Source organism: Pyrgilauda ruficollis, unplaced genomic scaffold (genome assembly GCF_017590135.1).
Source record: "Pyrgilauda ruficollis isolate IOZ18807 unplaced genomic scaffold, ASM1759013v1 scaffold23, whole genome shotgun sequence".
NCBI lineage: Eukaryota > Metazoa > Chordata > Aves > Passeriformes > Passeridae > Pyrgilauda > Pyrgilauda ruficollis.
In genome coordinates, this window is record NW_024522539.1 from 6,939,349 (window position 1) to 7,008,154 (window position 68,806).

At 51.6% G+C, this 68,806-nt stretch overlaps 4 protein-coding genes across 8 annotated transcripts in view; 2 read left to right on the plus strand and 2 right to left on the minus strand.

Moving 5' to 3' along the window:
* Window positions 1-6,496: 6,496 nt before the first annotated feature.
* ACAN (aggrecan) lies at window positions 6,497-31,621 on the plus strand. The gene is made up of 18 exons (XM_041468912.1): window positions 6,497-6,566; window positions 7,092-7,463; window positions 8,110-8,284; window positions 8,811-8,938; window positions 9,521-9,814; window positions 11,874-12,413; window positions 12,925-13,099; window positions 13,518-13,645; window positions 13,765-14,058; window positions 14,220-14,411; window positions 14,531-16,357; window positions 16,409-17,710; window positions 25,593-25,706; window positions 28,356-28,514; window positions 28,851-28,933; window positions 29,245-29,389; window positions 29,947-30,129; window positions 31,533-31,621. Exons 1-18 carry the CDS (start codon window positions 6,497-6,499, stop codon window positions 31,619-31,621), a joined length of 6,270 nt encoding a protein of 2,089 aa, XP_041324846.1.
* A 1,220-nt stretch (window positions 31,622-32,841) lies between these two features.
* On the minus strand, window positions 32,842-41,252 carry HAPLN3 (hyaluronan and proteoglycan link protein 3). Of its 2 annotated transcripts, none has more exons than XM_041468845.1 (5): window positions 37,690-41,252; window positions 35,972-36,118; window positions 35,349-35,729; window positions 33,939-34,241; window positions 32,842-33,778 (listed from the first exon to the last, which is right to left on the minus strand). In XM_041468845.1, the coding sequence occupies exons 2-5, from the start codon at window positions 36,096-36,098 to the stop codon at window positions 33,498-33,500; spliced, it is 1,092 nt and encodes a 363-aa protein (XP_041324779.1). In that variant the 5' UTR covers window positions 36,099-36,118; window positions 37,690-41,252; the 3' UTR covers window positions 32,842-33,497. The 2 variants fall into 2 exon arrangements, with proteins under 2 accessions (XP_041324779.1, XP_041324778.1); XM_041468844.1 differs by having other exon boundaries at window positions 37,047-41,252.
* A 141-nt stretch (window positions 41,253-41,393) lies between these two features.
* Window positions 41,394-52,465, minus strand: MFGE8 (milk fat globule EGF and factor V/VIII domain containing). Of its 3 annotated transcripts, none has more exons than XM_041468846.1 (10): window positions 52,306-52,464; window positions 48,685-48,810; window positions 48,358-48,483; window positions 47,740-47,853; window positions 47,142-47,323; window positions 46,581-46,736; window positions 45,537-45,681; window positions 44,500-44,702; window positions 43,065-43,220; window positions 41,394-42,785 (listed from the first exon to the last, which is right to left on the minus strand). In XM_041468846.1, exons 1-10 carry the CDS (start codon window positions 52,376-52,378, stop codon window positions 42,642-42,644), a joined length of 1,425 nt encoding a protein of 474 aa, XP_041324780.1. In that variant the 5' UTR covers window positions 52,379-52,464; the 3' UTR covers window positions 41,394-42,641. The 3 variants fall into 3 exon arrangements, with proteins under 3 accessions (XP_041324780.1, XP_041324781.1, XP_041324782.1); XM_041468847.1 differs by having other exon boundaries at window positions 44,500-44,684; window positions 52,306-52,463; XM_041468848.1 differs by lacking the exon at window positions 48,685-48,810 and having other exon boundaries at window positions 52,306-52,465.
* Window positions 52,466-66,195: 13,730 nt separating this feature from the next.
* Window positions 66,196-68,806, plus strand: part of ABHD2 (abhydrolase domain containing 2, acylglycerol lipase) — a 38,528-nt gene continuing 35,917 nt past the window's right edge. The window contains exon 1 of one of the 2 annotated variants that reach the window (XM_041469341.1): window positions 66,196-66,291. The gene's annotated coding sequence lies outside the window, so the exon portion shown is untranslated. Of the gene's footprint in view, window positions 66,292-66,898; window positions 66,956-68,806 lie in introns of those variants that run through there. The other variant, XM_041469343.1, reaches the window with a different exon arrangement.

Sequence of the window (68,806 nt, forward strand, 5' to 3'; positions counted from 1 at the left end):
CGATGACAAAATGTCTGAGCAGTTGCTGCCATGTGTCTTTTTGATTGAAAAAAAAAAAAAAAAAAAAAAAAAGGGCTTTATTGTTGCAGGGATCATTTCCGAAACCGAGCAGGCAGGAGCAGCATCCAAGCTGCTCTGCACATAAAGACTTTGCAGAATGGTTGGGAAGCCAGACAGAATGGAATATTATTATTATTTTTTTTACAGCTGAACAAACATGAAAAATCACCGGAGTGCATTTATTGCCATATTTCTGTTCCAAAATTTTGCCTTATTTAAAAAGAAGAGAAGAAGAAGAAATAAAACTGATTTTGCCCACCTCACTCACTACACCCACCTGCCCTTCATTCTCTCCCATTTTATGGACCTGGTTGAGGTTTTTAACTGAAAAACCCTGATTCCAGCCCGGAGGCTGAGAACACACAGAGGGACAACAAAGTGTTTGTTTGTAGAGATCACAGAGGAGCAGTCTGTAGGTTCACAGAGGAGACGATAAACCACTGTTTGATTCCAAAACCTACAAGGGCATACATAGGATATGCTCTCCTGATGCCTCTGCTAGGTGATGGGGTCTCCTCAGACCTCATCAAACCCCTGGTCTCAAGTGCTGGTGCCTGAAAATAATAATGCTGAGATAAGGCTGGATGGAGGTGACCACATGTCCTAGAGAAACTAAGGTCCATTCCCTGATGGGGAATAAACTGGGGATGGAAACCAGTTGAAGAAAGAGAATCCAAGGCTGATAAACAGGGCTGAACTTAACTCTAGCTCAGCAGCCTCTTTATATCCATAATTTTAGAGGAAATATTGTCTTTGGACATGCCTTTATGTCCAGGCATATAATCTAGGTAATGAGTGACATTTTATTAGCTGGCAGAAGCAAAATGTAAGTGTCCTGAAGCAAAATGTAAGTGTACTAAAGGCTTTCCAAAGCTGAGAAAGAAGGAAGCTTAAAATGACACTTCTGCTAGTAAAAAAAAAAAAAAACCAATTGTAAGAACGGTGATTAACATGGTCTGGAGCAAGCAAAGGCCACAGGAAAAACTGCAGATGGGACTCAATTAAAATAGACTAGAACAGAAAATGCTTTCCAGCAAGAAAACATCTTTGACTGTGCTGCAAATGGGCCATCTGGCTATTTTCCACTGTACAGTCTGACTGTGTAGGTACTTTGTTGAGCTTCCACTGTAGTGACTTTTCCTTTTCTTACTCCCTCTACATTCTTCAGCCCTCTGAAAAGCTGGGGATGTGGTTGGAAGAGCAAGGGATTAAACCTGTCTGCACATAGGTACACACTTCCCTCCACACACACTTGGATTCTCAAATAAACATATTTATATGCAGCCAATTTAGGACACTGCACACAACCTGACACAGAAGCACAGTCTTAGGAGTAAAATAGAGTGGCAATAAACTTCAGTGAAAGGGACAGTTGTACTCAGGGATGGGAAGCTCCTGAGCATACCAGCAATTCCCAACCCTGTCCTTCTCAGAAAGGCAAGAGTTCTTTCCTGAATTCTTCCCGGCCCAGGGTAATTGGAGAGGGCCTTGTTTCTGTCTTGGGCACTGGTTAGAGATGGTAGGATGGCTGGAATTTTTGTGGCAGTTTGGCTGGATTCTTGTTGCTCCAGATGCTCGGTACCCCACACGGGGACAGAGGCACAGCCCTGACCCTGTGTAACTCCTGCTGCCTCCTGCTCTCCTCTCCCCACAAAACCTGCCTGCTCCAGCTGCTCTCTCAGAAAGTGCAAATGGAGTTGTGCAGGAGAGCAGTCTGCAGGGATGGGAGGTGTTTTTGTGGCCTGGACCTGGCAGAAGGTATGGTGTGATCACTGCTGCCTGTCTGGAAGGCTCTGTGCTGCAAGAATTACCCCTCACAGTGCTCCCCACTAGAGCCTGGACAAAATTCTCTTTTCAGCTCCACCGAAGTGTGTGCAGAACAACTTCTCTTCAGGGTGACTTCTGCCAGAAGAGAAGGACCCTGAAACTGAACTGGAGTTTGCCAGCAGTGATCTGGCAGTTCCTGTGGCTGTAGGAGCTCACCTTATTCTAGTAGCCAGAATACCTCAATGATTTTCAAAGTAATCAAAGGAGGATATGTCCAGAGGCCTGTGTTATTTATGACACATATGATAGGGGCATTGACTGTGCTATTTGTGTTATTTATGACACATATGGTAGGGGCATTGGCTGTATTCCCAGCATGTTTCCAAGGTTTCTCTCCTTAGCCGTTCAGCTGCAGCTGGGGCCAACCAGTGAGATCCTGAGCAGGGGATGTTCCTGCCACTGCTTAGCCTGCTCCAGACAGTACTGAGCCTTTAGTTGTCCTTGAGCACTGCTCCTCTGTGCCAGGTCTCATCTGACTGAGCACACACTGGCACTCCCACACACTGAGCTGCACCTTTGGGCACAGCCTGCTCAGCCTGAACCTACACCTCAGTAAGAGACAGCTTCCACACTTGAGCTACTCCCCCTGCCCTGCCCTGACAGTCTGCTTAGCTGTTGCTACAGGAACAACCTCCCCAGTTCCCTTGTCAAGGCAGACCGTGTCTCCATCATCTGTGCTCACACAGACCTCCCTCTTTACTCACCTGCTTCCAGAGCTGCTTCTTCCAGAAGATGTTTCCATCATCTGTGCTATCCACGTCTGCTCACACAGACCTCCCTCTTTACTCACCTGCTTCCAGAGCTGCTTCTTCCAGAAGCTGTTCACCCATTAGCATGTGTCTGGACGTGCCCCTGGAGAGACCACGGAGCAGGAGCGCTGCAGCATGGAACCACTGCTGCCACAACATTGATCAAAGGCATTCCCAGCACAGTGAATCCCAACCAGAGCTGCAGACTCAGGGCTGGATCTCCTTGGCATGCTTCAGGGGAATGAAAAATGAAGATCAACATTGCAAACAGCACCCTGAGGAGTAGGTTGGGTTTCTTGCTGGCAGGGACTAAACACTTTCGCTGAATACACCCAAAACTTTGTTATGCTGATTTGTTAACCACTGCTCACAAGGAAAATCCATTTCCTCTGGGCTTCTGTGGGATAGGAGGAGGTTGGGTTTTTTCCTCCATAGCTAAAGCAAACTGCAAAGATACCACTGGTCTCAGCTGTTGTCATATGAGGCTGTTTTTCCTTGTGGAAGATCAGCATAAAGTTTGAATAAGATAAGAGTACATGAGCTTATCTTAGCTTTTGGGACAAAGGAAATTTCTTCTGGTTAGGGCATTCTGTTGTGTGATGTCTACCTGATGGGCAGATGAATCTGCTCTCCTCCTATCCACTGCCAATGTACACAGAAATATCAACTCAGAACAATACCTGTTTCCTGTAGGCACAGACCCTAGAAGTCTTTTCAGCAGCAAAATGCTGTTATATTTAAACATCTCTGTCTCCTTGACCTAGGATATTTCTATTCTTTAGTAGGTGACCCAGGCCTAAAGCTGCCTGCTTCTCTTGGCTGAGTTTACCTCATGACACTCAGGGCTATTCAACTTGCTTTGATTCTTGCAAAATGCAAGTCAGTGAAAGGTACCTCATCTAAGCAGTCTGGAGAAGTAAGAGTTTTTACTTAATACTCAAACAGGCATTTTACTAGTGATTAGGATGGTGTCCTCTACCCAAATCCTGCCCTGCAGGATCCACCCTGGCAGAAACTCCATCACTTCCTTTGGTACCAGTTTCAGTGATCCATCACCCACTGTGCAGAATGTGGGCTTTGTTTCCCATTTGATTTTACTCAGCATATGTCTCCCAGCTATTAGTTTGGGTCATGAATTTCTGCTAGATTAAAGAGCTCTTTAGCACCAGCAGTCTCTGCTTGAAACTATTTGTGCACAGTTGTCAACTTCTCAGCTTTTCTTTTTTTATTTGTTACAGTAATTATGTTCAAACTTCCTATTTTCTAGTCTTCCCCCATATAGCATTCTGTCCAGCCCTCAGATCCTTGCTAGTGAATATTTCTCCACCACCTTTTTCTGATGTCTTCATGACAGCCCAGAGGTGTGCAAAGTATTCCCATTGTTCACCTCTAATGCACAGAGAGGAATTCCTGTTTTGTTTACTGTTGGATAATAGTAACTCTCCTGAGTGACTTCTTTCTAAGACTCAACATCCCATTGTCAGGCATGCATTTCTTGTACAATTTTATATTTGATTCTTAAAATACAGTCTGTGTGGAAACCCGTTGGATCTGATACCAACCCCTGTAGATGCCCATTAGAATTATTTCCCTCAAGGTCCCTCAGATGGATCCCATTAGGGACCCCCAGCCTGGCTTCTGCTAAGCCATTTTAATGGATGAACTACTGGCATTACACATCTTCATATCACAGAACCCTGGAAAATTCAACCCTTATCAAAATCTAATTACATTGTGTTGCAGCCATGCAGGCAGCTTTATCAAACAAGCTTAGAATCATGCCAAATAATAAAAGGCTGGAAGCACCTGTTTTATACACAAGTGCCTTAACCAAAATTACCATTACATCTATTCTTCAGTGCTTAATGAACTGAACTCTGTATCAGATTTTCCATTATTTTGCCTGGAATTTATGTCAATCAAACTAGCACATATTTATGAGGCTCATCGTTGTGTATCTTGGCTGACTGTGGGCTCAGAGCTTCAGTACTCAGGACCTGCCCCAGCAGAGATTATGAACAAGCACCAGTGGGCCAGCAGCTCACTCAGCCAGCTCTTTAAGGACTCCTGGGTACTGCTTGGCCAAGCTGATTCCAGGCTGTTTGTCAGCAGCAGATGGTGTTTCCAATTCCCCTTGCTTTACTGAGGAGCAGCAGGCCCTTCATTGCCCCCACAGCCCATCCTGTGGGCACAGCCCACTGCCCCAGTGCTGGCTGCCAGACTCCCTGACCTCCTGTGCACAGGGCAGTGGCTCTGCACTGCCCGTCCCTGCAGGGAAATGGTGAAGTCAGCTGTCATCTGCAGAGGAGGTTCGTAATACATTGTTTGTGCAGACATCACCCCTCACCAGAGAGACGCCCAAACACATGTACAGCTCCCAGAGTTCTCCCTGAGCTTAGCACTTACCTGGAATTTTATTCCCATGCACAGCAGAAAATGGGATATCTCCATTTGATCTTGTTCAGCCCTACAGCTGCAAACTGAAGGCTCCACTCTCCTCTGCCAATGTGTTCCATCCCTGTTCTCTCCTATTTTCTCTGTTCACTAAAGATAAGGTTTTGTGGTGTGTCAGACTAAAATGAATGAGAGCACGGAGGTCCGTTCTCTCCTATTTTCTGCCAGTACAGCTGTCTCTGTTCATTAAAGATAAGGGTTTGTGGTGTGTCAGACTAAAATGAATGAGAGCACGGAGGTCAGTTTTTTCATGGGTGAAAGGTTAATGCTGAACTGTACAGGATGGTGTTTATTTTTGACCTTTTCTTGTGTCGGTGAGGATATGTAATGGAGTTTTCTACAAGTCCAGTAGGCACATACCTGGAATGATACCTGTCAGCTGAAGTCATCTGGAATCTTTCTAGATCACAGGAGTGAAACAGCCAATATTCAGACCTCAAAGGAAACACCAGTGATTCAGTAGGTGTGGTTCTTCCTTCTGAGTCAGGGCTGAAAAGTGATGCCAAACTGTGCTGGGTTGCCAGAGGACCTGTTTTTTATTTGAAATATTGAAACCAACTTGAGTCTTTGTGGTGATTTAACACAGCATGATATTATGCTGCATGGTAATCGAGTTAGGATTAAATTAGCTGGCCTCCCTATATTGCTTCTGTCACTCAATGTCAGCAGGACGATCCTTTCTTTTCCTGAAGCCTTCAGAAGAAGCAGGTTGCTCTGACTAATTGAGGGATCCCAAGAAGATATTTTAGGGTGGATTTAAGACGCCCAGAACTGTATCCTGTGGATTTCTTGTATTAGTTCTGGATCAATTTGCTCTCGAAGATATGCTGGCTCTCTGTGCAGGAGTGTTGGACAAAAGAGTTGTAACATTTTACTTTTCCCTCATGCAGAGGGCAATTTTCCCTTCAGAGCATTTTAAGGAATAGAAAATTCTTCCAAGCATTTGGCCTGAAAGCCAGTGCTGGCTTGATTTGGGATGCCCAGTGAGGAACAGCTCCTGTTCTGAGACAAAGGCTTAGTGGATGTGATGGTCCCTCTCGAGTAAATACACAACAGGTGTGTGAAGACCTGTTGTAAAGTTGTCCTTCTGCTCCACGGGTAAGACTGAATCACAAGAGAGGGAGTGGGAAAGCAGTATATTAAGTGGTGTATGAGAACACTTCAGACTGTTGTACATAGCAGAGCATCTTATTTATTTATCCCACGGACTGATCTCCCAAAGCAAGCGGCACTTTGGGGCAGAATCATTCCCCCAAGGACAGGTTTTCCCTGCTGGTGTGAGGAGTGTAGGAGGCTTTAGGGGCAGCTGAAAGCATTGCACTGCCTTGCAGCAGCATCCACAGCACTCAGCTCCCTGTGAACATACACAAATCCTTTCTCCCTGTGTTGTTTCTTGCAGGTAAATTATGACCACTTTACTATTAGTGTTTGTGTGTTTGCAAGTCATCACCGCAGCCGACTCTGTGGAGCTCTCAGGTACGTGTCCAGGGCATGGCAAAGCAGGACTGAGCCATGTGCTGCACTCTGGTCCCATCCCAAAGGACAGGCAGCCCCCAGAAATAAATGAAAAATGTGCCCAAGACCTGTGCTGTACACACACAAGGCTCCTCTGTTCGGATGGCTGCTGTGGCACAGCCTCTCACTGCTCTGGTGCTTGGGAAGCCAGGGAGATAACTGCAGATTTGTGGGAAATTAAGAGAATTTCAGCATTTCCCTTTCTGCATTACCAGGTATGAACTCATAGTGTGGGCAGCAGCTAGGCTGCAGCAGAGCCCTTTGTTCCCTTCATTCCCAAATCAGCACCGGTCCAAATCTCAAAAGCAGACATGGTGCAGTGGCCATTGCCACAACCTCCCTTTCTAGACTAGGCAAAAAGATCATGTCTGAATCTGTGGGTGCAGGTTTGCACAGCAGATACAGGCACTGGATCAGATGGAAACATGGGATATTTTGTTTTACATGTGTCACTGATGAAACATTGCTCTCTTTGGGAACTGGCAGACAGTAGTGATGGCCTGGAAGTCAAGATACCTGAGCAGTCTCCCCTGCGTGTTATCCTGGGAAGCTCCCTGAACATCCCGTGTTACTTCAACATCCCAGAGGAGCAGGACACCAGCGTCATGCTGACCCCCCGGATCAAGTGGAGCAAGCTCTCCAACGGGACCGAGGTTGTCCTGCTGGTGGCCACGGGGGGCAAGATCCGGCTCAACAGCGAGTACAGGGAGGTGATCTCCTTGCCCAACTACCCCGCCATCCCCACCGACGCCACGCTGGAGATCAAGGCGCTGAGGTCCAACCACACCGGGATTTATCGCTGCGAAGTGATGTACGGCATTGAGGACAGACAGGACTCAATAGAGGTCCTAGTGAAAGGTGGGGTGCTGCCCTCGCGCTTTTCTCTCAGTGTCTTGCTGCTTGGTCTGGGCAGAAGGGAGGAAGAGGCACACAGGCAGAGAATGCAGTGTTGTCCTCGTAGGAGTAAGCCCTTTCTCCCAGGTCACAGATAAGGTGATGGGTGGAGAAGCCAAGCATTTATTTCAGCAGGCTAGGACCAGACTAAACAAACCAGTAAGATGACTCATGGCAGAATATGGCAAGAAAATGTCTCTTCTGGCAGAAAGTGAATTACAGAGGCAGCAAGATGACATCCTTGGCAGGAGGTGGTACTGGATACACTGGGCTATTACTCAAGCGGGTAAAGCTGGAACGGGGCCCTTGTCAGACCTTTAATTTTTTCCAAACATTTTAGGAGGTGGGATGCCCTCATCTGGAGAATTGGGCTGTTCTGGAAAAACTTCCATTGCCATATTGCAAAGCCTGTCCTAGTAATAGGTAGATAAAATAACAAAAGTTTTGTACAATCCTTCTCTTTTTTGTTGTTTTTGCTTTCTGTATAAGACAGGGAGACAGCTTCCACTGCAGAACTCTACAGGATGAGGTTTAATTTTGCTTTTTTCTTGTGCCTTCTCTGCAAGGCAAGGGGCTGGTGATTGTGAGTGATGTCCATTGTCTTTTCCAGGCATCGTATTCCACTACAGAGCAATCTCCACAAGGTACACCCTGAACTTTGAGAAGGCAAAGCAGGCCTGTATCCAGAACAGTGCTGTCATTGCTACCCCCGAGCAGCTGCAGGCTGCATACGAGGATGGGTATGAGCAGTGTGATGCTGGCTGGCTGGCTGATCAGACTGTCAGGTGAGAAGCCACGCAGGGGAAGGAAAGCCTCAGCGGCATTGTTAGGGAAGGACTCCTGTGATGAAGCCACCAACTGAAAATGGTTGCTAAATCTCAGCTGTTGTAGCTGCTGGTGTGCAGAGGGGGGTGGTGGATTGCAAGTCATTCTCTGCTAGAGGTGAATCTCTAGTAGGAAAGCAGTGACCACTGTCCTCCTGGGCTGGTAGTGACAACTGAGTGGACAAATGGCTTCACCTGATCCTCCATCTTCCCTGAACAAAACCAGTGCTGTGCCAAGATGCACAGATTTGGCTCAACCAGACTGAGCTGTGCATCCCTCGCTGGGCAGGCACCTTGTCCTGATGTCTTTGGTCAGAGTTCCAAGGACCATCAGAGTGAGGGCAGGACAGCAGATCATCCTTTCCCTTTCCCATAACCTGGGAAAAGCCATAAATCACCACACTGGGCAGTGCCCTGCAGCTCCCTCCCAGCCTTCAGTGGCTGCCAGGGTCCTGCCTCCCCTCCTTATCCACAATCTCTCCCTCAGGTACCCCATCCACTGGCCCCGGGAGCGCTGCTATGGCGACAAGGATGAATTTCCAGGAGTGAGGACCTACGGTGTCCGTGAGCCAGATGAAACCTATGATGTTTACTGCTATGCAGAGCAAATGCAAGGTGATTTGGGGCTTTTATTGTTACTAGACGCAGAAGCAGCCAAAGCCCTGATCATGCCTAGACTGGACAACAGCAAATAACGAAAAGACAGGTTAAAGCTGGAAAAGCACATTCCCTGGCCAGCCCAGATGTTCTCTACAGTCTTTTTATTAGACCTTGGACAATTTTAATGTCAAATGACTAATGCAGCACAGAGGGTGGAGTCCGTCTGACCTCCACCAGAGTCCACGCCATCCTGCGTGGTCAGCCATTTGAGTGTGTGACATTCAGATGCATCAATCATTCATGCTTGTGACAGGGATCCATTGAAATATTCAGCACAACAGAACTGCAATTGTCCTTTATCTCCCCCTTGCTCTGTGGCTTCAGCTGGTGTGGTGTGTTTTGCTTAAATCTGCATTTGGTCCGTAAGACTCACTTTCTTCTGGTCTTTACAAAGTCACCCACATGGGCTTGCATTTCAGCTCTAATACACAGGAGTCTTCATCTTATCCAAACTCTTATGAGTGGGAGGGAGACAGAAAGGGAAAGGGGATTAGAATCTGCAGGGAATTCCTGTGCTAATGGACGATGTGATTACAGGCAAAGTCTTCTATGCCACTGCCCCGGAGAAGTTCACCTTCCAGGAAGCTTTTGACAAATGCCGCAGCTTGGGAGCGCGCCTGGCCACCACGGGGGAGCTGTACCTGGCCTGGAAGGACGGCATGGACATGTGCAGCGCGGGCTGGCTGGCCGACCGCAGCGTGCGCTACCCCATCTCCCGAGCACGGCCCAACTGCGGGGGCAACCTGGTGGGCGTGAGGACGGTGTACCTGTACGTCAACCAGACGGGGTACCCGCACCCCGACTCCCGCTACGACGCCATCTGCTACAGCGGTGAGTGGCAACGCCTCTGCAACCAGCACAGAGCTGTGGGATTCGCATCTCTGAACCTGAGAGAAGCGGAGAAAAGAGTGATCAAAATGATTCTTGTCTCATTCGCTGCTCCTGTGTCGTGCCAAAGTAGAATGCAATGTGGAGTTTGTTTACCCAGAGTGATGGGGTTTTGTTTCCTTGGCTTATCAGGGCCAAGCGTGTGTCCAGACTGTCAGTCAGGAGACAGTCATGAGATTCTGGGCAGTTGAGTGCAGTTGGGTGCTTGTGCAGATTCAGTTTAGATGCAATGTAATATAATATAGAATAACATAGTGTAATAAAGTAATTAATTAGCCTTCTGATATCCATGGAGTCAGGTGCAGTCATTCTCTCCCCTTTGTCAGGGCACCCTGCTTTTATGATATAGAGGAGCTCCCTGGCCAGAGGCAACCTCTTGCTTCTTTGATGTTGAGGTTTTTTTAAAAAATAGAGGGGAGAAAGCAGGTTTGGCAAAGGACTAAGTCCTCTGCTCGTGTTGAGGTAGAAAGCAGATCTAGAAAGGCTGCTTGACCCATACATGGGGGGCTCTGTGGAGGTGGGGGTAACACAGGTCACGTCTCTCCAGTCCTCCCACACCCTCCTGCTTCTAAAGCTCTCCTGGAGACACAAAGCAGAGCTCAGGTGCTTCGTATAGAAGACTTTGAATGCTGGAGAAAGAAGTGAAGGAGAAAGAGAACAGGTCTGACCCTGAAGATGTGTGTAGTGATGAGATGTGGTGTGGTACAGATGCGTGACTGAGTTTCCATGCTGGGATAAATCTGAGACTGATGCAGTCTCTGGGAACTGTGGATTAAAATTGCACCCACGAAGTGAAGAGCATCGCAGCTGCTCCCCCTTTATTCTAACTGCACTCTTCTCCCTGCAGCAAGAAGAGGGGAAAACACAGTGGTACATTGTCTGTTCAGGGGCAACCAGAGGCCAAGGTTCAAATAGGATTGCCACGCTTAAAAAATAACAATATTTTTAAATATGTGCTGAAACCCCTATGATCAGATCTGTTGTGCCCAGATGCATCTCCCAGACCCATGGAGGTACCCAGTTATGTGGCCAAGCTAAAGACTGGTCCACCAAGCTACAGCCTTCTGTTTATCTCAGGGTTTGCCTCTGAAACTGCTGCATATGCTCAGTCCTTGTCTGAGCATCTTTATAGAAATCTGTGAATCCCTTCAGATTTGAAAGGTACTGCCTAAAATGAACCAGCAGTAAAATCGAATTGGAAATAGAACAGGGAAAGCATTATTAGAGGAAAACCCAGGCATTGTCTCATACTTTTTTCCCTCCCCAGCCAAGACTTGCCTTGCTGCACATCCAAGATGTGACCCATCCCTCCCTTACCTGCCCTCACAGTTCTGTTTCATGCTGCTCTACAAACCAGTGTCCTTGTCAGCTGCTCAGTGCCGGGTTAAGCACGTTGGCCTAGACCGAAGGGATGTGACTTGAGCAGGAAATTGATTTGGAAAGGGAAAGGTGGGAGCTCTTTCAATGTGTTTGGTACAGCAAGTGGCCTTGGCTGTCCTGGCAGTGGGTTAGGATGCTCATAGGGGATGAGTTCTCAAATCATCGCCTGGGCAGAGCAGAAGGAGGTCGTGATCCTGCTGAGGTCTCACGCACCGAGTGTGAGGATCCAGCTGTCTTTCTCCCACGGCTCAGGCAGATCTATCCAAGCTCCCCGACTTCCCTCCGTCCAACCCAACTTCCTTGCGGCAGGCACTAGGGGTCAGTGCAGTCTTGGATATGGGCAAGGTGTTCCGGGGAAGGATAACTGGCAGGAGCGAGGGCAATGTCCCCGCTGATTGACCAGATTTGGAGCATGAGCTGGCTCAGAGCCTCATCACACGCCCTCCGTGCTGAGGCGTTGTACAGAGCCACAGTGGAGGCAGGAAAACCATTGCTTTTATCAAACTGTCACGATTTCCCTGATCCTCTCATGCCAGAGATACCCAGCAGCTCCTTGGAGGCAGCCCCAGCGCAGTTCACCTCATCAGGCTGACATTATCCTCTCTGATTGCTGCTTTTGCAGGGGACGACATTGAGAGCCTGGTCCCAGGGCAGTTCATCGACGAGATAGGGAGCGAGCTGGGCAGCGCTTTCACTGTCCAGACTGTCACCCAGACAGAGGTGGAGCTGCCCCTGTCACGCAATGCCACGGAGGAGGAGGCCCGTGGCAGCATCGCCACCCTGGAGCCCATTGAGATCACCCCCACCGCCACCAGGCTGGACGAGGGCTTCACTGCCCTGCCCGATCTCTTCACCGCCACTCTCACAGCAGAGACAGCTGCCACAGAGGAGGAAAATGTGACCAGGGAGGATGTCACAGCCGTGTGGACTGTACCTGAAGAGGCCACCACCATAGATTTAGGCACTGCCGTCACCATCTCAGCATTTGGCACTGCTGGCACCACCGAAACAGCAGAGGTGAGCTCGGTGGAAGAGGTCGTGGGGGTGACTGCCACACCAGGACTGGAGCCTGCCTCGGTGTTCACAGTGGAAGATCAGCTTGTGCGAGTGACAGCTGCCCCCGGTGCCGGTCACCTTCCCGAGCAGCCCATCTCCCCCACAGGTAAGGCACCAGGACTCCAAAAGCCTGAAGGCCACTTCATTCTAGAGGTAACCACTCAGCTGAAAACAGCCTGAGTTTCTGCCATCTCAGAGGGCATCCAGGTCCCTGGAGGTGCACAGGCCTGGATAGGGGTCAGGGACAGGCTGAGCCCCTCCATCACAGCAGGGCAGGAGGGGAGGGGAGAAGGCTGTGCACCACCCCATCATGTGCTGACCAGCTCAGCTGGCTGATGCTTGGGCTGCAGTGGTCACACTCTGCTCTCCCATATTCACCTGACTCCAGGGAAGGGGAAAGTCAAGGCAAGAAGAGGAGGGCTAAAGAGGAGGGCTAAAGAGATCCCCAGAACATCATCCTCAATGGCAGTAGGTCTCCATGAATGAGGCATTTCCATCAAAAAGAGTTTGAGAGGGCTTGCTCCTTGCACTGGTTTTTAGAAGACCATTTCTGGTCACACATCTCAGTGCGGGGGAGTCCTGTACCCACTGTCTCACCACAGCTTCTCTTCCCCCAGGTGTGGTGTTTCACTACCGTGCAGCCACCAGCAGATACGCCTTCTCCTTTGTCCAAGCCCAGAAGGCCTGCCTGGAGAACAGCGCTGTGATCGCCACCCCCCAGCAGCTCCAGGCTGCCTACGAGGCTGGCTTCGACCAGTGTGATGCTGGCTGGCTGCGGGACCAGACAGTCAGGTAAAGTTACACTGACTTGGGGAAGGCACCCTTCAAAATGGCCATTCAGCCATTCAGGCTTTACTCTGGTTTGTCCTGCTGCTCTCCTCATCAACATCAAAAACTTTGCTGACCCAAAATTTTCTCCAGGCTGTGATATGCAGTGGCCAATAGATGTGTTTTGCCCAATTCTTTTCCTCATTTCCTAACCTGTGTATACATCTTGCACCAGCGTCCTCCTGGTGTGTAGGAAGAGTAGCAGGAGATTTGTATTTATTGCCTGGAGCTGTAAGTGGACTTGTCTCCAAATCACACTGCGGGCTCTGAGCACCTCAAACAGTGAAGAGTTCATGTCCCGCTCCCAAGAGCACTGATGTTCTTCAATCCTGGCTACATAAAGCTGACCTTGGATTACCTCTTCTCTCCCTTTCATTGGTAGGTATCCCATTGTGAATCCCCGAAATAACTGCATAGGAGACAAAGAGAGCACTCCAGGCGTGCGGTCATACGGCATGCGCCCGGCCTCGGAGACCTACGACGTGTACTGCTACATCGACAGGCTCAAGGGTACATCCTCCCCTGCCCCTGGGCACTGCTGTGGAGCAAAACTGTGCCGCACACCCCCACTTCTTCTGCAGATGGCTGGGATGCAGAGATTCACCCGTGTTTTCCCTCCCATCCCTCAGGCGATGTGTTCTTCGCAACGCAGCCGGAGCAGTTCACCTTCCCAGAAGCCCAGCGGCACTGCGAGAGCCAGAACGCCACGCTGGCCTCTGTTGGCCAGCTGCACGCCGCCTGGAAGCAGGGCCTGGACCGCTGCTACGCGGGCTGGTTGGCCGACGGCAGCCTGCGCTACCCCATCGTGAGCCCCCGTCCCGCCTGCGGGGGGGATGCTCCGGGCGTCAGGACCGTGTACCAGCACCACAACCAGACCGGCTTCCCCGACCCGCTGTCCCGGCACCACGCCTTCTGCTTCAGAGGTACCTTCCCGCCCCTGCAGGGCGCAAAAACCTGGCTCCTGGGGGAAAGGGATCTCAAAAGGGAGGCTGGGCTTGTTGGGGTGCCGGTTTGAGCGAGGCACTTCACCGGCATCTTGGATTGTGAATTTTTGGAAACTCCTTCCAATGCCCTTTTGTTCCAGCTCTGCCTCCTGTGGAGGAGGAGGGGGTCACCCCGTTCTTTGAAGATGTGCTGGCAACACAAGTGATCCCTGGAGTGGAGGGGGTGCCCTCGGGGGAGGAGGTGACCGCGGAGACAGAGGCTGCCACTCAACCTGAGAATCAGACAGCCTGGGGTACAGAGGTCTTTCCAACTGATGTGTCACTGCTCTCAGGTGGGTTCAGAGCTTCCCTGTAGCATGTGTCATGCTGGGCTGGTGCTGTAGGGTTGGGACCCACACAAAGTATAAATAAGTTTCCCAACTCCTTCTCTTTGTTGTTCTTTCTTTTCCAGTGAGTCCGTCTGCTTTTCCTCCAGCTACCATAGTACCAGAGGAAGCCAGTACCAATGTTTCCATCAGCGAAGTGTCAGGGGAGGTGACTGAATCTGGGGAGCATCAAGTCAGTGGTGAATCTTCAGCATCTGGGTGGATTCCTGGAGTTCCAGATACAAGCGGAGAACCAATTTCTGGAGGTTTTGAACTTAGTGGAGACCACTCAGGCATTGGAGAGAGTGGATTACCATCAGTAGACCTGCATGTCAGTGGCTTCCCACCTGGAGAAAGTGGGCTGCCCTCAGGAGACCTGATTGGTGTGTCTTCTGGCGTTGTTGGTTACCTGCCTTCTGCGGAGGAGGAGACATCAGTGTCTATTTCAAGGATACCAGAGATTAGTGGGATGCCATCTGAAGTGGAAAGCAGCGGGCTGCCTTTTGGAGCGAGCGGAGAAATCTCTGGCACCGAGCTAGTCAGTGGCGTGTCATCTGGAGAGGAAAGTGGAGTCACCTCTGGTTTTCCTACCATCTCTCTCGTGGATACCACACTGGTGGAAGTTGTAACAGCAGCGACAGAACGGCAAGAGGAGGGAAAAGGGTCCATCGGAGTCAGTGGTGAAGGAGATCTGTCAGGGTTCCCATCCTCTGGGTGGGACAGCAGTGGTGGAACCCAAGGCTTGCCCTCAGAAGGTGAGCCCAGCGGGGAGCCCTCTGGGGTACCCGAGCTCAGCGGGCTGTCCTCGGGAGGGTCTGAGCTTAGTGGCTTGCCCTCAGGACTGGATGGCAGTGGAGAAACATCTGGAACACATGAGATCAGTGGTCTGGTGGACCTAAGTGGCCTTTCCTCTGGTATTGAGGGAAGCACTGAGGCCTCTGGCGTTACCTTCGTAGATGCCACTTTGGAGGAAGTGACAACAACTTCACCAGTTACAAGAGCAGAAGCAAAAGAGACTTTGGAAACCAGTGGATTGCCTTCAGGTGATGAAGATGGATCAGGCATGGTATCTGGGAGTTTAGACATCAGTGGTGAGCCTTCTGGGCATGTAGACTTTGGTGGGAGTGTTTCTGGAGTGCTGGAGGTGAGCGGATACCCGAGTGGAGTGACGGACAGCAGCGGAGACATCTCTGGGGTTGATGTCACCAGTGGTCTGCTCTCTGGAGAGGAAAGTGGACTCACCTCTGGCTTTCCCACTGTGTCTCTTGTGGATACCACTTTGGTAGAAGTTGTAACACAGACATCAGTGGCACAAGAAGTGGGAGAAGGACCATCTGGGATGATAGAAATCAGTGGATTTACTTCTGGAGATAGAGGACTATCTGGAGAAGGGTCTGGAGCTGTGGAGACCAGTGGTTTTCCTTCAGGAGACTTGAGTGAAGAGCCATCTGGAATCGCGTACATCAGCGGAGACTTTTCTGGAGCCACAGATCTAAGTGGACAGTCTTCAACAGTGGCTGATATCAGTGGGGAGGCCTCAGGGCTTCCTGGAATCACTTTAGTCACTTCTGATTTCGTAGAAGTGGTGACAAGACCAACAGTATCACAGGAACTGGGTGGGGAAACTGCCACGTTTCCCTACAGTTTGGGGCCAAGTGGTGAAGCCTCTGGATCTGGTGAACTAAGTGGGGAAACATCTGCACTGCCAGAAAGTGCTCTAGAAACATCAACAGCTTATGAAATCAGTGGTGAAACATCTGCATTTCCTGAAACTGGTATAGAAACATCTACAATTCATGAAATCAGTGGGGAGGCATCTGCATTTCCCGAATTTAACACAGAAACTTCAACAATTCAAGAAATCAGTGGGGAAACCTCTGCATTTCCTGAAATTTTCCCAGAAACATCCACAAGTCAGGAAGCCAGGGGTGAAACATCTGGGTATCCTGAAATTATCATAGAAGCATCCACTGGTCAAGAAGCAAGTGGGGAAACCTCTGCATTTCCTGAAAGCAGCACAGAAACATCCACAATACAAGAAATCAGTGGGGAAACATCTGGATTTCCTGAAATTAGAATAGAAACATCCACAAGTCAAGACATCAGTGGGGAAACGTCTGCGTTTCCTGAAATTAGAATAGAAACATTCACAAGCCAAGAGGCCAGGGGTGAAATATCTGGCTATCCTGAAATTAGCATAGAAACTTCGACAGTCCACGAAACCAGTGGAGAAACATCTGCCTTTCCTGAAATCAGCATAGAAACTTCAACAGTGCATGAAATTAGTGGAGAAAGTTCTGCATTTCCTGAAATTAGAATAGAAACATACACAAATCAAGAAGCCAGGGGTGAAACATCTGCCTACCCAGAAATTAGCATAGAAACTTCAACGGTCCATGAAACCAGTGGGGAAACTTCTGCGTTTCCTGAAATCAGCATAGAAACTTCGACGGTCCACGAAATCAGTGGGGACGTGTCCTCTTTTCCTGAAATTAGCATAGAAACTTCGACAATCCATGAAACCAGTGGTGAAATACCTGCATTTCCTGAAATTAGAATAGAAACATCCACAGGTGAAGAAGCTCGAGGTGAAACATCTACATTTCCTGAGATTAGCATAGAAACCTCTACAGTCCATGATATCAGTGGGGAGACATCTGCATTCCCTGAGTTCAGTATAGAAACACCCACAAGTCAAGAAGCCAGGAGTGAAACATCTGCCTATCCTGAAATTTTCATAGAAACATCCACAGTTCAAGAAGTCAGTGGGGAAACTTCTGCATTTCCTGAAATTAGAGTAGGAACACCCACAAGTCAAGAAGCCCGCGGAGAGACATTTCCTGAGATCAGCCTAGAAGCATCCACAGTCCATGAAACCAGTGGGGAAGCATCTGCATTGCCTGCGGCTAACATCAAAACAGCTGCCACATCTTTGGCCAGCGGGGAGCCCTTTGGTACTCCTGAGCAGAAGGAGATTCCTGACCCAACATCTGGAGCTGTGACACACTCTATCACAGGCATTTCAGGGGAAACCTCTGTCCCAGACATTGTAATTAGTACCAGGACTCCAGATGTTGAACCAACAGAGGGACTCAGGAACCCTGAAGAGGCTCAGCTTGAAATGGAGCCTTCCCCTCCTGTGGTGTCAGAACAAGAGACAGAGACAGCTGTTGCTCCAGACAATCCCCATCTGCTGGCCACCACCACTGCTGCCCTGCCCCAAGTCTCACAAGAAGCAATTGACGCATTAGGACCCACTACAGAAGGTAATGTGTCTCATATGGAAGGGAAAGCTTTGTGGGAGGGAAGGAGGGGGGCATAGCTGTCACTTTTTTTGGTTTTTATACAGCAGAGAACATTAACACGGAAGCAGACTTGAGCAGAACATTGTTCTGATGGAAAGCCATACACATGGGGTTTTCCACAGGTCATGATCACAGAATCATAGAATTAAGTTGAAAAAAACATTTATGATCACAGAGTCCAACCATTAACCCAGCACTGACAAGTCCACCACTAACCCATGACCCTCAGTGCCACCTCTACACTTCCAGAGTTTTCCACCCTGCATGCAGCTGAGAAGTTGGAGAAGATGGGCTGCTAGTCTCAGTCCTGTTGTGTTTCTCTTTCCATGGTGGACTGACTTGTTGCCTAGCCCCAAATATTGCTCAGCATGTGGTCACCCTCTGGTCTGTGTCTTATGCTGCTCTCTGCAGCTACAACGGGATAGACGTGTGAGATAATGCTCAGAGCATCACTAGCTTTTGTCAGCTCTGTTGATAAATGCCCTTCTCTCCACCCTGCCTTTTTAGTGTTTTAGTGCTCTGTCTTTGGTTGGGCCCCCTTGTTGTCAAGTACAAACAGACAGAATATTTAAGCCTGATGAACCATTTATGGTGAAAACACTCTCCTGGCATTTCCTGAGAAGAGTTCTCATGCTGTGAAAGCATCAGTGAACTGCAGTGAGAAAAAAAAAACAAAATGCAAAGCACTGTGCCTCTTGGCCAAGGGAGATGCCCAGTCCTGGTAACACAGGATGTCCTGCAGCATCCCTGGACACAGCTTGGTTTCCTTTTGCTGCCATCAGGAGCTGGCACCTGGGGACAAGCCTCATTTGCATGTCTTGCATGTCCTCAGTTCTCAAAGGGCCACATGTTCTTGTAGGGCCACACATTGCTTAAGTATGGTACAAAATGGATGTGCAAATAGATTTCCTCACTTCCTTCTGGCAAAAAGTGTATCAATTCTACTCCTTCCCACGTTACCTCCTAAACTGCTGATTTTGGGTCAATTTACAGGGTTCAGCGGAGCTAGCTCTGGGCTCAGTAAGGGTCTGGAAGTGCAGGGCTCAGTGAAGCTCAGCCTGGTTTCTAACGTCATTTCCATCCCCTAAGTGTTCCCAATGAGTCACTGCATTTCCCTCTGCTCTCTCCCACTGCAAGCACAGGTAATCACAAACCTTTGTTCAGTCCTGCTCACAGCACACCTGCGGTCCCCTCTGCTGTGCTGAGCAGCTGCCCTGGGCATGCTGCAGGACTGGGTGAGGGCACTCACCCCTCTGCAGGGTCATTCCCACAGCACTGGGCCAGCCTGGCACAGCACAGGGTGGCACAGGAGTTATGGACCCCAAAACCCTTCCTGCCAAAGCAGGCTCTGCTTTTGGGCCATGCCCACTGCCACGTCCAAACCCAGAGACAAAAATAAGCCAGCAAAGACAGCATTGAGGGGAAGGAAGGAAGAGAGTGAGGCTTAGTAAAAATTAAAAAAAAAAAAATATTGGCCCCAAAATATGGATTTGATTCCACTGCTTTTTCTTTTTAAAAATTAACCACAAGGTGATTGCCAGATTCCTCAGACCATTTGTTAGCCAACATTTTTTGTGAAGTATTTTGAAAGAAAACCATGTGTTCAGCAGCTCATGTGTGAAGAATCTTGAAAAATGTTCTGAAATTGGAATATGTGTATTTGCAAGTCACAGAGAGGATAATGTAGCAGCTGGGGTTTCTTAGCAAGAGACAGCAAGAGGTAAGCAACCACTGCATGAAGTTTAATTGTACACTTTATAAATTAGAAATGGGCTTGAACACATGTGTATGGCTCATACTCCCACCAGGGAAGATATTCTAGGGTAAAACTTCTCTTTTTATTAGTAAACTTTACTACAATGTCCCTACAGAGTTAAATGCAGTCCTGGTCAGGGTATGAAGGAAGCTCATCCAGGTGACAAAAAAGTTTGTTAACCATGAACTCAGGACACCCCTAAAATAAGGCAAACCTTTTCTAGATAATTACAGTGAAGAGATGACAAAAGAAGGAAAAAAAATACAAAAAAGAAAGAAAAGAATTCCTAGGTTTCCTTTTTTGGGTTGTTACTTTTACAGAGCTCTGGGGATTGTGAACATGGGAAGTCTACAAGGAAGAACTGTAGGCTAGATCCCAAAATTCCATTTCCCATGTTGTGGCTGCCTTTTCACTTGAAGCTTCCCAGTCTTGAAATTTAGCTCTTGCAAAAACTATCAGCTCCCATGGGCACGCCTCGTGCTGTGCTCAGGGTTTGTCGGGTGCAATGTGCCCATGCAGTGCAGTGGATTTTCCCTGACATTAAAGCACAGGTGAAGCTGGTTCAGCTCTACAGGAGCTTAGAGTGAGGAACAGGAAGAAATGTGGATTTTGCCCTCTGGCCCTGTTGTTGGAGGGTTCCAGTTAAATCCAGCAGTCTATTTAGTGGGATGATTTAAGAAGAATGATATTATTCTGCTCTGCTGGAGCCTGAAAGTATCTCTAAAAGCCAGAGCCAGAAGACCGAGGATTAACACTTGGAGTGCCAGTATGTTTTAGTGTTTAACCAAATTGAAGGCTGTGCATGTACATGTCTTTAGTCAGCATTTGATTCCTCCAAGAGGACAGGAGTCCCACAAGCTGAAAGAATTGTCCATAGGCTTGGCTTCCTCACCCAGGGTTTTGCCAACTCAGCGGGTCTTTTTGCTTCTGGTAGCATTTGAAGACAAATAATTATTAGCTGAAAAAACATGCTGGCACTTCAGTGAAAGGCTGCGGTTTGGAGCTCTGAGACCAGTCAATGACTTAAAAATTACTTTAAAACTTCACTCCAGTTGTGGGGGGAAAGAGAAATGTGCTGAAATGGCATCTTTTTATGTGAAGTTTTGCTTGTCTCTGGTGAAACAAGTCCATGAAGTCTGTTGCCTATGGCCCCACACAGCAGAAGGTTAAAATATAAATGAGGAAGGGTCTTAATGGGTTTTCCTCATTCTTCACAACCTGGAAGTCCAAGCCATTGAGTTTTGTTGGTCCAGAGAAAAACACCCAGAAAAAAAAAGTCAAGAAAATATTCCCCTGATTCAGAATGTTTCACCCAACATGGAATGCAAATGATGCTCTCCAGAAGGAGATGGAGGTCCCAGTCCTGGCTGAGAGGCACAGACCCTTTGTGGCTGAGCAGGTGATTTGATGTCTCCTGGACACACTGTCTGCTTTGCATCAGAAGTTAATTTGCTTAAACAAAACCTAGCCTACAGTCTTGGACTAATGTTATTTCCATGTTCATTTACTTTTACACATAATGGTTTGGAAACAGGGATATTTCCTGAGCTCTTCTTCCACGAGAGTGTTGGACAAATTGAAGGTTCCAGCAGATCAACAAGTCCTCCTGGAAACTCCTGGTCTCTAGTAAAATAGTTTTATTAAGGCTACAGCAATGCCTGCCCCTTCTGCTGCATGGAGGCTTTGGTTCAATTATTGTAGTTAATTATTTTAATTACTTAATTGCTCATTGCAAGTCAGTGGCTGGCTATGTGATGTTCAATACTAGCATTTAGCTTAAAATGTGAGAGAACTGGTTTCTCCAACTCTTCCTATTCTTTTCTTCTAGGAGTCACCCTACAATTGCTCCAATGTTTTTCTTTGATGTTTGAGCTATCAGATCAGTAGTTCAAACTTCCCAGCAGACTCTGAAAAGCAAATTTAATTTGTACCTGGATTTTTTTTTCACCCAGTCTCTAGGAGATAATTATCTAGTTGGTCTCTGATTCCCTGTTTGGATAATTGCACCTACAAGGAGGCCCATAAAGAAAGGGTAAGGGGCACAACAGCCACTGTTGGGCATCCTGAAATGCCTTGCCCTTCTCTCTGACCTTTTCTGCTCTGTAGAACAAAACCAGGAGGATATAGAAACATCATAGAATATATTACTGAACCTGTTACTCACAGCTTCAGGGAAACTAGAGTTTGTTCAGGGTTTGGGTGGCAGCATCCTCTCTGTTCACCAGCTGCTTCTCCTTAATAGATGTTTTAAGCACAAAGATGACCTTGTTTAATGGATATTCTTGCTCATCTTCCATATAGGCAGCCATGGAGAGAAATGCACAGACTGCACTGTTTTAGGAAATGGTAGCATTGTTTCTGGTATTATTGTCTCAGCTTGAGATGAAGAATTTCAAAAGCATTTCCTTCTCACCACTGACACTGCATGTTCACTTTTACATTGCCTTCTGAGCAAAACCAAGGCCAAACTATTTTTCTTTCATCTCTTGCAGGTTTCTCTTTCCAATTTCCATGATCTAGTACAAAAACTTTTTTTCAAAGGCATTGGGAGAATCATAGAATCATAAAATGGTGAGGGTTGGAAAGAACCTTAAAGATGATCTAGCTCAAACCTCCTCCTACCATGGGCAGCGATGACAAGAATACTTCTCTTGGTTTTAGTTGCACAAAAAGAAAATTATTCTGACTAAATATAGTGTATATCTGGCAATGGAGAAGAAGTCTTAGGAAGAAAATGGTGGAACAAACTCAAACTTTGCATTGCAGCTGTGTAACTCCCCTTGCTTTCTCCAGCCAACAATTTACATCTTCCAGATGCAAGACCTGGTTTACATTGTCCATTTTGTTTTAATTGGTTTATTAAAAAAGAAAAGAAAAGGCATCTAAAAGTTAGACCTTGGGTCCTGTTAGTAGCAAAAAATAGAAACTATTGTGACAGTAGAATTGGGGAATTTTTGCAGCTTCTGGGCAATATTAAGTGCAGTATGGATCCTCTTTAGAAGAATTGCTAACTCTGCATCATCCTCAAGAAGTGAGTTAATAACACGCTCTAGCTGGGTTTCCTATTCTTGGCACGGCCAGGCATTTTCTCCCCGTCTTTGTTTTACAGCTGCAGCTCTTGAAAGCGAGGGCTGCCTCCCTTCTGCATTCCTCGACCGTCGACTCTCGCTGTCCTTCGTGAGCTCGGGGTAATAATAGCAGCGCTCTTGTCTCCTTGTCAGCTGATAAGCACTTGAGCTGCATCGCGAAGCAGAGCCGGCTTTTTGGATGACTGCTCAGCCGAGCAAATAAATAGCTGGTGTCTAAATCCTTGATACCTGGCAGCCAGCGCTGCGGAGTGGGGGCTCCGGGCTGTCCCGGCGTGTTGCAGGCTCTGCAGCTGGCTCAAGAGGTGTGCAGTGATTTGCTAACCTCACCTAGCTCTAAACAATGTGGAAGTAGACACATTTATAGCCTATAAAAGGCTATGAAATAAAACCCCCAAACACTAAGTGTTGTGTGATAGATGGATTTTTTTCTTTAATGGAGTTCTCACCTCCTGTAAATCGTGCTTGTGGCTTACACGACTTATCTTAGAAACACCCACAAACCAATTTGCCAGGATTTCCAGAGGCAATGTCACTGCCAAATTTACCATTTAGGCCTTTCTTGAATACCACTGAGATCCAGCTTTTCTGGGAGGATCAGAATCAGCAACAGTTTCTCCAACCTGACAGATATATTTCAATCTTTCAATATCAGCTGGGTGAGGTGATTCTACATCTAGACGGAGAGAGGGTCACTGCCTCAGCAGCCCAACAGGCTAAAGGGGAGTTTGGTGTTTATGATAATCACGTGTTTAAAACACGTTCTCTCCAGACATTTGAAGCACAATTTTGGGGGAAAAAAACCTATGTCTCACTTGCATTTGATGTTTGTTTCTCCAACATTACCTACAAGTACACACCCTTTCTCTATATGTTATATACAAAAATATATATGTATATGTATGGAGAGATATGTAACATATATATTATAATCAGAGATTTGTTTTTACTGCATATATAATATGTGCAACCATATTATATGCAATATCTGTAAAAGGAAACTCTGTTCCAGACTTATTTCCCAGCTGGAAATTTGTGGCAATGACTTTGCAGATGTGTGCCTGCTCCCCCTCCTCCAAGACCAGGGAAGGCAGCAGGTCTCCTGCATCTCAGAAGAGATCTTGGACATGCCAAGTTTTATTCCACATGGCCACAGACAGCTGAAGGCTCATTATCCACTGCTAAACATTCAGATTTAGCTCTTGTGAGTGCTTCCCTCCCTCCTCTGCAGTGTTCTTTCCACTTCATGGAGCCTGACGAATGAAGAAAAGCCTTTCCTTACGTGTTCAGCTGGAGCCCACTGGAATCAACATGAACTTCTGCTGCCACTGCTGTTGAAGAAGCCCAAAGGGCCTCTTGAGTTGCAATCACCCCTCAGGATACCTCGTTTTTCTTTATGCTCTCTATCTTCTAGGAACTCCAAGTGTGACTAATAAGCAATACTCAGCCAAGTTCAGCTCCTCTATTCTTCCTTTAGGCTTGTGACTTCCATTTTGTTCTCGAAAGTCTCAAAGTATTCACTACTATCATGGAAACAGAGATTATCTTCATTTTGCAGTGAAGAAAGAAATCCAAAAAGCTTTCGTGAGATTTAGAAGGGCAATCCAGAGTGAAAAATTCATTCTCTCAGAGAAGAACAGCAAAACTGGAGTAAGAGGCTCATCAGCCATCTGAGGAATGATTTCACTGCTCACAGTGATACAGCCTAGAGTAAAGATGACAATCTCCTTGCTCCAAAGCACACACAGATTTACCATCCAAGGTCAGAAAGGATTTTTTCCATCACTTAGGCACGTTACAGAACATGTCAGCTTTTAGATGACGTATCAGGCCTTGGCCACTGAGTCACTAGACAGCCACAGGGAGAATAACGCCCATCTGTTCTCTTGTGCCTGGGGACACTGAGCAGCCGGGCCTTAGCTCAAGAAAACAACATCCAACCAAATACACCCCAGTCAGAAGATGAACACAGATCTTGGGGGGTTCACTCTGCTATTTCCACAGCCAGTATGTTTATAATTTTTGAATCTTTCCTCGCTCACCCTGTCATCCACAAGAAGAGCATGGAGTCATCACTTTTAAAGCCTTACATTTCTCTGAGTGTGAAAGAAACACTGTCTCACGTGATGATCTAACCAACCATCATTTAATCCAGCCTGTGTGGATGTGTTCCCATTTCCTTCTTTTTTCTGAATTGAGTGTATCTGAAATCTTTCCATTCTGAATGATCCTTCTTCGATTCCAAAGCTCTCTCCACCAAGATGGAGTCCACAGCTGGAAAAGATGTAGCAGCTTCTTCCATCCTCATCACAAGCAGAAGAGCACACAGTGGGGACAGGTCTGGAGAAAATGTCACTGCACTCCAGTATCCCTCACCAAGGAATAAGCACCCATAGCCAGGTCTAAGATCCTCAAAGAGGAAAAGCTGAGGGCCTCTGAACCACCTTTGAACCCACTTTTTTTCTTCTCTGCACTTTCTTCATCTTCACTGAAAAGAGATTTCTTGATGCAGAACTTCATCTAAATTATGGTTAGGAAGAAACTATTAGTGAGGACGGACAACCAGGAACACTGCTTAGGAGACAGAGATCTATTTGAGGATGTTTCTGACTTATGGAAGAATTCCACATTCCTCTTCATAGACCTTTAGCTGGTGGAGACACAGACACAAGTTTACATGTTTGATGCATCAGGCAGAGGCAGCAGACAAGGAAGAATTACCACAGCCAGTGCTGTGTGTTGGATACATCCTGCTGAGCTTTGTTCTGGTATCTTCAGAGTGGTGTTCAACCATCAGAAAACCAATGCCTTCCTTGTAGGGTGGGTTGGGTCTCTTGCCTTCATTCTTCCAGCAGCAGCAGTGGCAGTATGTTATGAAACACAGCCTTCTCAAGTCCCCCCAAAACAACAGATATTCCCTCCTACACAAGCAAGGAAACAAGTTCTCCTGTTGGAGGAGTTGCCTCCCAGAGCCCTAATGGAAGCCCTTGATTTCTTGCAGACACCGATGTGTGCCACTCAAGCCCCTGTCTGAACGGAGCCACCTGCGTTGATGGCATCGACTCTTTCAAATGCTTTTGCCTTCCCAGCTACGGAGGGGACCTGTGTGAGATCGGTACGGCCTCCCTGGCTTCAGCTAATCCTACTAACTGCTGCACCTCCTTGTTCCCACACTGCCCCCCAAAAAAGCTGATCCCCAGTGCTCCCGTCAGCGCTGCCCTCATCTCAGTGAGCTAACCTCTAACAGCAGCTTAAAACACACAAGGGAAAAGCTTTGAGGCTTTTGAGTGTCTAATTTGATAAGTTTGTTCCTCACAGCACCATATCCTCTAAGATTCCTAAGCAGGAGCTTCTGGTGTCTTCTTCAGCTTTCTCTTTTTCAAGTGTGTCTGGTGAAGCTCCACACAAATCGTAACAACGTTGATCACAGAAGTTGCTGTCTCTTTGGGTCAAGGGTCATTCTGTTCTTCCATAACAGTAGGGAACTTTCTGAGTACATCTTCATCCCAGGCAAACTTTCTCTGCTAGACTGGAACTTCGTGGAAGGATGCTTCAACTGAGCCATGAAAAATGATTGTGTTTCTCTTGGGGAAGATGCAGCTATGAGAAGCATCATTCACTCCAGGAATCTCCATTGATTTGACAGAGCATGACGTTTTTGTCATCTCCACAACGTAGCTTCCTGTGGCAAAATCAGTAGGGAATGTATCTTTGAGAAAATGGGAAGCAACCTATATTTCCATCAAAACTGGTGCACTAATATGTCTTTTTGTTTCTACAAGGAAAGAAAAAGAGCTTTTTCCTTAAAGCTGATGAAAGCCCAACCTTTTACCAGCTTAGCTGAAGGGAAGCTCTCCTCCCTTGCTCAAACAAAAGAGAAATAAGGTTGCAGTATCTTCTTTACCTTGGCATGAGTAATGATAATAGATGTTGGATTTTCTCCTTCCCTTTCTTCACATCTCTTTCTGCTTCCAACATGAACATATGTAGTAGACCATAAGGAAAAGGCTCAGGATCATTGAACCTTCTGGGCAGGAATTGTGCTGTCTTAACATCAATTTTCCAATGCAATCTCATCAGTTCTCAATTTACCCACCCATGATATTTTTTGTTGAAGATCCTTGTAATCCAGCCAGAGACTCTCCACTCTGTAACTGCTTATGATTTTGTTTCATCCAAGCCAGACTTAATTTATTATGGGCTCTGATGCCTGGGAGATGCAAGAGGAAGCCATTTCCATTTGGAAATGTAAATCTTCATATTCCCTTGAGACAGACCATCCTTGTTGTTGGTCTCCAAGAACGATGGGACACTGTAGGTGAAAAATGCACACAGACCATGACAGAGAACAAGATTTTCATCATTCTTTTCCAAGAAAATTGCTGTCATATTTACCTGTAAGAAAAAATCATGTAAGTAAGCATGACCTTTCTCCTAGAAAATGGCCTGCTGAGATTCTTTATCACGTGCTGTCCCATCCCCAGTCTGTGATAACAAGGGATGCCATTAAAGATAATGGGAAAAAGTCTTCATCTCAAAAGACAGAGCAAGTTCTCCATTAACTTTCTGCAAGAGATCTACCTCAAAACCCAAGAATTCTCTGAGCTTCACCTACTTCCAGATAACCCATTTGATCTGTTGATGAAGGCAAGAAATGTTTTTAACGTCTCAAATAACTACCAACCACTTCAACATCTGTGGAGTGCCTGCAATCTCCAGCTAGAAGAACACCAGAAAGGTGGATTAGGAGGAATTAGTGTTACTGAAAGTGACAAGTGTTTTGACCTACCAAGTTTAACAAAGAAGAAAGAAACTGAGTACAGGAAACCTTACTGAAAAGGGAGGGAGGCATGAGGGCTTCTGGAAGCCCACCACTCTCAGAGCAGCAAGGGCCTGAGAAAGGATGGTAGATCAGGCATCTGAAAGGCTGAGGTTAAACACATTTCATTTTCTGTTTTCTTCAGTCACATGTAGCAGAGAGATGTGTGGTGCTGCGTTGCATGGGAACTGTTGGAGGTCTTTTCTGGTGGTTTCTCTATTTTTCTCTACCTTCCCCCATCTGTGGTTTTATTTTTCTTAATAAGTGTGTTCAGTTCCTCAGTATTTCTCAGATGGTAAAAGATGTTCTGAAAAGCTGAGAAATGTTTGTACTTCTTTAGCAGCTTCCAAGCTTTTTCATTAAGACTTAGTTCTTTCTCTCCACTCTGGTAAGTTTCTGTCTCCATTTTTTTTTTTTTTTAAATCCATCTTGGTCAGTTTATTTCTCTTCCAGAGGTCCAGAATCACATCAAGTGATGGAGCCACCTCTGGTGGTCCCATCTTTCATTTCAACACATATGCACTGATCCTGGACATCTGGGTATGGGGTTTGGAGGGTTTTTTCCAAAGCAAGAAATCTCTGCAGGCCTGCACAAGTGAGAAGAGAGGTGTTCTTTCTTGGTCAGTTGCTCAAAAGCAGACTTCAGGGATTGAACAGGGATTGAATCTCTCAGGAATAAGTCTGTATCATCAAGTTTTCTAGTAGCACTGGTTGTGTCACTGCAGACACAGGGCCTTCCACACAGGCTGCCCTCTCTGCGTGTCTTGGATGCCTTCTGACAACATTCCCAGGGAATTCCTACAGGCAACAGCATCAGGATGTGTTTTTTAGTGAAAGTGACCATGTGTTGTCCCATGCCATGGGAGCATGAGCTGCTAAGAGGTGAGTTGAAAGCTTTCAGACACATGCACCAATCCATTTTCATCCCTCCTCTGTGTGTTTCAGACTTGGAAAACTGTGAGGAAGGCTGGACCAAGTTCCAGGGCCACTGCTACAGGCACTTTGAAGAGAGGGAGACTTGGATGGATGCAGAGACCAGGTGCCGACAACATCAAGCCCACCTGAGCAGTATCATCACCCCAGAGGAACAAGAATTTGTGAACAGTGAGTGCTGAGGGCAGCCTAAGACTGGACAAAGGTCCAACCACTGGACTCTGATACAGACAGATCATCCAAAGTGTAAAAACTACCATTTGCCCCACTGGTGCTCATAGGAATCCTAACAAAGCCTCATCCTTGTATGGGTGCACCCATACTCATGGCAGCTGAGTGGGGAGGGAGCTGGACAAACATGATGTGAGGGAAAAGGGCATCAGGGAATATTGACTGGGGGGTAGCTGAATGAACCAGAGGCTCCAGGGTCAGCTGAGATGGTAAAGAAATGCTTCCAGCAATGTGTAGGACAACCATGACTCTTTTCTCCCTCTCCTGCTTTTCCAGGTCATGCACAGGACTACCAGTGGATCGGCCTCAGTGACAGAGCTGTGGAGAACGACTTCCGCTGGTCTGACGGGCACTCCCTGGTGAGCCTGGAGCCCACAGCACGAGCAGGCACCAGCTTTTCGGGGTGGTGGGAAGGGCCCCATTGGTTACATGGGTTGGGCATTGAGTAGACGCAACCCTAAACTTTGTAGGGCTCATGGTTTTTCCAAGCCTCTAGAAAAGCTGGTCGGGTCCTGGGCAGAATCACAACAGAAATAACTGGTGTAGGGGCAGTGCTGGCAACCCACAGGCTCTGCTGGAGAGAGTTGTGGGAGAGGTGGGGTGAGGATGAGGGAGGGAGTAGGAGAGACCAGGGCCCAACCTGAGCTGAAGGACTGTCCTCTCTCGGCAGCAATACGAGAACTGGCGGCCCAACCAACCCGATAACTTCTTTTCGGCGGGTGAGGACTGCGTTGTGATGATCTGGCATGAGAAAGGCGAATGGAATGACGTTCCCTGCAACTATCACCTCCCTTTCACCTGCAAGAAAGGAACAGGTCAGCACACTGTGCCATACTGGCAAGGATGGGGGACTCAGTAGATGGCTGTGGGTCTGGAGCAGAGTGCCCAGTGCCCAGGAATGTGGGTTTTGTTACTGCAAAAGGGTGATCAAAGAGATAGAAGGAATTAGAAAAAGAAGCTGGCCAAGGCTCTAGGAGAAAGTTTCACAAGGATTTGAAACTAAATAGGACAAGCCATTATGATTCAATATCCCCAGGCAGAGTCATACCCTGGCTGCAGCATCACTCCCACACACCAGCTCAGTGTCCTCCCACAGACACAGGCAGCTGTTGTGATGCTCAGCTCTCACAGCTTCTCCAGGAGGCAGGAGTCGAGCACTGAGGCAGATCCCTGCTTAATTCCAAATCACAGAATTTCCATATCCCCCTGCCCCTAAGCCTTGTGGACAGAGGCAATCTCAAAGGGAGTTAAGGTTTTATTCGCGGAAGAGTGAGGAGGCTTTGCACGCCCAGCCTGCCCGGGGTGTGAGCTGCCTGCTCTGCCAGGCTGGTGCTCTGTCACTCACTCTCCAGTCTCTGCCCATCTCCCACAGTGGCCTGCGGGGACCCCCCTGCAGTGGAGAATGCCAGGACCTTCGGTCGGAAGAAGGAGCGCTACGAAATAAACTCCCTGGTGCGGTACCAGTGCGAGCAAGGCTACATCCAGCGGCACGTGCCCACCATCCGCTGCCAGCCCAACGGGCAGTGGGAGCAGCCACGGATATCCTGCCTAAACCGTACGTCTGGGTGCCTCCGGGTTAGGGCTGATGGCTCCCTGCAGCTGGAAGGAGCTGGGAATGTGGGACATCATCCCAGTGCAGGATAGCTCTGAGCCAGGCAGAAGGGGAGACACCATGGTTCCCTTGACTTCTTGGAAGTTTCCCCTGGGATGGGGCCATGGGAGCTGTCATCTTCTGGGGCAGGTGGGGACCATGGAGCCTGGCTTGCAGGACTGCCCTGGAGACCCACCAAGGCAGAGTAAGGGCAGCTCCAGAGACAGGGAAGGGCAACAAGGAGCTTACCAATGGCCCAGGCTACTCAGAGAAGGAAAAATAAATGGCTTCTGAATGGGTGAGTTTTGGCACAACCTGCATCAACAGAGAGAACAGGCTGGGAGAGCTATGGGGCCCCCAAGCCCTTCCCTGGTGTCCCTCTGCCCTGGGAGCAGACAGGAGTCCTGCAGCAGATAAAAGCCACGGCACAGGGCTGGGTTCCTGACTCTCCTTCTGTCAGGCCTCCAGCTGATGGCAGCCAGCCTTCTTCCACTGGTGTCCCAGCCCACTCCCAGGCCTGCCTACACCCCTGTCCCATCCCTGATTGCCTGCAGATTCCCAAGAATTTCGTTGGCCTCAAAAAAATCACATCTGTCCAGTGGCCTCCTTGCCAGGTTCTGGTCCTGCTGGGCAATTCCAGATAAGGCAGATTAAGCAGTGGTCCCACAGCCAGGGAAAGCCGATACGGGCTTAAGGGACAAACCTCTGCCCAGGGAGGAGATGAAAGGAGGAGGGATGGAGGAGGTGTCCAAGGGTGGCTGCCTGCTGCAGATTAAGATGCTGATTCCTTTGGCTGTGCTGTGGGTCTGGAGAGCTGCAGGCTGTTCCTGACATGGATTGCCAGCGATCAAGAGACCTGGTCTGCTCCCAACCAGCTTTTGCTGCTTCCACCAAAACCCTCCTGCAATTATCACACCAGGGCACGCCAGCTCCCAGGGAGACTGGCAGCAAAGATCAGGCAGAAACCTTGTCCCTGCCAGCCAGGCTGAGCTGTTTCCTCTCCTGTGCCCTGAGCACATCCCACTACTAATAAATACTGGCGTCGGGGATTTAGGGATTGATAGGGTGAGATGGGGACGAGCTGCCCTCCTGGCCGGGCACAGCGAAGGGATGTCCAGCAGCCGTGGCGATGGTGCTCCTGCCCAGGCTCTCACCGAGCCACAGGCACCTTCTCGGCTGGGTGAAGCAGGCCGGGCAGGCAGAGAAGGGCCGATTGTGCGTGTGCGGGCGGGCTGGCGCCGGGGCGCACGCAGCCGCCCCCGGGCAGCGCTGCCTGCGGCTGCCCGTGTTTTTCCAGGCCAGCGTGGGACAAGCAGCTTCTCTGTCCCGGCTCCTGCCAACAAGGTGCCTTTTCTTCTCCTCCACAGCCTCCAGCTACCAGCGCAGGCTATACAAGAGGAGCCCCAGGAGCCGGTCGAAAGCCAGCGGCAGCGCCGTGCACAGACGCGCCCATTAGAGCGGGGCGAGAGACCGAGGGGGAAAGCGAGAAAGAGAGATTTTTAACGGAACAGTTATATTAACAGAGTCGATTTCTTCTTCTTCTTGTTGCTTTTTTGTCATATAAGGAAAAAAAATTATATTAAAGACAAACCCACCTTTGTGTATATATATAAAAAAATTTGTTTTTCCAAGCACCAAAGCAAAACGAATTAGATCTCAGCATTTTTACTAACCGTCCGGTTCCAATTATCTTCGTGCCTTTGGGGACAGGGAGGGGGGTGGGTTTGCAAAGGGCAGGGGGTTAAGTTAAATAATAAAGATGATTATTTTTTCCTGATTTTATCCACGAACAATGTAATTATTTCTGTTATTTAATCTCCAGGGTGAACAGCACCTTTTGGGGTTTTATTTTTATTTTTTTTTCCAGAATCCTTCTACTGCTGCAGCATGTCAGGACGGGTGGGGAGGGCTGGGGGGCTGTGGTGGAAGGAGCTGTAGGAGGAGGGAGATGAGGGGATGCTGAGACCCAGGACCCAGGTGCTGGGGGCTGTATAGGGTCTCTGCTTCCCCACTGCCCCCTCTGCAGCACAGCACTCGTCCTGGGACAACGTGCTCTTTCCAGGGGACCGTGCGGGGCACCAGCGTTCCCTGCACCTATTTATATTTTTGAACATATCCTATTTTGAAAGAATGATAAATAATAAAGAAAGCTAAATCAGAGTGGGCACTTCGTCAGTGTTGGTTTTTTTTATAGGGAAGAGGGATGGCCGGTGGGCTGGGAAGAGAGGGGTCTCCCATGGCAAGGCAAAAAGGAAGGAAGTGGAACCCAAAGAGGGTGCTCCAAGCTACACAGGAATGGCTCAGCCCCAGGCAGCACCCAAGGGACCACGGAGGTGGGAGGGGTGTCCCAAGCCCTCACTGAAGAAGGATCCTGGAGAAGGATACTGCCCTCCCTGTTCAGCTGTCAGTTTGGGAGGGGGTTAACCCACATGCCTAAAACCCATCTAAAACCCATGACTAGTAGGAACTGCTTCACCTTCCAGCTTTCAGTCCTGACACCCAGGGGGTTAATTAACACTCACTAATGAGGGAACACGAGTTCATTGTAGGAGCTGAGCTGAGCCAGCACTAATGAGACGATACTCAGCCAAGGATGAGACAGCCAGGGATCCCCAAATCCTTTCTCCAGAGCAGACCTTTCTCTCGTGTTGGGACAGAGATGGGGACACAGCCATGTCACTCCAGGGCTTTCTCCACCATTTTATTAGAAGATGTCCAGAAAAACACATCTTTTCATAGCCAATGCTCAGAGAAGAAGGCACCAGAGTTCAAATGGAGTTCAGGCAAGGGGCACATAGAGATAAGGCACTTGTGCTCCAGCAGAGATAGGCACAATGGTATCCTTCAGCGGGACATGGATGGGGCTGGAAGAGGGGCCAGGATGCAATGGAGATACCTGCTCTCTGCTCTGGCCAAATCCAGCCTTGCCTCGCTCCCTCGTGGCCTTGCCTCATGAGCTGGGAGGCAGGACCAGCCTGGAAGGGCAGGTGTGTGTCAGTGACAGCCTGCCACCACAGGAAGGGGTCACCACCCATGGGGTGGCACGGCCAAGTGGGGTGGCAGCAGTAGCCCATGGGGATCATCCTTGAACACATCCCACCACAGGGATTGTCCCACGCTGCCCGGCTGGCAGCCACCCCAAGCAGCTGCAAGTGCCAGCTGCTGAGCAAGATGTGGAAAATATAAAGGAAGGAAACAAAACAAAACAAAAAGAAACCTCCCCCCATCCCACCTCCCCCCAGTCACCCCCAGAACAGCCCTTGGAAATGCCCGACACTGGGCACTGGCAGGCTGGAAACATCCTTTGTCCAAGAAGGATCCCTCCCGGCTCCTTATCTCTCTCTGTAGCAGAAGACTCCAAACCTGCCCTTTCTGGGGAAGCCGAAGCTGCGGACACCGGGTTCCGCGGGGCCACAGTTGGCCCGGGGTGTGACAATGGGGTAGCGGACACTGCCATCTGCCAGCCAGCCGGCATTGCAGCGGTCCAGCCCCACGAACTTCCAGGCGGAGTAGAGCTGCCCCACCCGGGCGATCTCGGCCCCTGCATCCTGGCAGCTCTGCTTGGCCTCCTCCAGCGTCATCCCAGCCAGGCGGTCCAGGTAGAAAACCTCTCCTAGAAGGGAGAGCGGAGCTTGAGAGACGAGCATCATCCCGGACATCCCCATCTGGAATGCCTGGAACAACCCCACCCAGGCCAAGTCCTGTGCCCTAAGAGGGAGGGGCGCACAGCACATTCCCCAGCATCCCACTCCCCTCCCTGGCCCAGAACTCACCTTTGAGGGCGGAGGAGAAGCAGAAGGCATCAAAGCGGTGGAGGTGCCGGTGCCGCGGGCCGTAGCTGCGGATGCCCGGGGCGAGGTGCACGCCCCCGCAGGGCTTGCGGGGCAGGCGGATGGGGTACTGCACCGTGCCATCGGCCAGCCAGCCCGCGTTGCACCAGTCCAGCCCCTCGCTCCACGCCTGGAAGAGCTGGTTAAAGTTGGCGAGGATGGCACCTTGGTCCTGGCACACTTGTTCGGCTTCGTGGAAATTGAGCCTGTACTGCCCGCGGGGAGGCTGGTAGGGGAACACGATGCCTGGAGGCAGATGGGACACTCAGCTGGCTCCGTGGGCAGCCCACCCAACCCGAGTCCAGAGCCAGCAGGAGCCATAGGGGTCCCTGACCCGTGCCAAATTCAGGCTCTGGGACGGGGACCACCTCCGTGTGGCGGAGACAAGGCTCAGGCATGCAGGGATGGGGCCGCTCTGAACATGCAGGCGCCAGCAGCGAGTTGCCAGCGACATCTGGTGGCACAGGGACACACGGGCTCGGTCCTGGGGACACAAGGACCCCCTCACGGGGACAGCACCTGCATATACAGGGATGCACAGACTATAATGGGGATGCAGAGACCACCACCATGGGGTTGTATAGACCACCGTCCTGGGAACACAAAGACAGTGGTCCCAGGGAGGCATGGACCACCCCTGCGGGGATGGAGAGATCGTTGTCATGGAGATGCACAGGCTTCAGGAGCAGGGATACAAGGGTCGGCATCCCCATGATCCCAGGGGACACATGGACCACCAGCATGGGGATGAATGAACCTCTATCGTGGAGACGGATGGACAACAGAACCACGGGCATCACCACTCTGGACACAGTCACAAGGACTGGGAGGGACGAGTCACTGTGGGAGGCAGGGCCAGGGACCAAGGAGGTGGGGCAGGGACAAGCAATGGGGACATTTCCACAGCTCTGAGCTCCAAAGCAGTGTCAGGGCTGAGTCAGGTCCCTCATGACAAGTGAGCAAGAGAGGCTGGACCAGTCACCAAGGATCATCATAAGATGCATCGGGATATGCAGAGCTGGGAGGGGAGGGGACAGCTCCACGTAATGCCGCACAGTGGGAAGATGGGTGGGTAAAGGCAGGAAATGCTGCGGCCATGGGGTCACTCCCAACTGTGGCTCCAACAGCACCCTTGGTGTCCCAGCAGACAGCTCTGGGCTCACATACTCCTGAGGCCAGAGCTAGACAGCCCCAAGCCACTGTCCCATTCCACCAAGCATCCCAGCCCCTTTCTGCCATGATCAAGCTCCCCAACCCCCTGCCCTGCTGTGTCCCCAAAGGAGAAGGTACCACAGGAAGGCCACGCTCACTGGCTTGGCGCAGAGGGTGGTGTGGTCCCCAGCATGCTCCCACCTTGCAGCCGGAGGTCCACAACATCGCTCTCATCCTCCAGCCCATCGATGACCTCGCAGCGGTATTTGCCATCGTCCTTCAAGCGCACATCGCTGATGACCAGCGAGGCCTCGTGCCAGCTGGCCTCACCAGCCTGACGGATGTGGGCACGGCCCTTGAAGTCCCCAAAGGCCACGTAGGTCTTGCCAATGGCCACCATCACATCCTGCTCTTTGGTGTAGTCGTCCCTCAGCTTGGACCACTTGATGCGGATTTTGCGCTTGGGTTCCAGGTCAGGCTCATAGCGGTAGTGGCAGGGCAGGGTGACATTGGCACCATTGTAGCTGTAGACAGGGTCTTTGGAGGCTTCCACCACTAGTTTGGATCCGCTGAAGTAATCCACTGGGGGGAAGAAGGAAGGTGTGACGGGCAGGTCAGGATCCAGGGCTGGGCAGCATCCCCAAACCTTCCCTCCAGCCACCACCTCTTCTACCATGAGCATCCCCCAAGTATCCCTGAAGCGTTCCCACCTGCTCCTCTGGGCCCCACATCCCACCAAGTGATGGGTCTCCACCCTACCCAGAGGCAGGGGGGTACTTCAGCCTCCTGTGACAACCCACCAGCCCCCATTGTCCCCGATATACCTTTGTCCTGCTCATCGCCATTGTCATTCATGATGTGGTTGTAGTAGAAGCCGTTGTAGAAGGGGTGGTAGGAGCCACTGGCCAGGGGCAGCAGGGTGACCTTCAGGAGGAGTGGGAGCAGCAGCATGGCTGGGAAGCAAGCCCGGGCTGCAGAGGGGGAAAGAACTGCTGTGACACCCCCAAATAGCCAGGAGAAAGCCAGCACTGCCTGGCAGTAGTGCCAATCAGACTCCATACCAGGAGTGCAAGGAGAGGGTGGGAAGAGCCAGCAGAGCAGTTTGCCTGCCCGCAGGGGAGGGTGCAGGCAACCTGAGCCATGCCCTCAGACCCGCCCCGCAGCCGGTGCTCCCAGTCCCCTCCATCCTCATCCTCCCGCCTGGCTGAGCCTCCAACATTCCTCCACATTCCGCACACCTCAACATTCCCGCTGCTGCCCATTGTCGGGGTGCCCATTGCGGGGAGCACCTGGCCCGAGAGCAGTCGGGGACGGGGCAGCTGGAGGAATAGGATCCCAGGGTGTCCTTTGGACAGGGAGTACTGGGAAAAGGTCACGTAGGGGTGCAGGGGGAGAGAAGTGGCTGAGCCCCACTGCAAAGCAGCAAGCTCGGTTTACAAGAGGCAGCCGAGCGTGCAACCCTACCAAGGAGTGGGGGAGAGAGCTCGGGCTGCCTCTGCTACCCCGGCTCTGGACAAAGCCCAGCTCACTGTCCTGGACAAGGACCCCCTAGTCCAACCCAGGGCTGCTGCTCTGCATCACAGACATGGCTGGCACAGACCCCATGAAACACATTTGGCTGCCAAAGCACGTCCCATCGGTGGGGGGTAGCCTGGCTACCCCACGACACCAGGAATGTGCACTGTCCCGAGTTCTGGGGGCCAGGACACCCAAGAGTGCCCTGCACGGGGCTCGCCCAGGGTGCTACCAGCGGAATTGGCTACTTGTGAGCATTCCGGGAGCCGGCAGAGGGGGCCCGGCACCCGGCAAGCCTCCGGCAGACCCCTTCCAACCCGGGGGGGGGCGGTTCTGACATCTGTGCCCTGCTTAGACAGGGCTCACGAGTGCCTGCAAGCATACCCAGGGCCAGGGGGCTGTGGGAGAGCAGATGCTCAACCCGGAAGGGTCCAACACGGGGTTCGGTGGTGCTCTCCAGGGTCGGGGGCGTGAAACAGGCTGCTCCCACCGCAGGTTGCTCAATCCCAGACTTTCTTCTGCAGTCAGTGCCTCTGCTCACCATGGGGTGCAGCCACACTTGCCACCCACTGGGGCCAGCAGAGCCGGTGCCCGGGGGCGCAGGGTGCACCCGCTGGAGCGCCGGCACAGCCCCGGCAGCTGGCACAGACGCGCGGCGCTGCTGGCACCGGAGCCGCGGGGACACCGCCACGTGCTGCCCACGCGCCGCAGGGTGGGCTCGAGGCACGGCAGCTTCACACCTCGGTCTGCAGGGCATCAGCCCTGGTCCCCCTGCACCCCAATGCCTGGTGACCCCCCCAGAACCCAGCGTTGCAGTGACGTGCAGCGTGGCCAGTGCTCTCAGCTGCAGCGCCGTGAGCGTCGTGCTGCAGCAACCAGCACAGTGATGCCTGGCACCTATTGCAGTGATGCCGGGCTCCCTCCATGGCAATGCCATCCCCCCCTGCCCTTTGCGGCAAGCAGGGTGCCCATCGCCCCGCGGTGCCAGCCCTCCCCAGTCCCGGCACTGGGGCCAAGCCCTACTCACGCTGGTTGCGGGCAGGCTGCAGGCAGGCGTGCGGGCAGGCTGCAGGCAGATGCACTGTGTTTAGGGCTCTTGCAAGGCTGAGAGGAAGCAGCTCCAGGGCCTGCCTCTTAAAGGGAAACACACGCCTTTCCCAACCCCCTGCTCGCAGCCCAGAGCTGGGGTGGGTGCCCCCAGCCCCCCCTGCCCACCGTGCCTGGGTGATGGCCTCACTGTGCGTCCACACACTGCCCACATTCTGCCCACACGCTGTTCACACACCTTATCTGCAGTGTGCCAGCTGCCTGCACTGCCCCCGGCTTGGAAGGGGGAGCAGTGGGGAAAAACTTGCCCGTTGGGGCTGCTGGGATCCTGTGATGTCCCAAGCAAAGCTCTGGTGAAGTCACAGTGCCAGGGAAGATGAGACATCCCTTGTCCCACATCCCACTGGAGGGGACTGGCCACAGTCTCCAGACAAAGGAGGTGCCCAACACACATGTGGCAGGAGCACTACAGGCACAAGCAGCTTGGGACAGGTGGGCTGTGGCACGGAGTGATCTGTGCCCAGTGTCTGCCAGTTCTGGAATTCAACAGAGACAGCTGAGCTGCAGGGTTCAGCCTCTTCAGGGTCTTCTTGATGCTGTGGGGACAAAGCAGAGGTACAGAAACGAGGGCAAAAACTCTGGGGTGCCCAGTTGCACCCATCTGTGGGGGCATCATCCCTAAACTGGGGTGATGCCCTCCATGCCAGCTCCCACTGGCACACAGTCAGGCAGATACAGCTCCAGGGAGATCGAGTCCTCAGGAAGGGCAGCACGGCCGCGGCACCGCCAGGGGATGCCGCTCAGGGGATAGACAGAAGGGACAAACAGAGGAACCACGATGCGGCGTGTGCCCTGACCCATCGACCCGCTGTCCCAGTCCAGTGCGCTGCTTCACCCCCCACTTTGTTTTTTTACGGCAAGGAAATGAGGCGTGGAGGCCCCGGTCCAGCTCTTGCCGCCGTGCAGGATGGCTTCAAGCCGGAAAGAAAACAACCCGTGTAAAAATAAACGGCCCGAGGCTGGCTGCGGGGTGAAGGGGGCCAGGAGCCCTTCCCGACAGCGCCCAGCACGGATTGCTCTGGGTGCGATCCTGCCTGCCCGTCGCCGCCGCGCTGATAGCGAGCAGCCAGCGAGGAAACGGCGTTATCTGCCGCCAGCGCCGGCACCACAGCCCGTGCTCCCCGTGGGAAGCCCCGACCAGGGATGGCTGCGGGACCCACGGTCTGGAAGCACTGCTCTTCCTTGTTCTCCTTTTGCCTGCACAATCGCAGCCGTGCCAGAGCTGCCCGAGGCGGGACGCGGCGGAGCCGGGCTGCCCCGGGACACGGGAGTGTGACGGCCGGGCGCGCCGCCTGCCCGCCTGCCCACAATGGAGGGACAATTAAATCTTCCGGCATGGGGCCACTGCACTGCCTGCATCCTGGCCGAGGGTCCCTGCTACCCCCAGCCCTGCCACTTGGCCGGAGGAGGTGATGGGATGGTGTCCCAGCTGCATCCTGGCCGTCAGTGCCCCGCTGCAGCTGCTTGCCCAAGTTGTTTCAGTGATCCAGCAGTTGGGATGGTTCCCTCCGCCCCCGGGCTGTGCAGAAAGCAGACAGCCCTGTTGGGGCACGCTGCTCCCTGGCATGGCTATCCCATTGTTCCAGAAGTGAGGAACAAACCCCACAGTGTCCCGCACTGCCTGCACCACAGCACCTGCCAGCAGCCATCCTCTGCCCGGCCTGAGGAGGGGAGCAGCAGGAGGGAAGGGGACAGGGGTGCCTCCTGGCACCTCTTTTCAGCAACAACTCCTGCCTCACATTAAGCCACTCTTGTCTGGTCGTGGCCAGTGATTTCTCCATCTCCTCCTAGGGAGCAGAGGCGTGAGGAAGGATCTGGCACCAGCAGACCCTGAGGAAGAAGGAGTCTCCTTCATTCCTTCCCTTCCTTCTCTCATCCTCTTTTTGTTTTCTATTCCCAGAGATGTACCCTGGGTGTGACCACAGGTTTCAGGTTGAGCAAAGCTGTGCAGTGACAGGGAAGCTCTGACCTGGGAGCACATGTTTAGGGCACGTGCCTAGGGCTGGCTGAGCATTTGGCTGAATGGGAGCCATAAAAGTGTCATCCCCATCTTCCCCACCTCAAAGCCAGCGCCTGACAGCTCTGCTGTGGCCTCACCACAGAGATTTGTCCATGAAATGCTGCTTGCACAGGATGATTCCAGCAGGAACACTCACATTCCTGGAGGGATGGAGGAGTTTGTGATCTGTGCTGGGCTTTCCGGGTGGTGATGAGAGGATGCTCTCCCCGACGGCTGCTTCCTGAGGAACCAGCTCCCAGCAGCTGGCAGCAGTCAGCAGGGTGCCGCAGCATGCCAGCCATCCCATCCCAGCCTTCCTGCTGTCCCAGCAACCCAGCCACATCCAGGAAGAGCATCCGAGGGACAGGGACAAGCCATGAGGGGCTGTGCAAGGCGAGGAGGGCACTCTGGCTCTCCCAGTGCCCCCATCCTGCAGCTCTGGGGAATGAAGGAAATGCCGCAAGGCTGAGAAGGGGCTCAGAACCCATCAGAGGGGCTTGCTTGGGGGGTAGCAATGGGCAGGGGGAGCAGCAGCCAGGGGCTGAGGATGCATCCCCCGCTCTGATATGCAGCATCTGCTCCCATCGCCCTCCTCATGGAGCCTCTGCCATATCCCTGGCTCACGGCTGCCTTGGCTGGACTCGAAGCGAACTGCTCTTATCTCTGCCTCAGCTTCCCGATGATAAGGGTAGCATGTCTGGAGGTGAACTGGGTAGACTGTCCCCCCTGTCCCTGTCTCTGTCTGTGGCTGCTATTTGTCACCAAGCAGCTGCAGCCACAGCCATAATGAATTCAGCCCAGTCTTCTCAAGCAGATCCCCAGCTCCTCTGATGCCCACGGCTCGCACTCCCAGGGCAAGGCAAGAGCCCACCTCCCATAGGCAAGGCCCAAGGAGGAGATGCCTGGCTGAGCAGGGCACTGCTGGCCGCAGGGAGGTGCAGAAGATTGTCCAGAATTGCAGGGACAGACAGCTGTGGTAAGACATAGATGACACTTGGCTATTCATGCCACCTTCAGGGGTCCCTGCCCAGTGTGGCAGATTCTGGACATGAGCAAAGCTCCTCTTTCCTGTACACCACAATGCCCCCTCCCTACATGGGATCACACCCTCAATGCAGGCAGATCCTGCTCCAGCAGCATCCATGCCCCAGCCCTCCCCAAGAGGGCTCTGCTGAGAACATCCCCACAGGCAGCTCTTGCAAAATTCACAGCTCCCTCCAGCCCTGGGAGCATGCTTGGGTGTAAGAGCCGATCTAGCTCCAAGCTGGGAGATTTGCTCCAGGATCAAAGCCAAAGGAGGAGACACAGGGTGTGGGTGCTGATAGAGGCTTCCCCTCCCCAAGTCCCATCCCGCCGCGCCTGGCCAGCTGTGAGCAGTCTCCAGCAGCTGGGACAGGGTGGAGACGGTGGGAAAGATGCACACAAAGCCCTGAGATACCCTGTTTTTCAGCCAGGGAAGGGAGGTAGGAGGGTCTGTGAAGGCAGGAGAGGTGCAGGGCCATCACAGCAGCCCCCAGGGTGGAGGAGTCGAGGGGCTCAGAGGGAATCCTGGCGGATCACCGGACCAGCCAGGCTTTGGGAGATGGCCTTTGGGGAGACACAGAGCAGACGAGCCAACACCCCCAAAAGTTTCAGCTGGTTTTAATACTGTCAGAGACACCCCAGAGTGGGGCCATCACTGCCATCCCACTCGGGCTCCCTCAGCCCTTGCCAAAGCAAACCCACTGCCAGCCCAGCCCCATGGCTGCTTCACATCCCAGCAGGCAGGGGAAGCCTTGCTGCCAGCCCAGGACAGCCTGCCCGTGCTCCCACCTGGGACTCACTCATCTCCTACTGCTAATCCCAAGGGCTTGAGCATTGCAAGAGGCTCCCCTCCACTCCATGTCAAGGGAAAAAAATCAGGTTACAAAAAGGGTCGTGGCACGGCTCTCTGCCCACTGCATTTGGGTGGTTTTATTACCACCTCTCCCATCTTTTCTTTGCATCCTTCTGGCTACAAACCAACTCTCCCCACTACCAGATCATTGTCCCCCGGTCACCACTGGGTCTGAGGACAAGGGATGGCCAGGCATGCCAAACTGCAGTAAAGTGGGGATGATGGCAATGCTGACACTTGGGAGGCTGCTGGAGCTGGCATCCCAGGAAGGGGAATGGGCAGTGCCTGCCAAAATGCCCACTGTGGTGTCTGCCAGAGTAACCCAGCAGGTAGAGCCACCATCAGTGGGGATCTGGTGCCTCTTGACAGGAGCTGTCTCATCACTCCACTCGCACTATGTGGTGCTGACATCGCAGGCAAGGAGACTCAGGGCCTGGCAAAATGAGCAGGGGACAAATCAGAGGATTTTCACACCCCCTGCTTGCAGACAAGCAGGGAGCAGGAGGGACATTGAAGGCTACAAGCCAGGGGAGCCTGCCCTAAGACCCTGAAAACTGCTGAGCCCCAAGACACAGCTCAGGCAAGGGACTGCCACTGGCTACAGCTTGTCTGCTGGAAGCAGAAGCAAGAAAGAGAAAATTTATCCCCAGGCTTGGCTGAGAAGAGAAAGCCAAGCCCTGGTTGCAGGACAGGGTCCCCCAGCATGGCCTCATTTGCGGGATGGTGTCCCCAAGAAAGCCCCAGTTGCAGGAGGGGGTGTCAGCCCTGGCTGGAGCAGCAAGAGGGCAAGAGCCATCCCCACATCCCACCTGCAAGGGCCCCGTAAAGTGCAGTGCTGCAGCCCCAGCACCAACGCGCGGCAGGGGAGCCCTCTTGGCTGCCTCCTGAGTGTGGGGACATGGAGAGGGGGGTGTGAGGTCAGAGCAGGAGTGGGCAGGGGCAGGCAGGGTGCAGGCTGGGCAGCGGGGAAGAGCAGCCCCATCCTTCTTCCCCGTGCCTACTCATCGCAGCCCAGCAGCTCCACGCGCAGGGTGATGCGGTTGTTCCAGGCCACGGGCAGGATGCGGACGTAGCGGGCGTAGAAGGGCACGTCAAACACGTTCTTCTTGTGTGAGTAGTTGTCACTGTTGCCATGGAAGATCTAGAGGAGAAAGGTGGGTTATCGGTGCTGCCAGGACCCCAGGGCAGCGGTCACAGCACTGACGGACAGAGTTCAAGAAGACTTTGGACAACACTCTCAGGCACACGGTGTGACACTTGGGGTGCCCTGTGCAGGGCCAGGAGTTGGACTCAATGACCCTTGTGGGTACCTTCCAACTCAGCACATTTTTGTGATCTGTGACTTCTGCCCCACCACTCATCCCTCCCCACCATGGCATGCCTGAGCCCTGGGAAATCGCCCTGCCCTCCCCACACCCACCTTGGTGCTGTTTGTCTGGGCATCCCGGTACAGGGTCCAGGACGTGCCGTTGTCACTGTAGGCCACCTTGTAAGCTGCCACATACTGGATGTGCCCAAAGTCACGGGCTCCTTGTGTGATGATGCCTGTCACCTTCTTCTGGTCCCGGAGGTCAATCTGGCAGAGACAAGGCTTGTCACAGCTCCTTGCAGGAGCGATGCTCCCACCCTACAGCACCCTTCATGCTCTAGAGGCAGCCAGGAAGAGCTGGCCCTCAGGGGTCAAGAATGGAGAAAACACCACTTGACCCCATGCCAGACAAATCATAAAACATGACTGTGAAATATTTGATCCTTCAACACTCCTTCAACAGCATCCCTCAAAGCAACCAAAAGTGGGCACAAACCCATCTCAGCTCCCTTGCCCACCCCTGCCACCTCCACATTTTTTGCCGGAAACACCAGTGTGGGAAGGACAGCAAAAAATCTCAACTCAAAAAAAAAATACAGGATTCACAGAGGAAATGCATTTCCACTGGAAAGTAATTCTAGCTGAGAAAATATGCAGTTCAACACAATCTGACATTTGGGTTCTAAGCGAGATGCTTTCTATTCTCTTTACTCTGCCACACTGTGTTTACTGCTGCTGGCACATTACAGGGTAAACCACCAAAGGAGCTGAAAGCCTCATTAATTTAGTTCTGTTTTCATGCTCATAGAGGGCAATTCCAGCTATACAATACACATTAATCCTGAGTGTACATGTAAATCTATACACACATACACAAACAGGCAGCCTGTGGTGCAATAGCCCAGCTCAGCGTGTCATCCTGACCCTGTCATCAGCCAATGTCTCGATAAGCTGGTTTATTTAGAGTTGTGAGACAGCTGCTTTTAATCATTTCCCAAATAAAAACCGGGACAAATATCTAAACTGCTTTGTCCTATTATGTCATGGAATCATGTGAAAAGTACAAAAACAGGGGAGCAAGAGAAACTGAGAAGGAAATTTCAAAACTATTTGCTTCTATTCCAGACTGAGAAAAGCAAGCCTGATTTTTTCGTGCAAAACAGAAACATGGTGTTCTGGGCAGCCAGAGGGTGGTGGGACGGTCACTCCAGGCTGAGATGGCATTTCCTCAGGGGGTGAGACAGAACTGGGGTGCTGCAGGCTTGATGCACCCCACAAAGAAGGTGCAGATACGGCACCACCTTGTTCCTATGGGCTGATTCTGACCCAGAGCTCCAGGACTGCTGTTAAAATGGGTGGCTGTGATCCCATCCTGACCTGTCCCTGTGATCCCCACTCAGGAAGAGCACTGCTGGATATTGTGACCCACAACAAGGCTCTGGTCACACCAATCCAGCTGTTCCAACTACCCTGAAACAGGAGGTGGCCCTAGGCACAGCTGAGGAGCCAGTGAGGAGACATGAGGTTACAGAGACCAGAGACCCACCTGCAGCCACTCGGACTGGTCGTTGTTCAGGGCTGTCCAGGCGTTGGTTTTGCCCGTCATGTCCAGGCGAGCGTAATGAGGGTGCCAGGTAAAGGCATCGATGCCCCAGGTCTTGAAGACACTGGAGGCTGTGATCTGCTGGTCCGAGATGAGGCGGGATTTCATGCCCAGAGGCTCCGAGCAACCTGCCGTGTTGAAATACACTGTAACACAACAGTTTACACAGGCAGTGAAAAGGAAAGAGACAACAGGACCGCTGCAAGCAAAACCCCGCAGACCAGTCAGAAGCCATCCCCACATTCTCATTCCACTGCCCAGAGCGGCACCGGGGCCAGGCAGGGAAATGCTCAGCAGATGAGCAGGGCGGTCTTTTCCCGGGATTTTTAGCTCCCAGCTATTCCCTGGCTCACAGTGCCTCCTGCTGCAGAGATGAGTAGATGTCCCCACAGCACAGCACAGCCCAGCCCAGCCCTGGAATACAGAAAGCTTTGGCAGGAAGCAGAGAAGGATGTGGAAAGAGCAACAAAAAGATATCCCCAGCCAAAAGTACGGATGGCACCACACCCACACAGCAGCAGGACAGGACCCAAGCCCCCGCAGCATCCCACTCCCACGCTGACACACGAGTCCCACTCAGTTCCCAGGGATGTGCTGCAGGGCAGGAATGCAGGAGGCACAGGGAAAGGGCTCAGGCTGATGATCCCTTACATTTCCCAGAGGACTTTGATCCTCCGCTGCTTTTCAAGCTCTCCAGCAGGAAAAGCAGCGGGTTCACAACTCAAACGGGGAGGGGACACAGTAAAAACTCCTGGCTTGGGAAGGTGTTAACAGCATGAGAACTCAGCTCGAGTTGGATGGGATTAACGGCTTGTGCTCCCCAAACACACCCCTGGGTATGCCCAGGCACCAGCGTGAGGAAAAACAAGCACTGCCAAATCCCTTGTCCTGAGGAATCAGAAGCAGGCCAAGGGGTGATGCCCTGCCCCGTGTCACCCCCTGCCCTGCAGCCCCCGGGAGGGGACAGCACTGGCATTTACCGTTCATCTCGCAGCCGATGAGCTCGAAGCGCAGCGTGCAGGCGCGGCGGCACATCACGGGGTAGATGCGGATGAACTGCGCCGTGATGGGAGGGTTGAACATGTTGGTCCTCATGGTGCCATAGTCCATGTTCCCCTCAAAAACCTGCAACAGTGACCAGGGCTCAGTGCCCCAGCTCTCCCACAATCTCCTGCAGCAAATCCCTTGCACAGCAGACAGAGAGAGATCTTGGCACTGCCGATGGCAAAGGAGCACAGAGGGGGAAGCTGGGCTCTGTTTTTGTGCCCTGGAACAGTGCAGGACCTTGGAGGAGCTCCAACACTCCCAACAGAACTTTGCAACATTCCCTGCTTCATCCTCACCCCCACAGAGCCACAAACGCAGCAACACCCACTCCCACTACCACAATGCTCCTCAAATCATGACAAGAACAGAGGTGGCTCGCTTCTTCCTTTTTAACATAATAAATAGAATCAAATTGCCTTTCATGCACTTTTTTCCACTGCTGCAGAAACAAGAGGAATTTTTCTTTTTTTTTTAAAGCAAAGCAGATACTCTTTGCTTTAAAAACCATTCCCTGGATGCTCAGAAAGCCAGCAGGAGACACTTGCCATAAAGAACTGCAAGTGGAGAGCACAGCAATCTACAAGTATTTCCACTTTGAGAGACACTGTCAGCTGGTGCTTGCTGCAGATACAACACCCAGCTACCCAAGCTGCTCAGTAGCACTCCCAGACCAAGCCCGGTTCCCACAGGGTGTCAGTGATAAAGATACTATCTGAATGACCTAAATCAGGCAGTGCTGCTTCTTTGGTTATGCTTATTACGGTCAATTAAACAGAGGCAGGGAGTATTGCTTGGCACTGGAACTGCCTATGCCATCTCACTGCTAGGAGAGTTCCCATCGGTTCCCAACACAGCTTTGCCCCAGGTCAAAAGCACTTTCCCACACACAGGGATGCAGCTCACAGCCACTTCAGCGCCCACAGCACCACTGGCTGGGGGCAGCTGAGACATCCCCTACACAGAGCATCGCAGCCCACCTTGTCTACATCCTTTTTCTCATCCTTGAAGAAGGTGAACTCCCTCCCATCCAGGCTGTAGGCGACTTTGTAGGCGCGGACAAACTCCTGCTGCCCCACACGGCGCGCGCCCTGCGTGATGATCCCGCTCAGCCGCATCTTCCGCAGCAGGTTGGCCTGTGGAGGGGAGAAGAGGATGAGTGGGGTGCAGTGAGGATGGGGTGCACAGCCCTTGCACCCACCAGGATCACCAAGTCTGGGTGGGAGGGTGGGCACTGGGACAAGGAAAGGGGCTGCCCATGGCACTGGAACTCCGTTGAGGAAGAAGCCCTCCATCCCTCCAGCCTTGCATCCCAAGGTGGGCAGAGCAAGGGGGATCATCAATCCATGTCCCACCTTCCTCCAACAGACTTGCCTTCGCCAGGCACATCCCAAGATACCCCTGGGTGACAGCTTGATGCAGCAATTTAGTCCCAGGCTTGCCACCAGGAGCAGTGAAATCCCGTGACAGCAGCACTGCAAGTCCAGCCACGGCTGCTGGGGCTGCTCTCTGTGCTGGCATTCCAGTCCTGCTGCAGGTACCTGGATCCAGGGGCTCTTGTCGTAGTTGCTGGAGGTCCAGGCATTGACGATGCCGTGGTTGTTGAGGCGGGCGAGCTCTGGCCCCCAGCGCTGGAGGCCAAGGAAGCCGTAATAGACAGAGGATGCTGAGAGCTGGGCGTCAGAGATGGCTCCTCCTTCCATGCCCAGGAGAACAGCACAGCCTGGGGGCAGAGGGGAGATCGGGATCAAAGAGAGACAGTAACCAGAGAGCAGAACTAGGGGTCATTTGTTTCTTGTCTGGGGGCAGAACAGAAGAGGAAGGTCAGCCCTAGGATCTGGCTGTCCTCACGGTGTCCTCTCCTCCTCATCCCTCAGCCAAAACCACACCATCCATCAGTTCCCCTCACAGCACAGAGATCTGGAGGAGAAAGGACCTTCCTGGGGCACTCCAGAGAGGAGAAAGCACCTTCCTGAGGCTGTTCCTTCCATTAGGACCAGGCCTGGTGGCATCAAGGATAGCCACAGCTGCCCTCTAGATCCCCTAAACCAGCTGGTGAGATCCTTCCTGGCAATGAGGGACAGACAGTAGGGAACAGGAGGGAAAGGGAATTCAGTACAGTTGGTGCCAAAGACTTACGGCTGTGGCAGGTTTTCCCCAAGAATGGAGAAGGACACTTGCAGGTGTAGTCACCATCCAGGTCCAGGCAGGTGCCTCCATTTTTGCAAGGCTGGGAGGAACACTCGTTCTTGTCTAGGAGAGAGAGAGGAGGAGCTCAGGAGGAAATTCCAAAACCAGTCCCAGAGAGGAGACCCCTCACTCAGTGCAACAAGAACAGGGGGAGGCATCCCCTGAACAAGGGCATGGCGGGGTCCCTGAAGAGAGGGTGGCACAGGTTGAAGCTCTAACCCAAGGATCCATCTACAATGTGTCCCCACAGAGTGCAGCCATGCAGGCACACCAGGACACACAGTCACATCAAGGCTGGGAGCCTGCATGGAGCGGGCTGAGCCTTGAGGCACCCCTTGTGCTATTACTTGAGGCACCAAGTCCCTGCAGAGATGCAGAGCAAGGTTCAGACATAACCCATCCCCACACCATGGTCCTTCCCTCCACCCTGCAAGCTCCAAAACAGCCCACGATCCCTGTAAGTCTGGTGCCCCACACAGTCACAGCTGCTCACAGCCCCTAGCTGTCACCCAAGGGGTCCCCAGGCTGTCAGTGGACAAGCTTCCCCTGTCCCCCCGCTGTACTCACTGTTCTGGCAGTGCACCCCATCATACCCCGCAGGGCACTTGCAGATGTAGTCAGTGAAGACGTCGCCCCGGTTTGGGACCAGCTGGCACTCACCATTGTTGTGGCAAGGATTGGGGTGGCAGGGCCCTGGGGAAGGGGAAAAACAGCTGTAATATAGGCACAGGTGGAAAATAAGAGCATCCAGAGGGCTTCCACTCCCCACAGACATCGCATTCCCATCACCATATCCCTACTCAGATCTGTGCTCTATGCGTCCATCAGCCATCAGAAGGGCTGAACCACAGGGCCAGGACAAGGGGAGCACCTGGGAAAGGGTCAGCTCCTCACCTTTCTCTGTCTCATTGCAGTCAATCCCAACATAGCCCTCAGGGCAGATGCAGAAGAAGGGGGCCTCATTAATCCCAGTCAGGCAGGTGCCCCCATTCTGACAGTGGTTCACATCGCAGAAGTCACCTGGAAGTAAAGCCAGGTGTCACTGCAAGCCATTCCTAAGGTGGCCATCCACCAGAGCCCCATGCACACGAAGGCATCCCAGCCCAACAGCAGGAACTGGTCTGCTGCAAATCCCACAGGGAAGGGAGCACCTGGCAGGGACAGGCTGCTGGACATTCAAAAGCAATGGTTGAGACTGGGAGCACAACCAGCAGCAAGGACCTGCCTTGTGCTGGCACATTAAAAAAGAGGTTTAACAGACACTATATGACAAAGTGAAGACAGGGAAAACCCAGGTTTTGGTGCATTAAATGTTTTTGACACTTGGCTGGGAAATGTGAGTGGCCAGGCTGGGGCTCGCTCAGGCACGAGAAAGATAGAATGATTCAAAGGAATGGGACTGCTGCTGTTGCTGGGTTTTGCTAATATAAGTTTGTACTTGCAAGAACATAAAAAAAAATCATTGTAGGGGGAGCTTGCATTCCTCAGTTCCCAGATGCTGGAGTCAGGCAAGGAGGAAGCACAAGGTCCATCTCTGCAGGACGCCTGCCAGACCTCCATCATTCTCTGAGCAGCTCACACAAGGCAGCCCTGGCTCACAGGCAGATTCCCCCAGGGAGCTGATGGGACTGCACCATCTTCCCTGCCTGTTCATCCATCTCCAGCATCTGCCACAGTGTAGGGTTTGTGTGGCAAGGTGGTGGTGGCAGGGGACTGCAAAGATGGCTCAGCAAGAAGACAACAGGAGCTGCTCCCATGCTGGAGACAGGCAGTCCCAGCCAATGCCAAAAGAGATCCTCTGCTGCTCAAAGCTGGTGCCCATCACCAGCATGGCTTCTGTGATAATATATCCAAGATAAAGTAAAAAATACTGTGCAGCAGCTGTAGAAGAGGAGTGAGAAAAATGTGAGAGAAACAGCCCTGCAAACACCCCCAGCAGAGAATAAGGAGGGAGAGGAAGTGCTCCAGGAGCAGGGATTCTACTGCAGCCCATGGAGAAGACCTGTCTCCCTGAAGCCTGTGGAGGGCCACAGGGGAGCAGATATCCACACTGCAGCCCGCAGCCAACTCCAGGCTGGAGCAGTCTCTTCCTCATGGACTGTATGTCATGGAAAGGACCCACACCAGAGCAGTTAATGAATAACTGCAGCCCATGGGAAGGACCCACTCTGGATTTTTTCCTTCTTTTCCCCACCCTGTCCTGTTGAGGAGAGAAGAGAATGATGTCAACCCACTGCACCCTCCAACCTTCTACGCTCCATTACAGGGCTGAATCAGATTGAAAAAGCTGGGCTGAAATTCCTCCCACCCTCAATTTATTCTGCCTAAAAGCTGCAAGGCAGCAACATTCCATAAACCTAAACCAGATTTCCACAGGACTGGTTGAAAGCCTCAGTAACTCCTTGTCAAACAGGACAGCACATCCCTTAATGCCAGGCATTTCTCTGCTATGCTGCAGAAGTCAGAACAAGGGCTGAACCCAGGTGGGGACCTAAGAATAACCCTTCACTACCTGCATGACCTGGAGAAGGTGGAAGTTGATGAGCTGTGGGCTCACTGCCCAGACAAACACCAAGCAACACAGTTCTCATTTGCCTAAGCTACTACTCAGTGAGCTCCTACTCATTAGTCCTTTAATAGCAGGACTCCCTCCAGTTAATCCTACTCTTCCTGACACTCCACATGTGTAGGCTACACACTGGTGACAGCCAGGCCAGCATCAGGTGGAGGTTTCCATAAGGATGCTGCAGCTCCCTTAGCCCAGCCTCGGGAGGCAGAAAAACTTGGGCACCAGTTCAAATCACTGCCTGTGCTGCCCAGCCTGTTCTGGATGACCTCATGCTCCATCAATGCGCTGCCATGAGCTACAGCATGGGAGGAGAGGGCTCCTGCTGATAGTGGGGATGCCTTTGCCCCACGCCCCTCCACCCCTCCGCAGGTCTTGAGCACATCCATCCACTCCATCCCACGGACCTCTCCCAGCTGCCAGTCAAGGCTGCACAGACTGAGCTACTTCTGTTCAACAGTGGGAGATAGCTGCTCCCCCAGGCACAGGGTGTCAAGGAACGCTGATGCTCCCCAGCATCAGTGCTGCCTCCAGCGCAGGAGTGTCTGGGGTGTGACATGGCAGCAAAGCAGCAAGGTCTCCTCCCAGGGTTGAGGCAGGAGGGGTTCAAGTTTTATACTTCAGTTATTGCAAGTAACTGCACTCCCTTTCATACCCTCCCAGGAATAATCCCTCACATGGTGGGTGTTGGTAGCCAGCCCCCTGCCTAGAAGTGAGGCACACAGGTCACTTTTTCCACTGTAGCAAGCAGTTTTGGATGCTCCTGTTTCTGGACTGTTTCAGGCCTGGTTTCAGAGCTGTTCAGCATCTCCATCCTCCACACACACATTTTTCTCCAGTCAAGGACAGAGCTGTCACAGGCTGAACAGTCAGGAACCAAGGCAACAAAGATCAACCACTGCTTTTGGAAATGTTTGCTTATATGAACCCACAGGCTGGCTGGGAGGCAAAAATAACATCCTCCAAATACTGGGACAGCTCATCCCAGCGGGGCTGGGGGAAGTCAGGTCTTGGGAGGGCAAGAAGGGCACCTCAGCCATCCAGGGAGTGCAAACATAAACAGGGCCTTTCTCACCCCCTCCTGCTGCCCTTTGTCCCTGACCTGGAGCCTGCATTAGGTTTTGCTCCCCTTTTCCCTGGTCTCGTCCATCCCTTTGGGAGCCAAGCGCCCCAGGCATGACCCACGGGGTTATGATGAAGCTGCTGCTCGCCGGGGTCGCCCTGGCCAGGCCAGCTGGGCGCGTACCAGGCGGTCCCAGGGACGCTGTTTACATTGCGAGCACGGTTATCTGAGCCTGAAAGCACAGGACAGCCCGGCTGAGAGACTCCCGCCTCGGAAGAAGGGACGGGACAGGGCCGAGATCCTCCGCTCCGGCAGCAGCAGCCCTGGGGCTGCACCACGCTGTCCCCTGCGTGCCCTGCACCCCGCACCGCAGCCCGGACCCCCTCACCCTGCACCCCCAGGTCCTCTCGCTACACGTCCCGGACCCCCGGCCCCGCGGATCCCTGGCATCTCGGGTTTCCCTACACAGCAGACAAAACCTACACACACCCCCTACACCCCGGACAACCCCTGCGACCCGGATCCCTTGCACTCCACATCCCCAGCATTCCGGGCTCCCCTGTATTCTGGATCCCCTGAAACTCACCCTCTCCTGCACCGCGGATCCCCTGCACACCAGACAACCCTGCACTCCAGATTCTCTGCACTCTGGCTGCCCTGCGCCTCGGACTGCCCTGCACCCCGGAATGCCTGCACACCGGACAACCCTGCTCTCCAAATCCCCACCGCTCCGGATCCACGGCATTCCAGCCTCCCTGGCACGCAGGTTTCCCTGCACCCCGGATCTCCTGAGCCCTGGCTCCCCGGCACCCCAGCTCCCTGGAATCCCGGCTCCCCGGCACTCCTGCTCCCCGGTTCCCCGGCAGTCCTGTCCCCCGGCACTCACCGGACACGACCAGCAGCAGCGGGAACGCCACCGCCACGGCGAGCAGCACCCGAAACAACCGAGCCGCACTCATGTTGCGTCCCGAGCCGTGCCGTGCGCTCCCCCCGAGCCGCTCAGCTCCGCTCGGCTCGGCTCGGCTCGGCTCGGGGCGGGCAGTGACTCAGCCCGGCCCGGCGCGGCCCCACGTGCTCCGCGCCCGCCCCCGGGGCGGGACCGGCGGGGAACTGCCCGGCCGAGGGTCCGCAGCCTCGGGGGGCCGGCAGCGCGGGGGGTACGGCAGCAAGGCAGCGAAGGTGTCCCTAGGAGTGAGAGCCACCACGGGCACGCTGATGATGCTTCAGTGAGGGGGACCGCTGGCTCACCCCACGGCAGATCTTGGCCTCGGGTGGCCGGTAGGGACTTCCCGAGGTTGGCAGTGCCCGTGGCTCCTGGCCCTGGCTGGCAGGCAGAGGGTGCGGAGTTGGAGCTGAATGTGCTGGGGGCTGCCAGCACTTGGCAAAGGGAGAGCTGTTTTGTAGCACAAACCCCACTTTTCTCTCCCTGGGTGGGATGAAAGCTGGAGAGGGTTTCCCCTCGGATAGACAGTGAACAAAAGTGCCCTGTGCCATCCTTGTCATCCAGCATGCCAGTGGCATGGGGTTTTCCCAAGTTCCTCCTAACTAGCATCAAGGAAATCAGCTTGCAGCCAGGTCCAGCAAATATGTGAAAGGGATTGGGAGTGACATAACAGCTTTCTGCCCAAAGCACTGCACCACAGCTCCACTGGTCTGGCCACAAACTAGCTCGTTTTTGAGCTGTGCCTGGCCACCAAGAGCTGGAAAAGGCCAGCCACACTTTTGAGAGGAGCTGGTGCCCTGTGGGGAGCTCTGGCCTGGAAGGCAAAAACATATTTAGCCCTGGAAGCATATTCAAGCTAAATCCATATTCAGCAGCAAATTCTTTGGAAAGGAGCACTGCACAGCACAGGAATGCTGGATCATTTGACCCCGTCATGGAAATCCACTCCAAAATCTCCTCCTCCTAAACGTGAAGCTGATTTTATCTCTTCTTGCAAAACCCTCCATTTCAGCATTAACTAACCCACCTCAGATACTTGGGCTGCTCATATTTATGTGTTGACTCTGGCGAGTGTTGCTACATTTCTGCCTTTGGCAATGCAGCCACGCAGACACCCGTGAGCTGGGCAGTCCAGCTGCATGCCATGCACTTTGACCACTCTTGCCACCTCCACTCCAGTGTCCAACTAATGCTTTGGTCAAATGCAGTGCCCATGAGAGCACCCTAGGGAGAGACCCAGTGGCAGGTCCAGCTGCTCCCCTGTGCTGGTGACTTCTCAGGGCACCAGAGAATGAGAAACACATGGAACTGGACACGTATTCCCACCCACACCCACCAGCCTCGCTGCTGGTGTTTCCCTAAATTAGTAACAACACAAAGAAAACTCCAGGTAGAGTTTAACTCCAGTGTAGGGAGAAACAACAGCTGGAAAGGAGGGAGCACACAAGACACAGTACTTGCTTTCGAATAACCCTTCAACCTCAGGGTAATTACTGCTGTGGTGTTCCGAGGAAAACAAGGTCAGGAGGAGGAGAGCTCAGGGCAAGATTCCCAGGGCTGTGCACAAGCAACTAGGACAAGGGTGTTTGTTCGGCCTTTTGAGGGGCTACTGCCTGGATTAGTCTCAGAGAGAATGCAAGACCCAGAGGGAGCTGCAGGAAAAGCATCAGCCTCTCTAAAAACAGAAAGCAAAATGTTTTCTTTCTGTCCCCAGAGGCATGAATGCCAATGTCCTAGGAGCGTGCATGGGAAAGGATATTAAAAAGCGAGTTGTGGAGGCCAGATGGAGCAATGCTCTCCACAGGGACAGTGCAACTTGCAAGTTCCAGTGGCTCTTTAAATGATGCCATGGAGAGGGGCATCCCACAAGAAACTACACTAGGGAAGTGTCTCTGCTGTCCCAGTGGGCAGAGGGAAGCTCTGGATATGGGTGGCAGAGAAGAGAAAGGAACAACCTGTCAAGGACAGGGAAGAAAGGAGGAACAGAGACAGCTCCCACAGGCAAACACCACGCCCGGGCTCCTACAGCCGCCAAGTTTTTGCAAGGGATGGCTCTACTTGAAAGAGTTGGGTAGGTCGAAGGTCAGGCATAACTTCACTCCCTTCTGCAGGGACTACTTAGGCCTTGCTATTGCAGCATTTACCACTGGGTTTGGTTTCTTCTGCAGAGATCTGCCAGATTCTGCTGTGCGTAACCCTTTCCAAGCTGTGCTGATAGCAGACAGCCTCGTTCCTGTAGCTGGGGTGATAAAGAGAAAAATAGATGAAGATGGGGGTCATGCATTTCTCTGATGCAATCTTATTTATTTTCCAGCTTATACAAAGGTGTTTTTCTGTGAACAAGAGAGGTGAACAATGCACAGGTGATCCCTTGCCCAAGCATAAAGCCCCCATCTGCCATAAAACTGACCAGGGTGCGTCTCATGGCTGATGAATGTGCAATGACAGCTTTGGTATCAGCACAGTTTAGTGTTCCTTCCCTCCACTCCCTCTCAGAAACTCACAGGACCTCTCCCCACCACAATCAGGTAGCAAAGATGCCTCTCCACCCCCCTGCTCATCCTGTGAATCGATCTTGGTTTGGGTAGCAGCTCCTATTGTTTCAACTATCTGTTCTGTAAAGGAGTTCACTAGCTTAGGTCTATCTCAAAAGTCAGCTATTACACCCCAGAGGGATTCCCCACCCAAAACGCTCCCACAACACTCCTTGCAACATGGTTTTCCTCTCCCACCTCAGTTTTGAGAGCCCAAAAAAAATCCCTTACAGAGGTAGCCCTCATCCTTCACAGGCACAACTCTCTTTTAGAGTTCAAAGTTGTGGTTCAGGCCACAACACAGGTCCTGGGAAAGTTTCCTGCCATGTGGGATCAAACCTCCCATCCTGCCACACGTGTTACCCACTCCAAGTGGGAAGGAGAAATGATCTGTGGCACCACAGCAGTGGATTAAGCCCCAGCCTGCTCTTAATCCCTCTAACAGGATAACCAAGGGCTTGTGCCAGCATTTCTAACGTCCTGCAGCCCCAGCCAGCGTCACTGCCGGCTGCCCTACCAGCACGAGGTTTCCAACAGCTGCCGAAGACATCCACTGCCTGGGACAATCCTTGCATGTAGCCAGACTTCTCTGTTTAGTTTCTTGAGGAACAAAAGGCTTCCACACTCTCTGCCCTTTCCACCAAAAGGGTAATAGTTTCTTTAAACACAGCTGTACACATAGAGATGCTAATGTTTAGGAATCGGGAACTTCAGGACTAATCAAAAAACCAAACTGATTATCCTTGGGGCATGGAAAGCTCCATAAGGCTACTGAGAGCCCTTCAGGATATGTAAAACTTCCTGATTTAAAAGGAAGAAGGCAAAGGGCAGCACCATCCCCTGGTTATGCTCTGCTGCCCGCTGCTGATCTTGTCGGAGCTCAGATGAGATTCCAGCCAGTTCAACTTCAACTCCTTTGCTCTAACCTAAATAAACAAGATTATACCCAGCTTAGAGCTGGTGTGTCTGTGTAAGGTACTTAATATAAGCACCTTTATATAACCCCTTCTCTGAATCCTTTGCAGTCTTTAAGGATTTATCCATGCTTATCTCCAGCAGAAAAGGTGTTACCTTCATCTTCATTTGGCAGATAGGAAACCAAGGGCTGGAAGGGCTCGAGGCAAGGACATATCTCCCTTTATTTTGTCCATCCAAAAGCTAGACACGCAGGCTTGGCGGCTTAACACACATGGCCTCATCAGCCAGTGGTAACAGCACCACTTCCTAAGGTCATTTGTAAATGCTACAGCAGGAATTACCCTGGGAAATACCTGTCTCCTCACTGAAGATGGATTAGCATCGACCTCAGGCCAGGATTAAAGCCCTTTGTGGTGGTGGCTCCCTGTGGTGCTCATCTCAGAGCACTGCCCAGGACAGACGGGGCACAGTCCACGTCCCTCTGCAGCCTATTGCTTGGGAGCACCAACCTGTAACACGAGCCCACACTCCGTGGTACACCAGGGTGCTTAATCCCTGATGGATTAGAGACTTCAAGCAGCCTGAGCACTGAGTAGATACCACAGGAAGATAAACCATGGCTCTTTTGTTCCTTTTCAGGAAGCTCTTTGCAAGCTCCTGCCTTGACATAAAGCACTAAATTGTGTACTTGATAGCTTTATTATCCAGGTTCCTCTGATAACCCGGGTTTCCGTGGCAGGTTTCTGATCCTCACCCTCTTACCACACTCACAAGACCCTTCCTTACTCAAGCCACCAATTTGGTGCATGTGCTTCTGGCATATGCTTGATGGAAGGTCCTCCAACGCCTGCAGGGCTTAAGGCAAGCTCACAGTCTGATTAAACACGGGCCTGATGGCGCTAATGCTGTATGAATATGGAACAACACTAATGAACTCTAACGAGCTAGACCACGGGGTTTGTTTGCAAGAGCCCAGAACCTGTCCTACCGGCTGGTGGAGAAGAGGCAGTTTGCTCATTACTGCAGCTCCCCTCCCGCCCATCCATGCTGAGAGAGGCTCTGCCCAGGTGGAGGCCTTATTAATTTGTAAAATCGTCTTTTGATCTCTGTATCTCAAAGCATAATGAGAAGGTTTGAACTCTGCCCGTCCCACCCTCTCCATACCTCCCACTTGCTCAGATCCCCCAGAACCTGGTAGGCAAGGGGAGAACTGCCACAGCTCTAGGATTCTCTTCTTCCTGGAGAGAAGCATATTTGTGGCCTTCTAAAACACACTTCAGTAACCACAACCATGGCTGATGTAGCAGGAAAGCATCAGTCCCTGCACACTTTCCTCTCTCTCACACACACACCTGACCCTGTGAGGGAATCCAGGGTGACCACACCTCAAAAGCAGCTCCTTATTCCCCCTTGGTTCCCCCAGGCCAAAGCAGCTCTCGGAGGCCACCTGGAGCCACTTGTGCCCCTGGGTGGATGGGCTGGTGACCACCAATGCAGGATGTTGGTTCCTGTAGGAGCTCTGCTCTGGAAGGAAGCTCCTGGTGACCAGTGCCTTCTGCTGGAGCTGCTGCAGGAGCTCCTGTGCTGGCAAAGAGCCAAACATCCCACTCATCCCGTGACCCATCAGAGCCTTCCCCTTATGATTCTGTCTCTCTCGCATCCGGGATCGATCCTGCACTGCTGGCACACCAGTTGAAGCTCCTTCTCAACCACTTCCTGCCCCTTGGGCTGCAGCCTCCGGAGCCACAGCGGAAACCGCAGCAGGAGCTCGTTTGGCACCGCGCTCTGTGTCCAGGAGATCCGGCTCAGCCACTCAGTTACTCCTCTCCCATGGCTCCTCCTTCCCTCAAAAGGGAATAAAAACAAGCTCCAAGCCAGACATGTGTCCTCAGTGAAAGCCATCTGTCAGAGCCATCGCCACGGGCTCACCGGCTCTGGCCCGGTCAGGGTGTCCAGCCCCGCCATGGAGAAGCGCACGTAGCCAGTCCCAGGGGCAGCACGCACCCAGGGGGACACGAGGCTGGAGCAGGGGATGCCACGGGATGGCCAGGCAGCTGTGTCCTCTCCGAGCACTCTGCCTGGGGCTGTGCTACCTCCTTTCTCAGCAGCGACAACAACTTCCAGGCAAGGAGCCAGCTGATAGCTCTGCACATCCACAGATGTCTCCATACAGTTCCCATACACACTGTTTGGAGTGGTGAAGAGCTCTCTAGAAGAAACAAGAGTGGGCTGATGGGCAGGGGTATCCACCCATCTCCCCTACCTGCTTCACAAATTTCCTCCAAGGGATCTTTCCTAGCGCTTAGTTGTGTGACCCTTGTAAAGGCTCCCAAGTGTTTCCCCCTCCCTGCCAGGAGGTTTATACCAACATGTTTTTACAACAGGCATTGTTAGTCATACTCCATATGTCCTCTGCAATCACCCCTCCTTCTCAGTGGGATCTCCCATCACACCAACTACTTTGTCCAGCCTCCAACAGAGCCTTTATTAGAGCGTGAACCCATTTGCCTTCTGCCATCAACTCCCCCTCCAGGCATTTTCACATTTCACTGTTCCCTCTCATCTCCTTGTTGTGCCCCACAGATCAGTTAATAATAGTGGATCCCAGTTATTCTGCATTTGTCCAGTGTTCCTGGAGAGCTAAGCAGCTGCAGCTCCAGTGCTGAGTCCCTCTGCATGTCCCCAGCTGGCAACGGGCTGCTGCCCTGACAGCCCCAGCAGTAAAACCAGTGACTTGCTGCAGACATCCAGAGTAGACACAGAGTGAAAACATGTGGGCTCAACAGCCCTTCAGCTCCTAACAGGGCTTTGCAGCTTACCACAGCATTCCCTTTGGTCCATGTTCTGGGCCAGGTTTGTTTGTACCTCTTTAAAATGTCCCTCAGGGACCCACAGATGAAGCCCCAGCACCTCCTTTAGCACGTGTGGTGGGGCCAGAGCAGTTATTAGGGGCTTGTGTAGTAATCTGTGTCCAATTTAGGAAGTTCTCTTCCACTCCTTGCTAATCCACCTCAGGACTGAGGTAGAAAACAGAATGGAGGTCACCTGCATCAAGATCTGATGTGGCTCATTTCTGTGAGCAGGGCTGGCTTCTTGACACTGTGCTGTACCCACCACTCACCTGAAAGAACCCCAGAACCTCCCCACGGCCCAGAGGGAGGTGCAGTCCCCTTAGCTGTGAATGGGGCTTATTTGCAGTCTTCCTCTGTTGTCTGCCTGCATCTTCTCCCGTTGGGTAGGTTGTTTTCTGCAAGACCTGAGAACATAAGAACATATCTGCCTGCGCTTCCTCCTGCTCCAGCTACGCCTGCCCATCTGCCCCTCCTGCTGCAGGCAGGGAGAGGAGAGCAGCTCTGCCAGCTGTGAGGACAGTGACCCCCCAACCGCAGGGCTGTGTTTTGCAGAGCACGTGCAGCCCCACGCAGGAGGCACGTTTGCTCCTGCTGCCTGTGGTTCCTGGCAGGCTTTCCAGGGAGCAGCCCTCTGCTCACAGAGCTGCTTGTTTGGGAGCATGTCGTGTTTTTGCCTGGGCTTGCAGCTGCCTGTCAGCTGCTGTACAAACACAGCCCTGTCTCCTGTCTCCCCCCGGCCTCTTCTCACTCCTCAGCTCGGCTCTTTGTGGTGCTCAGGATTAGCCACACCTCAGCTGGGTAAACAGGAGCTGATCCTGCCCCATCAGCCAGGGGCTTTGCAGCCTCAGCTGCCGCAAGCAAGAAGTGCTCCTTTATTTTTCTCCCAAGTAAATCTCCCTTTCATCATTCAGCAGGTCTGAAGTCCTTAATTAGACACAGCAGTGGATGTGATTCTCTGCATTTGTTCATCTTCTGTTTTCTTTCTTTATCCTTTTATTTTCTTTCTTCACCTTTCTATTCTCTGCTTTTATTCCACCCAGCTTCCTTATCTTCTGATCTGTTCCTAATTTTCTCACTCCTTTTGCCCACTTTTTGCTTTTACACCCATCTGAGAAAAGACACTCTTCCTTTCTGTATGTCACCTTGTGGGTGCTAAATAATGAACTAATGAAACATTCTGGTCTGAAAAAAATCCCTGGAGGTTGTTCCTAACTCCAGCCAGCACCTTAGTCTTCATCCCAGCTCAGAGGCAGCATTTCCTGCAAATTTCTACCTGGCTCTGAAGGGATGCTGAGCAGGGAAGGAGGAGGACACCCATTCCCTGCAGCACAGCACCCTCTAGCCTCCACCGGGGCGGTAGCTCTTTCCTGAGCTGGAAGGAAGGAAAGACCTTCACCATCATCACTCAGCCATGCATCCTCCCATCCTGCCACACTCCCAACACATCCAGCCATGCTCCCTGCACGTCCAGCCCTTCATAATTCTGACAAAATCCTCCTGCAGCTTTACTGCCAAATCCCAGGATGGATTTCATGGGAACTCTGGAGGTCGGGATCTTAAAGCTCTGCTCTGAGGAGACGTGTGGCAAATCAGACGTCATTTCCCAAAAGTTGAGACATCAGTTTTGCAAGGTGGAGCCTGCAATGAGCCAAGGTGGAGTCAGCCTGGAGATGGGGTCATTACACAGCATCAGCAGCACTGTTTATTTCCTCCAGCCCATGAAATACTTTAACTCAGAGACAGTACAAAGGGAAGTGCTGCTCCTGCAAAGCCAGGTAAGGTCAGCCAGAGGAATGGAGTGCAGTAGCTCTGCAGCTGGTTTGTTTCCTTGGGAGCAGCCTTCCAGGTGCCTGTGCATGGAAAAGGGTGGTCACCTCCAGCTCACCCCTGGCCATGGTGGCAGACATTCACTGCTTGGCTGTGACTGCCAGTGCATCTCCAAGAAGCCATCAGGCAGATGGAGATGCTCTGGATTAGCCTTTCATCCCACCCACCCCACTGCTCTTTGCAGCTTCCTGCTCACCTACACACCTTGCCAGACCATGCTCCCATGGACCCACCATCCTCACCCACAACCCTCCTCCCTGCACCAGCATCAAGCCTGTTTCCTCTCAGCCCTGCCTTCCTTCTACACCTCCAGGAAACAGAGCTCTGGCTCTCTGCTCCCAAACACCACCACTCATTCTCCCAAATCACAACTGTAACAATTTCTTTTGTACTCACCATCATCCAAACACTGTTGTGTTGTCCCTCCCTCCCTTCCTCCCAGATCTATCCCAATTCCCACTATTTTGGCACAAAATCAATCTTCTGCCCCCACTCAATTTATTTTCATGAATATTGCTCTCTAGGAAAAGGCTCTTCCCCATTCCTCAGGCAATACTAAAATTTGGATTTTTACAAGGGGCTGCTAATCCCATTGTTCAGTGCACTGAGCATTTCAGTTTGCAGGATTACAACCCTGCATTCTCCTCAGGCACCACTACTTCTATGGAAACTCTTCCACAGAAAGCATTTTGCAAGCAGCCACTGAAAAAAAAAAAAACCCATAAAACTGTGGCCTGAGCAGACTCCTTTGCCAGCTTTCTGAGGTGGGACAATCACAGCCTTTCCAGACTCCAACCTCAGGAACACACTGAGGCAATAGTGGCAAATGTCAGACAGACCACTTGGGATTAAACAGAAGACCAGCGGTTTCCTTTATTCAGCAAGACATCTTGGAAACTCTCCAGGAGAAGCTCATACATCCTTCTGGCTCTAGTACATCCATTTATCTGAATCCATCCCGCTTTCCCCCAGAGATGCCTCCTCTCCCTGCTCTCACTGCTTGCCAGCCACCTGCTGCTCTGATGCCAGCCTCCCTACACAAAACCCCCCTGCTTCTGCAGGTGGCTTTAGGGACAGGTGCCACACCAAAGCACTGCCTGGCTCCTGCAGCTGTATCTAAGTTACCAAAATGTGTGAAAGGGGCAGAAACAGCTCTAACTGAACAAGAGGTGACATTAGAGGTGGCTGCAGAGAACAGGTCTGCTCAGCCTTGCAGCTTTTGGTGCAGAAGGTATCCTGAAGGTAGGAATTTCACCTAACCAGACTCCCTGGAAAATTCAGTAGTGTAATGGCACTACAGATACAGATGCATCCTTCTCCCAGACCACTGAGTTTGTTTGTGGAGCCAGGCAGGGTTCAAGTGCCATGGAGCACATGGAGCAAACAAAAGCAGGACCAGCAGCACTGCTGATGCCAGGGAGTGGTTTTTAAAACCTCTTCCTCTGGGCAGCAGCTGTGGCTGGATGTGGGATAAAAGCAGTGAGCTGGCTGCTGGGAAATTGTGGACAGAAGCAGAAGAACACAGCCTGGTAAAGTGCTCAGCTCAGTGGCATTTCTCTTTTGGCCTAAAGAATTTGGGAATGCAATAGCCCATCTGCTCTGAAATGATCAGTGATGCTCTCTGTACAAGCAGTCTGAGCCCTCTCGGGTTTGGGAGGAAAAAAAAAAAAAAAAAGAGTCATAAAGTCTCTAGCAATGGCTTTCAGCCATTAGAGGAGACCAGAGTCTATGGTCTAGAGGGGACAAAAAGATGGACAGCAGTACCCAGAAGGGCTGAGGTCAGTCACTTCAGTTCTATAATTAGGAAATAAATAGCATGCTAAATAAACCCAGAGTAGAACCTTTTGAGGAGTGTGACAGAGCTGAAAGTTGGCAAGGAGCAGCTGAATGAGAATGTGATGGAAAAATACTGATCAGGTGGGCCACGTGCCACCTCCCCAGCTGGTTTGTATGATGCAGCCGTTCTCCCATCCCTGGCACTTGCCTCCGTGCGTTGCCAGCTCCTCAGGACAGAGGCTGGCCTATTTAGAGCTCTGCAAAGTGCCCATTACTCTTTTAGACACCATTTTCAGAAAATACATAAGAGTCCAAAGAGCACTGTGCCTCCAGATCCAACAGGCTCAGGAACAGCACGGCTCTGCAGCCCACAAGCCAAAGCCTCACTGGCACTGCAGGGAAGGCAGAGCAGGAGAAGAGGAAAAAAGCATTGCCTTTATTTCCATCTGCAAAGCTTTTTTTGTGCTCACATGTCACTGACAGGTACTTTGCTTATTTTCAGCTGACAATCAAACCCTGCCTAAGAGGTGTTTTCCTTTTTGCTCCTGCTACACACTGCCATAGATGAACACCCTGATGTTTCCTCTGGCAAAAAGGTTTCCTCAGGGGTGCAAAGTCCACAGGAGTCCTTCAGCACACAGCATGTTTGCTGAGCAGGAGAAAAGCTGGGCTGGGGGAAATGAAGCAGAAAAAGAGTTCAGAGTTGTGGCAGCAACAGCCAAAAGAGAGAGGGATGTGAAGAACAAAAGGTGATTGTCACCACGGTGTTGCACGGGGGTGTCTCAGGCTGGTTCAGCAGCACGTGGAGTTCTCTCTGCCTGGTACCTTTCCAACTGCTGCATTTACAAAGGTGGGATTTTCATTAGTCTTTTTTTGGCCTCTCTGTACAGAGGTAATTGCCTGCACGAAGCAGAAGGCAAAGCTGCGTTCTTCCTGTGCTTGCAGTTTCCAGCATGTACAGTTGTCCACTTTTGCAGTAGCCACACTGCTCAGAGAGGGATCCTCCTGTCTCCAAAGCATTAGGGTGTTCCTGGACACTCCCACCCCACCTCTCAGCAATACCAGCAGGTAGAAATATCTGCTGGGCTGAAGCAGCTAAATCCCTCCCTAGAAGGCTGGAAATGAAGCTCAGCTCTTTCCAGCACTCTTCCTTTGGGGATGGCTCAGGCTCAGATGGCATTTTCCAGCTATGACCTGTCACTGTGAGTGGCACAGCCTTGCCCCTGGCTCTGGGCCAGAGTGCTCCACCCACGGCACGGGCACACACGGCTGCTGCAGCACCAGCACATCGGCCAGGGCAATTCCCCACGCACCAGAGGGAGGGCAGCTGCCTTCACAAGCCACAGCTCACCAGCTGTTCTAACTACCCAAAGTCAGGTTTGTATTTGAGACATAAACCTTAAGGAATTTAGAGATTTTAGAGGAGCTAAGATTTTAGTTAGAAATAAGCTTTATTGGAGTTAATTAAAATAAATGGGTAGGCCTTGATGAAGTTAAGAGTTAGTAGTTATTGTCAACACAATGTTTGGTTAGATGGGTTTATAATGAAGAACACAGAAAGTGACAAATAGCTTTTAGTAACGTAACACAATTGTGGGCTCCTTTGTTCTGAAACCAAGTGAAGACAGGGAATGGGAGTTCTACCAAGGGTTCATTTGCCATATTTGAATTGAAAAGGTAGAAAGGTCAGAAAGAGGAAGACTTCATTTACTTCCTCATTTTGGGACCCCTCCCCATGAAAGGGACCACTGACCCATTTCAAGGAACAAACTACACATGCTTGATAGCTTTTGAACTAATTAGCATATGAAACGGGGAATGGGATGGACCAAAATTATGAATATGTAGTTGTATTTTGGGTATTTAATACTTGTATAGATAAAAAGGCTCTGTAATCACCTGTGAATTGCAGGGTGTATTTGGGAGCTATCCCACACGCTGCCCACGTCACAACAAACATACACTCTCTAAACTGTTACAGAGTTTTTGTCCGTCACAGCTGGATATTGGTACTAGATCAATATCCATATTTTTTTAATAAATCACATACCCAAAATGTGCTTCCTTCCTCCCAGACATCCCTGCTCCCACACTACAAGGTGCAGCTGGAACCCCTGAACACTGCCCAGAGTAAAACACCAATGACCTGCACTGGTTCTTCCCTCCCTTTCTGGACACACAGCACCTTTTCCATCACTTCCCTCCTTGGGAACACAGCTCAGGATTCTGGCTGGCCACAGCCACCTGTAAATTTATGCTGCCACCTCTTCAGTGTTCACCTCTCCTCAGCAAGAAGGGAGCAGCAATTTTGGTTTGTTTTGTTTTGTGACAGGTCCATAACAATGCTCTCTTCTAACAGCTGAGCTTCTCTCAGGTCAGAGAAACCTCCAACAGTCCCGAGGACTTAAAATAAAAGCCTTGCCTGGAGGCTCAGCTCCATTTGAGGCGTATTTTCCTGCCTGGATCTGTTTTTTCCTGCCTGGATCAGATGGTGAAAGAGCTAAAGTACACCTGGAATCAATTGGACTGCAATTTTCTGCAATCAAACTCAAACACATTCCTCAAATACCTAAAGTTGAGTCTGATACCGGATGTTTATCTGCTGAGCCTATCTGTTAACTTGATCACAAGCAGAGCTGCCTTGAGACACACCAAACAGCCCAGCTGAGCCACTGACAAATTCAGCAACCATAAACCCTGGGTATTTTCATATGGTTAATTAAAAGATAAGGAATACAACTCTGTTTGACTGAGTGGTGTGGGATCACACCTGTAGCAAGTGTGGAGAGAGGAGGACGCTGTTTGTTCTGCCACCTTCATTCCAGAATTTCCCTCTCTGCCCTTACCCAGAACTCCCTCCTTCCCTGTGACTCAGGCTACAGCAGTTACTCATCTCTCCACGTACACAGCGCCCTGGAAAATGTGACTTGCTCCTTGAGAGCTTTCTCCACGTAGGAAGCTCCAACACCCAGTAAACAGAGGAAACATTTAAAATATCTGAAATGAGAAGAAGGATTTTTCCATCCAGTTATATAAAGCAACCATTAACACAGCTCAGAACAGTTGATGTTACCAACAACATAATGCAGGGCTCTTTTGGAAGAATACAAAAAAAGTAGGTTTATAAACATCACATTGGGTACAGTTTTTTCCTCTTATAATTTATTTTCCTCCCAGTGCCTTTCAGATGGGGCAGGGTCCATGTACCCCGGAGTGGATTTTGCTGTCCCAGTCACACTCGGGGGGACAGTGCTGAGCACTCTGAGGGACAGGGCGGTCCCCTCACCGCTGCTGGCACAGCCCAAGGGTGGGCCCAGCGTCCGCCACCCACAGCGGGCCTGTGGGCCCAGCATAACCAAACCCAGCGCGCTGAGGGCCCAGACACCATTTCTAAGGCTCGAAGGTCCTGTTTCTAACAGACGCAGTGTTATGTAACCAGCACTGGGTACACCACGCGGCTTATCGGCAGCCTGGAGGGATCTTTGGTCCTCAACAGCACCGAGCTCCGTGTCACCGAGGAGCAACAGCGTCCTTCAGCTGGAGCCGCTCCCCAGGCTGCGTCCCCCACGCCACGGGCGGTGACTCTGGCGGCAGAAAGCGGCGTGCGGTGGACTGAAAATACAGCAAAAGCTGAGGCTGCCCCCACCCCTCACAGCTCCCCGGCCCCGCTCTGTCATGGCCGCGGCACCGCCATCCCCGCCGGTGCCGATAGCCCCGCCCCCAGCCCGCCGCCGCCAATCACCGTCCCCCACCTGACTGACAGTTGCCCGAGCCATTGGACCCGCGGTGTCCCGCACCCCGCTCCTGCTCCAGCCAATGGCACCCGCGCCTCAGTGATGGAGGGCCCTTCCCCTGCTCGCCTTCTGACCAATCGCCGAGCGGATCTGGGCGGAAGCGGCGCGGCGGTGGCCAATGGGAGAGCGAGGGCGGCCGGTAAAGGGCAGCGGGCGGCGGGCCGGGGGCAGACGGGCGGGAGTGGCGGCAGGAGCTGTCGGGGCCTTCGCGCCCGGCCGGGGCTGCAGGTGAGGTGGGAGCGCCTTCCCGCGGGGCTCGGGCACGGCCGGGCCTCCTTCCCCTTCCTCTCGGCACGCCTGGGTGGCTGCCCCGCGTCTGTGCCTGCCCGGCCGCCGTCCTGCCGTGGGCTGTCTGCGCGCCCGGCCCCGCGTGTTTATTGCCCGCGGGAGATGGGGATGTCTCTCGGTGGGGATGTGGCGGGCAGTGTCCGGTCTCCTCGAGGCTCTCCCCGGCGTTGGGAGCTCTGGGAGGTGGCGGTGCGGTGGCAGCTTCCCACTTCGCTGCCTGGGTGCGGGGCTGTGCAGGGCAGGGGCTGCAGGCATTCCGGGAGGGAGGGAGGGCCGAGCTGGGTGCGGAGCGGAGAGTGCTCCTTGGGGAATGAGAGCCAGGGGGATCGTGCCCCTGTCAGGTCATCCTGCTCCCGCTAAAGCGGGCTCTTCCTTGGTGCTCGCCATCCAAGGTCCTGACCCTGCTACGAGCATCTTACATCAGCTTCAGACTCCCTTTTGTTGCCTGCTGTGTGTTACCCTGTGTGATGGGACTGCGCTCCATCCTGCACCTTCAGGTGTAACTTGTGCATCTCCTCCAGCGCAGGAAGTGTCCATGTATCTATCACAATTGATGAGTTACAGCTGCTGGGATGTCTCACCTGATGCTAACTTGTTTGCAGAGGTATGTCAGGAGCAGCTTTATTCATGCAGATATGGCTGGAGGGATTGCATTCTGTACTTTCAGTCTCATGTGGGTTCCCTCAGAGAATTTGTGGCAGCTTCCTCTTATTGTTGATGAACAATTGTCACTGGTCTGGCAAGTATAAAGATTCCTGTCAGCCTCTTAGATTGCTTTTTGGCTTTCACAGCACTGGTGTGTCCTTCTGTAACAAATGTTCCTGGCTTGTTAGTCAGCTACTGGTACAGTGTGTTCATCTTCCATGCCTCATTTATCAATTATTATCATGCTCAGCCATGTTCATAATATTGCTTAGGTTGACATGTTGTAGTCCCTGCTGATGTGGTGTCCATAGAACACTCAGTTCAGTTGTTTGCATTTGTGATATCTTGTTTTTAGACTTTCTTTGATAATGTGTATTTCCTGTGCAGGGAGTTTATTGATGAGTAGTCTTGGGTTGCTGTCTTATCTTTCATGAGTCACTGTCTCTTTGAGGTGCTTGCTTAGTTCTTATATCACAAGAGAAGTTTCAATAGCTTCTCTTGTCTCTTTTTAGATCAGTGGACATGCAGCCATTCTTCTTCTAGGCATCGCTTATTTTGGTCTCAAAGTCAAGAGTAAGAACGGGAAGGATATGAAAAGAGAAATAAAAGCTAATGTTTGAGTTCTTCCATTCTCCTTAATCTTAAAAATAGTTGCTTTTGCCTGGGAGGTCCTCTGTGTTACTGAGTGAATTAGTTGCACAAAGGATCAGGCTGACCTAAGATTGTGCCAGACTGTCTCTTATAGGTGTGGAAAAGATGTGGAGGTTGTAGATAAAACCTTCTATCTTACAGAACTGTTTTTGAAGAAACTTAAAAATTAGCTTGTTCTATTCTTCCTGTAAAAGCTGTATTTCTCTATTCAGAGAGTGAATAGCAGCTTAAACTATTAGTGTTTCATAAAGCTGCTTTATTAAACCTGTCATGTGAAAGAGTTGTATTGGGAGGGAAAGGTGGCAAAAAAGCACCCTTTGACCTTGACACAGGCATATGAAGATGTTTTCTGAGTCCAAGTTCCAGCTATACTCCAGATGGGATTTGATGTAGGATAGGGAATGGTTGCTTTAAAGCAGTGAAACCCCTGGGTGCTACTGGATTTTTATTGTCCTGTTACATTTTTTCATCCATATCTCTTGCCCCTTCATCCCGACTTTCACACAGCCAGCTCTGGCAGCACCAGAACTTGGATTAAGCTAACCAAGAACAGGATCATTCAGTTTCTGGTAGGAGTATAAGTGCTGGGCTTGGCTGCTTGTAATTTCTACTGAAAGGTGCAAAGACCAGCCTGAAACTGATCGCTTGGACTTTTCAGCAAAAGCCTAAACAATTGTGGTTTGTTGGTACTTTGGAGTCTTCATCTACACTTCAGAGCTTCTCTGGAAGAGCGTGTTTCATGATGTGTTACAGCTCTGAATTGCTGTTCTTAATGTACTGTAGTTCAATTGATCTTCTGTGCAAGTATTTACCCTTCTTCTGCCTATATATCTTGCAAAGTTTAAGCTTATATGCAGTTAAACATCTGATCAAACTCAGCTGATTGACTGAATTTCAGTTGGTTTAATTTCAGTGTGCAAGGGCATGCTGTCCTTCTTGTGGAGAAGCAAAGTCCCACTTGCCCAGCATATACGGGTGGCAGTGAAGGTACCTGTGGGGCAGCTGTCTTAGCCTTTCCTGGCTCTAGGAAGGCTTCTGTACCCAAGGGCTTATCTTTCCTTCAGCTCCCTCAGTTGACTTAACAATAAAGATTGCCTCTGACTGCCAGCCTTACTCTGCCAGTATCAGGCAGCAGTAATTGAAAATGCTTTGCAAAGCA

Bases quoted from the DNA above. Each gene is read 5' to 3' on its own strand.
- MFGE8 (XM_041468846.1), bottom strand. From the start codon at position 52,378: ATGAGTGCGGCTCGGTTGTTTCGGGTGCTGCTCGCCGTGGCGGTGGCG. The intron at 48,811-52,305 runs GTGAGTGCCGGG...CTTTACTTCCAG, and splicing joins GCTGCTGCTGGTCGTGTCCG to GTGACTTCTGCGATGTGAAC. The intron at 42,786-43,064 runs GTGGGTGTGGGG...TTTCTCCTCTAG, and splicing joins CCCAGACAAACAGCACCAAG to ATCTTCCATGGCAACAGTGA.
- ACAN (XM_041468912.1), top strand. From the start codon at position 6,497: ATGACCACTTTACTATTAGTGTTTGTGTGTTTGCAAGTCATCACCGCA. The intron at 7,464-8,109 runs GTGGGGTGCTGC...TGTCTTTTCCAG, and splicing joins AATAGAGGTCCTAGTGAAAG to GCATCGTATTCCACTACAGA. The intron at 13,646-13,764 runs GTACATCCTCCC...CCCATCCCTCAG, and splicing joins CTACATCGACAGGCTCAAGG to GCGATGTGTTCTTCGCAACG.
- HAPLN3 (XM_041468844.1), bottom strand. From the start codon at position 37,599: ATGGCATTGCCATGGAGGGAGCCCGGCATCACTGCAATAGGTGCCAGG. The intron at 34,242-35,348 runs GTGGGAGCATGC...ATCTGCCTCCAG, and splicing joins TGTGGACCTCCGGCTGCAAG to GCATCGTGTTCCCCTACCAG. The intron at 33,779-33,938 runs GTGAGTTCTGGG...TCTCCCTTCTAG, and splicing joins CTTCTCCTCCGCCCTCAAAG to GAGAGGTTTTCTACCTGGAC.